The sequence below is a fragment of the Cricetulus griseus genome (assembly GCF_003668045.3).
Source record: "Cricetulus griseus strain 17A/GY chromosome 1 unlocalized genomic scaffold, alternate assembly CriGri-PICRH-1.0 chr1_1, whole genome shotgun sequence".
NCBI classification, from domain to species: Eukaryota; Metazoa; Chordata; class Mammalia; order Rodentia; family Cricetidae; genus Cricetulus; species Cricetulus griseus.
In genome coordinates this window covers 231,063,414-231,135,502 of record NW_023276807.1, presented here as the reverse complement: position 1 = coordinate 231,135,502, position 72,089 = coordinate 231,063,414, and the positions used below count along the sequence as shown (strand labels likewise).

The window sequence follows — 72,089 nt, the reverse complement described above, 5'->3', positions numbered from 1 at the left end:
TTGTCCCACAAATCTGCCATAGTCCCTTCCTGCTGTGTGGTCTTGCTTTGGCCCTCTGTTTTCTCCCTCTGGCACTGGAGGTAGACTCTCAACTAGGGCAAACAACTGAGAAGTTTAAATACACAACTCTCTCCCCACTCCATTGTATTCTTCCTTCCAGCAGAAGGAAAAATACCACAAACCCATAACACAAACTGGGTCACATAATTTTGTGTGGATGTCAGCTTCCTTGGCCAGGAAACCACTACTTCACTTTGCTTTAAGGTTTCCATTTGTAAATGCCATGTGTATGCCTTCTTTCTGTTCCTGACCAGGGAAATGCTGGGAGACTGATGAGCAGAGGTTTCTAGAAAGATTCCGGTAAGAGTCGAGAAGTCTGAGCACCATATATGTTCACTGAGGAAATGGTGCTTGAAACTGGGAAGCCGACAATGATTCCTGAGTAGGAAAAGATGGAAATACTCCTCAGGACAATGAAGGCAATCACCTCCCACCTGACTGGGGATGCCGCCCTGTGGTAGAGCACTTGCCTGGTATGTGTGAAGACCTGAGTTAGATGCCTAGCACCTCAAAACAAACAAGAAACCAAAATCAGTGAAATCCGTTGGAAGCTGTGTATATTGGGATTAGCAGAGGGAGGCAGAAATGAGCAACAACCAAGGGGCAACGAGCATGGCAATGAGGAGAGAGTGCCAGTGCCCTAAGTGCCAGCAGCCTGGAGCTCAAGAGGGTGAGCATGGTTCATATTCAGTTTCCTTCCTACCATATCTTTGAGAGTTTTATATAATAACCATATTTACCCTCTCCTCAAACTCCCTCCAGACACACCCCTCCTATCCACCCAACTCTGTTTGTTTGTCTCCCATCCAGTCCAATTTGTGATGCCATACATTGTTGGCTGTGTGGCCATCCACTGGAGCAATCCACCTACCAGTGACGACACTCATTAGGGAAACAGACTCTCCCTCTCCCTGCAGCCATCAATTGCCAACAGCCCCTCAGCTAGTTCACGTCCAACTTCCCTCCCAAATGCTGGGATTTGGTCGGGCTTGAACTTGCATAGGGCTTGTGCGTGCTATTATGACCACTATGAGTTCACTTGGGCAACTGCCCTGTTGTGTCCCTAAGACATTGTTTCCTTGTAGCCATCCACCTCCTCTGGTTCCTACAGTCTTTGCACTCTCTCTTCCACATAATCCTGAGCCTTTGGAGGAGGAGTTGTGGTATAGATGTTCCATTTAGGGCTGAGAATTCCATAGTCTTTTACTCTCTGAACCTTGCCCAGCCGTAGGTCTCTGTGTTAATCACCATCTACTGCAAATAGAAGCTTTTCTGATGATAACAGAGAAATGCACTAATCTATGGGCATAGCAATAAGTCATTAGGAGTCACTTTAATATTTCTGTTTAGCAGAATAGAATCAGCTTTCAATACCCATCATATCTAGACCTAATGGATGCAATTTTATTTGAATTTAATTATGTATCCATTCAGTCCAGATCCAATCGGTGAGTGCCGTGATATGCCATGAGCAGCTCTACTCAATTGCCAATTTCATAACAATTCTCATATTTATACTCACTAAGGTTAATGAATGAAAATATGGACATATTCCTATTCATCATATCACATAATTACATATACACATAGATTAAAAGTTGTCTTTATCTGTCACTTTCTGGTAACTGTCATTTCGGCATATTTGTAATGCATGAAGAATCACTTAAATGCCAAGTCTCTTGGAAAACCAAAAATGAAAGAAAACGTGTATGTGGCAGACTTCTTGTTAATTCCAGAGAGTGAGCCCAAGGATTTGCCCATGTTACTCAAGTGCTGTACCACTGAGATCCATGCCAGTCCGCTAACCAGAATTTCAATGCTAAACTGGTTTTTATTATTTCAGTCATTAAAAATTGATAAAGAATGTATACAGAAATATCATAACTACTTATCAGAATGTTGATTTGCCTCAATAATGCTATATCCAAGTCCAATAATGTAATAGATATGATTACATATATGAGTTATATTTATATGTTTGGAATTTGAGATAAAACATTAATAATAATTTCTATAATTCACAAATTAGATGTTCAGTTTGCAGTTATGGCATAAAAAAAGATCACTTTTTGACCCAGACTCCATGAATTGCTAAGAACACCACCAAAGCATGAAATAAAATATTTGACAATTAACGGTAAGTGTGACTTAATTAATTTATTTGTTACTAGCTACTAGTCGAATATTCCTATCAGCATCTGCTCAGGGTTGATCTGAGGTATCATCGAGCATCTTCCTTGTGCCTGCGTCATGACAATGCTGAGATGTACACACTATGGCTCTATTGGTGGCTGCTATAAAGAATAGTCTCTTGGGAGCTGAGGCCCCTTTAGGGACAGCAAACATCTAAGCCCATTAAGGAGTTTGTGTTCGTCTTCCTAGCAAGCTATCTTTAATGAGAGCTTCTCTGGAGTGGGAAGAATGAATGCCTGAGACTCACAGGGGGAGTTCAGTGCCTCTTCCAACATCTTCTGTGGTCTTCCTTGTAGTGTCCTTACTACATGCTTGTCCATGTGTCAAATTCTTTTCATGCATTTTCTAATTCTCACTGGAGTCCTATGAAGGAGAGATATCTTCATCCTTGTTTTCTAATTGAGAAAACGGAGGCATAGGGAAGCTAAGTAACTTTCCCAAAACCATAGGCTGTTCTTGGTGATACAAACTATGTTCAGAACCAAGCTATACATGTTTTCAAAGTCTTTGTATTTCACCATTGTACTATTGAGAAAACCCTCGACAGAGAAAGCCATTGGCTATTAGTACATTTACTGGCTCACAGTTCTGGAAGCTGGAAAGTATGGGACCCAAGCATTGATGTCTACATGGCTTATAGTGTGGGCCTCATCTTGCCACTGATACAGCAAAGGAACATGCACAATGATGTAGACATTCCAGAGATAATCTTGCTTCATAAAACTTGCTCAAGTCCTGTGAAAGCACTCTGGAAAGTCCTAAATCTAAGAGACCTGACTCAGCCTCTCAAAATAGGCATCCTCCTATTTATGAGGTTGCCGTTCTCAAGATCTAACTACCTCTACAGAGTCTACTACCTTTCAACACTGTTAGAGTCAATATCAAGTTTCAACTTGAAGTTTCATGGTCTGTGCCATGTACAAACCACAGCAATGACCCCTTGTCTTCTCATAGATTATCAGGTGTTGGTAAGATTACATAATGAATGGCATACAAAAAATACCTTTAAAATGAGGGCTATTATCATGTTATTACCTATCATTCTGAATTAGACACCATGTGTTGTCTGATTAGGCACACTGAAAAGCATACAATAAGTGTTTGGCAAATATTTATTGACATAATAAACCTGGTTATATAACCAAGCAAACATGGGTGGGACAGCATGGGGAAGGAAGGGGACAAGAAGGAGGGTGACCAGGGCTGCCCTGCAATATCCAGATGTGAGACTGATAAGCTCTACCACTACTGTCTGTTGTACTCAAGAGGGCATAGGCAATGTGGAGGCATCAAGCCTGCCATGTTGGTGAAACACCATGACGGTCTGAAACAAAAGAGTTGGGGCTGGGATCGCTGCTGTTCATAATGCAATTCTGCCTTTTGTTTGAGTATAGCTTATGGAGTGAGCCTGGCAGCTCACTGCTTTAGCCTAATGCTATGGAGATGTTAGAGGCAGAATTTTTCCTGACCACGTGACTTTGAGCATGCCTCAGTGCTCTTGTTTGTAATCACTGAATAACTCCTGCTCCCTGGGCTATTATGAAGATTAATGAGCTAGTTGTAAAAATTATTACACCAGAGCTGGCCTACAGTAAGCACCACAGATAGGTTTATCAAATAACCCTGGGCCTTGATTTCTGAAGAGAGTGATTTCTGAAGAGAGAATTGCACCCATGGAATGCTCTGTGAATTTTTCTGTGTTCGTCACTTCTAGCATGTTTTCTTCTCCAGGGAGTGGCAGATATGTCCATGGGGTAAAGTTAATTGAATAACAGAAACTTTTCTGTGAGTATTTGTTCCTGCTGACAACTTTGGAAGAACAAGAGCTATTCCTACATGATTCTGGGCCAGCCACTTTCCTTGTCTCTTCATTGTAATTGCACTGGCAGGAATGGAGAGATTCTAACAGGATGCACTTGTGCCCACCCCCACTCCAGCTATCAGAGTGCTGCAACAATAGACCCTGAGGAATTGGAGTTTCCCCAGGAGTTTCATGCTGGAGAGGGGAAAAGCCCCGATGCCAGCCAGACTGGACACAAGGGCGGAGGGGTAGCTCCCAGACAAAGGTTTTACACGGTGCTGACTAACTCATCAGATAATTCCTAGGAGACACTGAAGCTGAGGCAGCACTGAATCAACGATGGGCAGGACCACACCTTGACCAAGACTGCTTAGTTATGACCCTCCATTTAAAACTGAACCTTGTGTCAGGACTGTGAAGATAGACTTGAGGTCCTAGCCCCTATTTATTTATTATTCTTTCCAATGTGGCTATATCAAAGACATTTCCTTTCTCCAATTTTCCAATTGCTTGTCTCTTTAGTCTGTTGATGATGGATGGTCAAGCCTGGCTTAGTTGGGCTTCCAGGGTCTGGGCCCTGAGTCTAACAACCCCAGTAACACGACCTTCATCCCCTAAGGTTCTGACAACCTTCTTCAAGAACCCAAATAGTCTATTATACACCCAGCTCTCTGAAAAACCATCAGAGGGGTACATTACTTTTTTGGAACTACTATGACAAGTACCACAAACATGGTGACGGCAAACACAGCAATGTATTCTCTTGGTGGGTCCAGCCCCTCTGAAGACTCCAAAAGAGAATCCTCATTCCTCTCTTTCAACCTTGGGGGCTTGAAACAGTCTGTGACTTCTGTCAGCATCACTCCTCTCTTGGGTCCTATCTTCTCATGGCCTCTTGCCTTTGCATCTCTGTCCAAAATCTCTTTTTGCCCTTTTCTTACAAGGACACCTGTCCCTGGATTTCAAATCCATTGTAAATTCTAAATACTTTAAATACCTTTGATTTTATTGCTCCATCAAAAACACTGTTTACAAATAAGTTCACATGCACAGGTGCCAGGGATTAAGGTGTGGCCATCTCATTTGGGGTCAACTGTTCAATCAATTCTCAGGAGGTAATAGGATCTTCATTGGACACACACACACACACACACACACACACACACACACACACGTGTGTGTGTGTGTGTGTGTGTGTGTGTGTGTGTGTGTGTGTGTGTATTACTTTATAATGCATGTTAGTATTCCGGCATCTGCACTGACCTTGGAGTTTTGACAGGATATGCTCTCAGTTGCAGCCACTAAGAGCACCACCTATGAATAATCACTATGTTCCCTTTTAAAAAGCCCTACCTACCTCCCATCCTCTCTCTCTCTCTCTCTCTCTCTCTCTCTCTCTCTCTCTCTCTCTCTCTCTGTCTCTCTGCCCCTTTTTCCTCTCCCCTGCTGCTTCTGTCCCCAGAGGCCTGTCCCTCCTCCCTTTCCCCTTTTATGATCCCTTTCCCTAATAAGGAACCCCTCTGCTTGAACCCTGTCGCATGGCGTTTTCTTAAGTTACAACAGTGCATATTTGTGCATCTTCTTACCCATTTAGACCCTATCCATGTGCCCCGTTCCTACTTTTCCCTTTCCTTGAACACTTCTGCCAGTCTTGTCCATTACACTAAGATGTGTAGACACAACCAGAGGCTAGAAGCCATCATAAGCCGTCTCCCTGCTCCTTCCTGGGCTCTTTCCTGCCCGTGTCTTCACCCACATCCTTGCACAACTTGCTGTGAGCTATGCTTTAGATATTCAACCCTGCACTCATCCGAATGCTTATTCTTCTTGTTCCTCCCAGTAAGCCCAGCAGAGTAGCCAGGAGAATTGGATGTCACCCTGGGACTTGGCAGTGCCAGCTTGCCCTGCCTGGCTCTTCACCAGGGTTACCTTAGGCACACATCATGTTTCACAGATGAGGCCAAACTGGAGACCCTGCTAAGCTGGAACAAGAGGAGGCAGCGGATCTGGGTCATAGTGTTTACAGTTGGACCAGGCAAATAGGCTCTGAGGGAATCTGGGTTGCAAGCTTGGCAGACTGAGAGGAACAAGAGGCCAGCTTTTCCTGCACAGCCCAGGTCTTGGCTCTTCTGATTGGGTAGATCTGTAACATGTGGCATATTGTGGATTGCAGGAGCCAACTACATTTGGCATATCTTTCTTCATGGTTTGCTTTACACCAGGATGCAGGTATACAGAGATAAGTCACTGTTTGTCCTCATGTAGATGAAAGTATATCAAAGGTCACCTAGATATAGAAAGCCAATTGTCATAAAGTGATAACTATATTGCATTGTTAGAAGAGGTCCAAGGACTGAGAAAGGAATGACTTCGTCTGTCTCCAGCAAAGGGATAAGAGATGGGTCAGGAAAGGGGCCCCAAAGAGGCCACAGTTAAGCAAATATTTAAAAGACCTAGTAAGTAAGGGAGGGAATGGCCAGGTGGTCCCCTGTGCTACTTCTCTTCCTTTTCCATTCATCTTATCCATAGTCTGGTCTTAGAGGAAGCACAGTGTCAACACGGAACTTTTTTATCATTGTTTTTTTATTTCCCCCTACTAAAACCCTACCTATCACATACCCTTTCTTCTATTCTTCCCCTGACTCAACCTTTCTGCTCCCTCATGACCTCTGCATCCTTCCTCTTCTTCCCTTCTCATTCTCATAGCTACCTCCCCCCTTCCCATGCTCTCAGTTGACACAGAACTTTTTATTCTTCTTGTTGTTGTTGTTGTTTGGTTAGCAGTAGAACAACAGATATTAACCCTATTCTAAAATGAGTCATGGCCCAGGGAAAGAACCAACCAGAAATAGCACTGCTTTAAACTGAATGTCAATGGTCACTGTCACTACTGCTACTATTCACTATTCATAATGCCCTGCTCCACAACCTGCTCAACTTTAGAGGTCAGCATGTCTGAACGTACCTGGGGAGAGTGCTGCCTGCAAAGTGATTTCAACACATGTGGATCTGAGTTCAGTACTCAGTGCAATAAAAACCAAACCTGTGTGGCAGCACATGTTTGTAATCCCAACACTGGGGAGGCAGAGAAACATGGATCTCTAGGGTACACTGATCATTCAGCCTAGCCTAGTTGGCAAGCCTCAAGATGAGTGAGAGACCCTGCTTAAAAAAACAAGGTAGCTGGATCCCTAGGAACAACAGCCAACATTGACCTATGGCTTCCACTTGCACACACAATCCTGAGCATGCACTCCTCCACAAATGCTTCCACTGACTTCGTATGCAATGTTGCTGTGTCCTGGCTACCAAGAAAGCAATCCCCAGTCTCTGTCGAGGTGATAAGGCTTCTGCTAGTTGTTTTCCTACCACACTTTTCAGTGCATGGTCCAAGTCTCTTTGATCTTTAATATTTATGTTTTAAATTATTTGGTATGGCTGTGACAATGTATATGCAGTTGCCCAAATAGTCTAGAAATGTGTGCCAGCTTCCCCGAGCTGCAGTTGGAGGTAGTTGTGAGCTGCCTGACTTGGTGGGTGCTAGGAGCCAAACTAAGGTCCTCTGCAAGAGTACTTGGGGTCCTTAACAGCTGAGTCCTAAGAATGATCTTTTTTGGATGTGTCTTCCAACCAATACCTTTGCAACAAGTAGCAACATATTTGAGTTTGAAGAATGAGATAGTGTCATTAGCATTCATTTTATCCAATTATTAGGTTGTATTTAAGTAACTTAACTGCATAAATTCACACACAAGCTTTAATTGCATCCCAATATTAAAGCAAGCATGGATATGTTGGTCAGCATATGATGTGTACAGCATATATGTCAGCCTTAAATATAAAAAATCAGAAGTTTTAGCATCAAAACACAGACTTCAAAAATCTGAAAGCCACCAGACATGAAAGGTTGTCTGAATCCATTTATGTTCTGACCATGGGGGTTAAAATTTTATCAGTTCTTGCCAAGAGTTTGATGGAAGAGGGAAATTAACTGCAAAAAAAAGAAAAAGGAGGGAATTTTAAGAAATGTTTTGCACCCTGATGGCAATGTTGTTTACATGACTGAACACACTTGTAAAAATTCAACCAAGTGTGCAATCAAACAGCATGAGCTCTGTTTAATATAATCCTGTTTCCTCATATTCTAAGGAAAGTCATGCTGGAATGATAACTCTTTTCGTCAGCGGCCTGAGTTCCGCTGCAATGTTAGGACCCCCAAAATAACACACAGAGGTACAATGCTGCTGGCCAATGACTAGGATTTCTTACTTGCTAGCTCAGTCTTAATTATCAACCATAAATATTAATCTATATATTTATAAAGATTTATCTTATGGAGGATGCCGGCAGACTTGTCCTGTCTTCCTGGGATCACATGGTGGCTCCACAGAGAAGAGAGGAGGAGGAAGAGAGCAATTTCCTGCTTGTCCCTGCTTATATTCTTAGTCTGCCTGCTATGTCACTTCCTGCCTGGATCACAAGACTTCTCTTTTACTACATTTCCCAGAACTCTCCTCAACTCCTAGTCCCACCTAACTTGCTTCCCTATTGGCCAACAGTACTTTACTTATAAGTAAATAAGATAAACATATACACAGAAGGACCTCCCCCATCATCAGGCCACTTCTGATCCACTCCCTAGGCTCGATCATGTGGCTTCCTGTCTTTTACAGGATGTTAGGAATGCCTGGGAAGGAAAGCTTGAGCCTTACCCATCTCATGCCTCTTCCCTCTGAGAGAGGAGTTCTGAAGTGCAATTCTGAGTGACACAGGCCCCAAGAAGCTGGACAGCTTAAATGTGAGTCATTAGGAGAGAAGTGCAGAGCACCTAAAGAAAATACATAAATAAAAATGTACACACACACACACACACACACACACACACACACACACACACCCCTGTCTCACTGTTCTGAGACCAAGAGAGCAGTTGGCCTGTTGTCTTCTTAGACCTACCTTCTCCCAGTTTCTCTTCAGGCCTTCCTGCTATGAGTTTGTGTCCTAATTGATTCCTGTAAGGACACCAGTCTTTCTGGATTAGAAACCACCCTACTGATCTCATTTTAACTCAGTTACCTCTGTAAAGCTTTATCGCCAAATGCAGTCACATTCTGAGATATTTTGGGTTAGGATTTCAAAATAGGAAAGGGAGGCACAATTCAGACACCATAAGCACACCTGCCCCTCCTTACTTCTCCACACAGGCCCTTTCCTACGGCAGCCACCCACCAAGCAAACTGCCTCTGCTGTGATGGATGTTTCTGTATCTTTTTCACTTTGGTTACCTCCACATCATATTGGGAACCTTTTTGGTTGGATCCATGTAGAAAAGGAAGGAAACTAATACACTAAGAGATCCCAAGGGTGCAACACTATTGTATGCAACTACAGTAGAGAGCATATTATTTGTTGTTTTTGTTTCTTTCTTTGGTTTAAGATGCATATCTTTAAATTTTATTTTTATTTTTGATATATCTGTGTGCTGTGTGTGTATGTTCCTCTCTCTCTCTCTCTGTGTGTGTGTGTGTGTGTGTGTGTGTGTGTGTGTGTGTGTGCATGTTTGTGTGCATGTAGACCTATGTAGGTACAAAGGCCAGGGGTTAACATCTGGTGTCTGTTTATCTCCACCTTACTTTTTGAGGCAGGGTCTCTCACCAAATTTAGAGCTTACAAATTGCTAACACTGACTGGCTAGTGAGCCCTACCCCAACCCCACTCCAGGATCCTCCAGCAGCCACCTGCCAGTGCCAGGATTATAGGCACAAATAGCCATGCCTGGTTTTCTATGTGGGTCCTGGAGATCAGAACTCAGTTCTTCATGCTTGCAAAGCAAGCATTTTACTAACTCAACCATCCTCCCAGCCCGACTTAGTATATTCTTACAGATCCTTGCCTTGAAAGGTTCTACAAAGTATCTTTGAACACCCCAATGAACATATGAAATATGTTAGTAGACATGGAAGTACTGCCCGCAGCGCACACAGCCTTCTTTTCACCACCACCACGGCTATAAATGGGTAAGGAATGGCTGAACAGCAGCTGTGAGGCAAGGCAGCCTGTTCAAGTTTAACACCAGCGTCTGCAGCTAGCATGAATAATTGATGGTAAGTCAGGGCCTAACGACAGTTTGTCTCTGAGCAGCACAATATTTCAAACCGAAAACGTGTCTCCTGCTGAACGGCAGGGAGGCTTATTGAACGTTGGGAGAAGGAACATCAGCTGGCTGTGCTTCGTGACACAGTACTCCCAGGGAGCCCGGGGAAAGCGGCAAGCACGCCTCTCCTTCAGTTTTTATGCAGTCTCAGAGAGCAGCAAATGGAAATAGCGGTAGCTCAGACTCAGTGCACAAAGGCAGCGGCAGCCTGTACTTTAAGATTCAACGTTTCTTTTCAATTTTCTTGAGAATCCCACCCGTGTATACAGCAACATCTGATCATATCCCCCGCCCATCTCCCCACTCATCTTCCACCAAATCTTCCTCAGCACATGCCCCTCCCATCTTCCTTTAAAAAGAAAATAACCTACCAAGTCTAATTGGTGCTGCCCCTATGTGCTTGGGTTTGGGACTGTCCACTGGAGTATGGGAAGCTTACCAGTGCCTATATCCTCAAAAGAGAGTGATTCTCCCTCCTCCAGCAACTATCAACTGCTCCTCAGTAAGAGGTGGGTCCAGCACTTCATCTACCCATCTCTGCCAAAGTCGTGGCTGGCTTGAGCTTGTGAGGGCAGGTCTTGTGCTATCCTCTAGCTCTTACCAAAAAAAAAAAAAAAAAAAACTCTGACCAAGGTGGAGAGCAGTCCAGGTTTATGGGTATAGAAGACAACTTGACAGCATGAACATTTAACAAAATACAGCAGCAAGTTCTATTCTAGGGACCGTGGCTTTTGACCAGGAAGGACTACACTACTATCAGGCATGAAATTCATTCCTGTGGAGCAGACCTCGAATCAATGAGAAAGCTATTAGTTATCCCATAACAGCTGTGCCACCATTGCCTGTGAGAGCATTCTGCCTGGCAGGTCAGTATTGCCGCATGCAAGGTCCAGCACTGGGTAAAACCATTAATGTTTTTTCTCCCTTAGCAGCCTGCACAGCACCTTCCACCGCTAGCAAACAAAATACAGAGAGGTCTTTAGAATCGATACTTAGCCTAAGAAGTGATGAGTCCATCGAGGTCGGATGGAAGGCACAGTTAAGGGTCAGTGAATGTCACAGAATCAGAACGGTGACAATTGATCACAACTAGATAGGAAGGATGGTGGGAACACTTCAGGTTATGGCACCACATATCCAAACAGGGGAAATGCACCAATCACCATAGTGCTGGATATTAGAGCCAAGTGTCTCTCATTGTGCAAGTCCTGCACCAGATACTTGCTTGTCATAGGTCAATCTTATAACAACACCTCCATTTGCCTCTGGCAATCTGGGGTTTACAGATGAGGGTGGCAAAGCCCTATAAGATACTCTGGATATCAGAGTACGAGCCCAAATTTTCTCTGACACCCGAGCCTGTTCTCTTCCACTACTCACCATGACCCCATGCTATAGGTATAAGTAGGTGTTATTCGTCATGGTGAGCAGATAAAATAGACTTTGGGTAAAATGAACACACTGTATTTTTGAGTATGGTCTCTGTTCTTTCAAATTATGTGTTTTTAATTGTCTTTGCAAAGTTCCAAGATAATAATCTACCCAAGCTCCATCGAGCAGGCTCTGCTAGAAGAATCTATTAAGCAGGGGAACATAATTGACTTTATGTTCAAATTTCTGATGCTCACAAGGTGTCACAAGCATTCTTCCCCTTGGAGAGAACTGGGCAATGTCAAGCCTTCTCTCTAAGATTCCAGTGGCAAGCCAGAGTCTAATTACACCACAGTTCCCTGAGGAACCTGAGTTTCTTGAGCACACTTACTGAGCATGTGTGACCTTAGAATAACTGCCCTGGAAAGTTGTCAACTTCAATGGATGATGGCTTCCCCACAGCCGCAAAGAGGCGGTCTCCTTTCCCTGGTCCTCCCCAGGCTATACACTCCATACCTCTGGAGATCCCTGGAACAGTCCATTTAGGAAATGATTTGCATATAACGGGTTTGGAGAAATAACTGGATACCCAGGTAAGGGTCCCCACCCCTCCTTCTAGGAGGGGTCCTCAGCAGTCACCAAACCCAGTTGTGATGGTCTTCTGCAAGCAGACTGTTGATGAAGGTGGCAGGTGTTTGGCTAGAAGGATGGTGCTATTCAACACATTGGATGGTTATTTTGGGGGGCACAGCCCCTTTCATTAAAGGAGGTCAGGTAAGATCTACTTCTGCTCAGTATTCAGCAGCCAAGAAGGTGTGGTCTGCCTACAGATGAGTTACTGTCCGATGAAAGAAAGACAGGGTTACTTTCAGAACAAGAGATATGCAAAAGGGATGCATTTGGTCACAGTACCACTCAGGTGCTTAAGGTGATTGCGATGGATGACACAAAGTGGAACGGTCAGTAGGGACAATTGGGAAAACTCCTGAAGAAACAAAGAATCTCAGAAAAGAAAGCGAGTTCAAAAAAAAAAAAAAAAAGGAGCCCCGTTAGTGACCGTGGTGCAGTTCTCATGTTCCTCGACCCAGACACTGAGTATGAACGCACGGGCGGTTCAGCCGAGGGAGTACTGATGCCTGTGTAGGGCCCAAACCTCCCAACCAGGTCTGCCCTACCCATGGTGTGTCAGCCTTTCATGTCGGTGACTCAGATTTGGTGTTTCCTAGGGTTGGAAGTGGGTAGGGCAGGTTATTACGTCAGAAAGGAAGGGATGACTGGAGGCCCGTTATGCCTGAAGCCCCAGGGTTAAAAATCTTCTGCATACCTGACCCCGCCTCTCTCCCCAGCCAGCATATGTATGCTGTCATAGGGCCTCTGACTCATCACAGGGCTGAAGAACTAGCCCTGACACCTTCAGTCCTCATACTTCAGACCTGAGCCTCAGCACTGAGAGGTTTTAGCTCCAGACTGTTCACAGAACCCATTTTATAGAGCTGTTTATAGAATCCAGCTCCATCACTCTGCACATACTTTGGACCAGGTCCTTATTCCCTCTGATCTGAACCAGTGGAGGTTCCATTCCATCCACCACAGTCTGTTCTGAGTGACTCTGTCTTATTAATAAGCTAAGCCTGTCTGTCATCTCTCCAATTCTTAATGCCATGGTTCTAACTAAAGATCTGAACTCCATGATTCTTGGGTGATTTGGGCTCATGGTTTCAGAGGTGTCAGTCCATCAGAAGGACAGAGTATGGCCATGTCAGAATAGTTCACGTCATGGTGGTCAGGAAGCACAGAAAGAGGACACCCTCCCTGGGCTGGCTGTCTTCCTTCTGCCCCTTTACGTCCCCCAGTCTAGGTATGGTCATTCATTCAGGGAATGGTCTTTCCCCTTCCTTAATCCTCCTTGTAAACACCACCATGGACACATTCAGAGGTGTGCTTTTCTAATACCTCACGTTTATCTAAACCTAATCAAGTTGTCACCAAGATTAATCACTAACCTCTTTATGTCCACTGACACTAGGATAGGGCCTCCCAGAGACATCACCAACCATAGTCTCCTTAGGTCTGTCTGGGCTTCTTAAATCCATCGAGAATACACAGTGGTGGATGAACTTCCAAGTAGTGCTTTTGTTTCTTCTCAAGCATGGTGAGTCCACTCTCTGCTTAGAGCCACCATGTGGTACCTGTCTTTGATAGAGCTTTCTTCTAGTCCCACAGTTCTGTCCTCCACTGGGTCAGGTCCTTCTCCCCCTAGCCTTCCTCTGCTAATGTCTTCCTGGCGCTTATCACCTGGTATGTGTTATTCTGAGTGTTGTGTATCCTGTTCACCATGTGTTTTCTCCCAGGGAGACTATAAGCCCAGGGAGACCAGGGCTCAGTCTCATTCACCGTACAGGATCAGCTTCTGACGTATGATTGAGTACTCACAACACTATTTCCAAACGAGGAAAAGGAAAATGACAACACTTTAGTCAAGTCTGTAGTTAGGGATAGTCATGGTCTCATCACCAACTTCTTGGCACATATTCCAGAACTCCAAGCCCTAAATTATTATGATAGTGTTGTGAATGTCCATCCAAACAGTACCTCTCAAACTACAAACACAAGGAAACCCTCACTCAGCAGATCACAGCAAAACAGCAATTGCTTTTCAATCTCTCCTTTGGGTAGAAAAATGGGACTTCTATATGTTTCATTGTACATTTCAGCTTAGATCTGTTAGGAGTACAGAGCGTCTTTCACTGTATATCCAATATTAACAAATTTACAGCCTAATGTATGTTGTTCAATAACAGCTCATATACCACCTCTCTCACCCTTCTGAAGCCATGGCCAACAATCTGCAGTGACCACAGGATCCCATTTCTGAGCCATAGAGGCCAGTTCACAACCCCTCACTGTCCAGAGAATCACATTCTATTGGAGCTGGTGCTTGAGAGGACATTATTTGCCATCCTAGGGTTAAGTCACGTAAGCTGTCTGAAGTCTTCTACCTATCTCTGAGTCCCTCATTTTTAACTTGTACAAGGGCTTAGATTCTTTTCTAGCATAGCATATGCATGCACACCTACACACACACACACACACACACACACACACACACACACACACACACATTCTCACACAACACCACAGTCCTTTAATCTTCATTTCTAAGTATGGTAAATACCAAGCTGTAGAATTTCCACTTCTCCAACCTGCTCTCTCTCTCTCTCTCTCTCTCTCTCTCTCTCTCTCTCTCTCTCTCTCTCTCCACAAGGTAGTCTCTTTTTCCAGGTCCTCAGTGGATGCTGCATGCAGCATGCAGTGCTCTGGTGAGTCACTAGGTGGCATCTAGCAAAGACAGGAAGCCTTTTCTGAGTCCTCCATGTTGGCTGCCATCATCTGGTGGGCGGGTTGGAGTTAATCTGCCATCTGTCTTTATTTTGCTAACTCACTCAGTCGGACACCATACAATTGGGTTGAGCAAATGTGGCTCTCCAGTGGAGCAATTACAGAGGCTCTCTCTAAACGGTATCACCGCCCGTCTGACGTTCTTGAAGCCCTCAGTCTTCCTTTGACTGGCTCTGTTTATAGGTCTTGTTATCTTCAAAGTTTAAGAAAAATTGGTCTGAATTCGAAGCCACAACAAGGCATGGCTCTGCTTTCCAAGTTGAGACCCTGCCAATCGACATGTTCCTATTACATAAAACAGCATGCTGCACGGCAGAGAGCATGGGTTGTTCCCGTGCAGCCCCCAGAGACACTGCTGCCTATGGTGTCGGGACATTCGATGTGTGTTTGGCTGCTGTTGCTGATGTTAATGCCCAAGGGGGAGGTAGAAGGAGTAAACAGTCAAGTATGTAGCCGAAAAGAAGCAAAAAGAAAGAATAAAAAGGTAGGAGTGAGGTGGTATTTCAATAAGCTGCCTTCCGTTGCTGTTCCATGATTAGTTCATAACTCCAGTGGCAGGGAAGGGTTTGTTTTCTTCTACCAACTGATCCTTGACCCATGCATGCATTCCTTTACTTAATGTGTACTGAAGACCTACCTGCTCCCTGAGACATACAACATGCTCTGAGCTCCAGGAATTGGCCAACAGTCACTGTTCTCTTGGGGCTGGTGATATGTGGGATGGAGGAGACAGGTACTTCCCAAACACACAGAAGCATGGTGACTATAGGGAAAGAGACCCATGAGAGACTGCTTAAGCTTAGGATGGTGTCTTGGGATCCAAAAAAACGGTATCTAGGCTTGGTGACAGCGAAGGGGATTTTTACAGTAGGATGTTTTGCCTAACTGTCACGGGTTAAGTGTCCTGCTCTGTGGTTAACTGATGCCAAACTGGTATGTTGTGGAGGCTCACAGAAATGGCTCCATTCCATCTTGACATAAGGTCAAAAAGTTGGAGCCTATTATTGCTCCTTCAGAGTTAAACCACAGGATGTTTGGCCTAAGGTGCAGCTATTGTATGTCTTACCTAGACAACAGGATATTTGGCCTAAGGTATAGCTAATGAATGTCTTACTTACTTAAACAACAGGATATTTGGTTTAGGGTGTGGTTACTTGATGTTTCGGGTTTTGAAGAGGTAATTACATTTGTTTGTTCTTTGTATCATAGTAAGGAAGTCTTTTGCCTTCCCCCCTTTTGAATAGGGTATATGAGAATTTGGAGCAATAAACTTGGGACTGATCACAGTATTTACTGGATGCTCTCCCAACTCTGTTTTCTCTTTCTTCTCTATTTCTTTCCTCAATCCACACTCTCCTCAGGAATGTACAGACAAATCTGCTGGACCGGACAGTATGTGATGAACACCCAGAAGGTTATGTTTAGCAAGAAAGGAAAAGGCTCTCTAAAATGAGAACCATAAGAACATAGCCCAGGCCCTGATTTAAAAAAAAAAAAAAGACAAGCAATTGTCTCCCAGACCCATAGACTACAGCTTTTCCTGGCTCTTCACTGTGTTAGCTACAATTTGTCTTCTCTTTCAACCCATCTTCTTCTTCAATCACTGGCTTTTGCTTTTATTTCTCCCACCAAAATTAGACTGAGATCATTTTGCGTCTATACATACATGCATATGCTTTGTGCAAAGCCCCTGTGTCTGCTGATCGACCAAAATGGTTCACGTATCAGTTTACATGGTTGGCTGGAATAGTTCTTCACATTCCATTCACCATCTCAATTTGTGAATTTAGAAAATTCATCAGTTAGGAACCAAAGAAGGAGAGGCATGAGAAGGAAATGTCTTCTGTATCTGTGTCCTTCTCTAGACTATCGGTAGTCTGGGGATAACATCTGTCTTCATGGCTCGGTGATACCACCAAGTTCAAAATAGGACTTGGAAGAAGTCAAGACTGACCTGGTCACCTGGTGTGTATAAGACTGTGCTTGTGACACTTCCTATCAGGCGATGGAACAGGTGGGTTATGTAGAGTGTTCATGGGTTCTCCATACTTCCCTATGCATGTGTGAATGCCCTGGTGTCACAGGACTTTACCCTAAAACCTATTTGTCTATTTGTCAGTTGTCTATTTGTCATTTAAGATTTGAAGTCTGAGTCCTTTAGGTTATCTTTGAAGAGAGTTGTACCACCAGGTTGTGTCAGTACTGATACTAGTTGCAATCTTGCCTTCTTTATGCTTCACCAGTTACTCCCTGAGGCTGACTCTGGGGGTGGACAGCTGTCCTTTGTGACAGTGGGCTTCTCCCGAGTGAAACTGGAACCCACCAGGTGGGGCCATCCAGAGTGTTTAGAACGCTTGATGGTTTGCGGTTGGAAATGCTCCTGGTCTCCCGCCTCTCTAGGATCTGGTAACTAACAGACTGCATGTGGAGATGCCTTAGAAGAAATGTGACCTGAGCTTTGGAAGACATGGGTGATCCAGGCCTTGCCAAGCTGCCACCACTGTCACCTTGGACACCTCTGAGGAGAAGATTGACTGGTAGCTCGACTCCCATTTGCGTCACCAACATCTGGGCAGGCACTTGCTTTGCTCTCTTCCTGCTCCCACCAACCATGTCTAAAATCTGGGTTCTTGGGGGCCTTGATTTCTCTTTCCCTTCCTTTTTTTTTTTTTAAATATGCCTTCATTTTCTTGGTTAAGGCTATGTGTGAACTACAAAATACATAGCTGGAGTCCTGGAGGGAAACCACTGAAGTACAGCTTACTATGTCTGTACTGGCTCTTCAGTTATCCATGGGCTCCTCAGCTCATCTCCATAAGAACCCTGCATAGAAGGTGTGGCATTACACTCTGTCTTCCTCTTTCGTCTCAATTGCTACCTCTTTTAGAAGCCAGTTCAATTACCATTTCTTTTATGGCATCTCCCCTGAACTTCCCAAATGCCCTTAATGTCTGGATGTCATGGCTCTAATGGCATCCTTCCGGCAGGCCACAATACATGACACAGCATATTTTACAAACTCCTCAGCCTTCCCTAGATTGTCTTTGGGATTCTAGAGGCTGAGAATTGGTCTTCTATCTTGGTTTCCTAATCTCTCATGACTCACTACACAAGCAGGTGCTGAACAAATCTCTGTCCTACAAGAGCCAGCTTTTGTTGGCTTGGTACAATTCTCAAAATAACTCTAGGAGACCAGCCAGTTATTAGCCAGTGAAAAGACTGGAGTATTGGGAAGTTAAATACATTTCCTGGAGGCACACAGAGAGAACTGGAACATGAACACATGCAGATGTGAGCTGAAGTTTACATTTATGCTAATATTTATATTATTTTAAGTTTATATTAATATTTAAATTAAATTAAGTTACATGGTCACTCTGACTGGTGTTCTACAGCTAACAGAGAATGGAACTTAGCACGGGCATGTGCACCTACAGACTATAAATGAAAGAATGGAACAACAAACAAATGAATCCCCTTCACAACACTTTCACAGAGACCACTCTTGGTTTATGGTCATATCCTATATTTTCATAAATGTGCCTTCAGCCTCTCTGTCCCCTATCTCAGGCTGACTACCTGTAACATTTTCTGAGTGGGTCCTTTAGACCACAGCCTCCTTCTTTCTCTCCTGCTCCTTGTCAAAAGCCTCTCAACATTAGGTTTCAAGCCAACCAGGGCTTCCCTGGGCTTCTGACTCACTGTTCAGCAGCCATTATGTGCTCAACCCTGTAAGGATATCACTGTCTCTTATGAGACTCATGTCTCTAGAAATACCCATCATTTTAAGCCAAAATATTTTATTTGCTGATTCTGCCTCACAATTGGCCAGGGTTGCCTCCAAATTTTGAGTGAGCTGCCCTGTGTTTTGAACACCTGCCATCTATCAGGAGCTGAGTTGGTTTCTGGGAAGACAGAGCTTAAAGCATCAAATTGTGAAGCTCATAAATTAGCAGGAGGACTTAAGCAGGAATTCCAAGGTTCTGTATCTGTGGCAAGTGGCTTAGATGAAAGCCTGGGTAGCTTTGGAGGCATGTGGGATGCCTTCCTCAGCATCCTGAGTAGCCTCACACCTGGGCTTTCTCCTTGCCTAGCCTGATTTATGTTTCTTAGGATAATTGAAATGCCTGCCACTTTATCTGCATCTTTTAGGCAACACCTTCTCATTTATGCAATAAGAATATTCTACATTTATCTCTCCTTATTGATCCATTATTTTGCAAAATATCATTTCTCTGAACATTTTCTCCTCACCTGGTGAACTATAAGGGGCAAAAGGATAAAAGATTCCAGACAAAAAGGAAAGATGGCAGGCTAGGGAGATGTCATGCAAATATGACACAAACCTCAGCTTAGACTCTGTCTTAGTATGGATTTTTATTGCTGTGAAGAAACACCATGACCATGACAACTCTTATAATTGGGTGGCTCACTTACAGTTTCAGAGGTTCAGCCCATCATGATAGAGAACATGGCTGTGTGCAGGCAGACATGGTGCTGGAGCTCAGAGTGCTACATCTTGCAGGCAACAGGAAGTCAACTGACTGTCACACTGAGGGAAGCTTGAGCAAAAGAGACCTGAAAGTCCAGACAGTGACACACTTCCTCCAACAAGGACACACCTCCTAATAGTGCCATTCCTTTCAGGGGCCATTTTCTTTCAAATCACCACAGACACCCAGCATCCATGTTAAAAAGAAAAAAAAAAACTGGGTGTGGTCATGCATGTTTGCATTCCTAGCACTGGAGAGGAGAGACAGGAAGAGCACTGGGGCATGCTGGTCAGTCACTCAAGATACTCAGTGAGATTTAGGTCCAGGGGGAGACCCTGTCTCAACACATAAAGTGGAAATAACACAAGAAAGACATCCAACATTGACCTCTGACCTCTATGCATATATGCACACACTCACAGGAACACCACACACACACACACACACACACACACACACACACACACACACACACACACACACACACACACAGGGAGGGGAGGGAGGGAGGGAGAGAGAGGGAGAGAGAGAGAGAATAAGACAATGTGCTTTCTCCAGATGATAGTCTAGAACCAAAAGACAATATGAGGACCTGGAGTAGTTTTTGTGGTCTCCTCTCCATTTTTTGTGATACATGGGTATTCTAAAGAGAAAATGTTACATATTGATTTAAACTTGATTTATTAGTTTTTTCCTTGTCTGGACCCATAGAAGAGCATTTCTGACATCGGTGCTGTCTCCCTCCGGTGAACAGTTGAACTGGTCACAGAACTTAAAGAGATGCAGCCTAGGAAATCTCAGAAATATGACTGTGGGCTGGATGGTGAAAAAGGACTGAAGCCTCATGCATCAGGGGACACAGCTAAGCAAACAGACGCGGTCGTGTGTAGTCAGTCCCATTTGTGTCGAAGGCTCAGAAGCCTGGGGAACATTCACACATAGTTGGTATAGTGCTTGCCATGCAAACATGAGGACTGGAGTTTGGGTTCCCAGTACCTACACTTGATTGTGTTTCTATAACTATTTATTAATTGACAAAGGCTGCATAAAATATACCAGGAAAAGCAGAGCAGTGGCCAAGAGTCACCTACTCCCCCCCTTCCATCCTGCCAGACACATCCTCCATTCAGAGCCTGGCTCTAAAGCATCTCATTGATAGGTTTCATCACATTTTATTTACTCTCCCACCCAGGCCAAACTTTTGCATTTTTTTTTCACTCTTGGACATAAGTAGCCACCCATGGGCCTCTTACCAAACCAACATCTATGCTTCAGTTTTTATTTTTTGTTTTTTGTTTGTTTGTTTTTTTACTCTCAGACCTGGCATGTTCTTCTCAGGCTCCTGATCTCCTTTCACTCTACCCTTCTACAGCCATTTTTCTCTACTTAGGTCACTTGTCCTTGGGACTAGCTAATCCTCTGGGCAAGGAAGTCTCCACTCATTTCACAGTTCCAGTACGAGGACTGAGCTGTGAATTCTCTCTTGGCTTGGCACTGCCTGATGTTCTGGGGCTAGCCAACACTGGGACGTGTCTCTTGGGTTCTCTCACCTCAGGAATTTCATTTTTATGTCAGCGCTTTTGCAGGTGAGAAGAGTGATGGAGCAATGAGAGGATGGAATTGCCGCAGAGAGACTCGCCACGCCTTCAGAGCAGAAATGCAGAGACTTGGTGAAGGTCCCAGATCTAAAGGGCAATGTACTTCCCAAATATGCCCATGCTTTGAGCTAAGCAAACAGGTTCCCCATCTCCTTAGCAACCAGAATACAAACACATCTTACCTGAATTATCCAGTCTCTTTGCCAAAGCCACTCACTGAGAGTGGGGGTTGGGGGGAGACAGGGGATTGGTGAAAGAGTCCACGCAATACCCAGACAGCATGTATCCTGCTGTCACCTCATCAACCCCATCAACACCTCACTTGCCTCATGTATCAGCCATGCCTTGACTTCCTGGTAAAAGGTTAGTACGAACCCCCCTCTCTCTGTCAGTCAATGCCATTTAGGAGACTGCTAAAAAAGTTTCGAAAGGTTTTTCCGGAAAGTTCTATTTATAGAGACACTCTTATACGGCCAAAGACAGCAATTACAAATAGCCTCCTTTGCATATGAAGGTAAGACCTACGTTGTCACCCCTGTGGACCTTTCCCCTTCCTGAGGGACTTCATATGCCTACGTGTTCTGTGACAATACAAGTCATGCCAAGTACAAAGTGCTTGATATAAATCACATCCAGGACGCTGCCTGATCATTTGCACCATGTCAAGAATAAGTGGAAGCATCGTTTCTCACACTTAAGGGTCTCAGAGGCAACATCTCCAGAGGGAAGCAGCTAATGAAATAAAGACTTCAATCCTGGGAATATGATAGACTCCAAGAGCTTAGTCTGGAAAGTTCTTTCCCTATGACTCCTATCATCTTTGTCTCCTAAGGCTGGCCGAGTAGACAGACTCCCAATGTGGCCTGCCAGGTTGTTTTTGAGCAAGTGACTCATTACACTGAATACACACTTGTACACGCAGTCTGTACCCTCAGAGAAGAGCCTTCCTAGGGTGCAGGAGGACAGGATGGGAACCAAATTTGGAAGGGAGTAAATATCAGGGTAGGAGACCCAGTTCTTCAAAACCATTGGGAAACAAACACATGAGAGAATAAGGTGGGTCACCTCCTACCCCTCTCCTGGAGCTGGATCCTTTCAGGATATTTGGAAACTCTGGCAAGGGGAAGGTACTTGTGAATGTGTGTGTGTGTACATAGATATGTATACCACCCCATGAGGATCTGGCTACGTATGCTAAGGCCTCTGTCATGCATGTGGAAATCCATGTAGTATTGCAAACCACAGAGGCACTACATGCTAGCCTAACCACAGAACAACTGGCAAGCCCAAGTCTGGAAGGCAAAGCTCACTATTTTCCAGAGTTGAAACGTAGGCTGTTTTCTTGCCAGATTTAGCTCTTGTAGCTCACTGAGCAGAGCTTGCAAAGCAAGAGGGCTGAGGCAGTGAGAAAGGTGCAGTGGAACACAGAACGCCTACCAGTTACCAAAACCCTCCCGGTGGCCAGGTCAGAATGTGGCAAGAAAGCAGGACCATGAGGAATGGGCTGCTTCCTGGACTCCTCCAAAGGATTCAGCCAGATGGTATCAAGCAGCCAAATCCAGAGGCAGAAACTGGCCGTGGGGTGCCTCTGCCCCTGCCAGGCCTGGCTTAGCATGGAGTGCAGAATGCTTTGTTGACAGAGATACATTGCTTGGAAGTGGGAGAGGGAGATTTATGGAAATGATTGGGCAAAGACTATTGCAGTACTATCATTAATTTACATCTTATACCTTCTCAATGGGAGTAACTAACATCTACTGAAGGCAGATAAATCAAGGACACAGTCCAACTGACCAACCAAGCAGGTTCCTGGATCGGTTTACATCAAATACTTTGCATGCGGTATGGTTTGTATTGTCACAGAACAAATAAGAGTATGAAGGCCCACAGGAGGGGGAAAGGTCACAGTGGTACCAGCCCAGGTCTCACCTACACATGCAAAGGAGGCTATTTATAGTTGTTGTCTTTGAACAGTTAGGTGTGTCTCTATAAATAGAACTTTCCAGAAAACCTTCCTAGCAAACTTTTTTTTATTTTTATTTATTTATTTTTTTGCAGTCTCTCAAATTATGTTGACTGAGAGAGAAGAGGTTGTAGATATCATTCACCAGGAAGTCATGGCATGGCTAATAAAAGAGACAATCAAATGCCAGTCTTAACTCACCACACCTTATCAACGTAATCTGCACCAGATCTCCAAGCACTGGGCAGTTGTTTCTATTCCCATTTTTACAGAGAAAAAAATGTAAGGTAGTTTCCCAGGTCTTCCAAGGAAGGCAAGAGCCAGTATTTGAACCTCAAAAGTTTTAAGTATGTAAAATCACTCCACATATCTATTTCCTGTATGTACTTTTATACCAGCAATGTACTAAGCAATTGGAAGAGGTCAGCAAAGACAAAACTCTCTAAAGAGAGACTCTAGTCTGAGCGAGAGACAGAGAGCAGTGCCTTTTAGCTTAACCAAATATGGACATCCAGAAAATATCAGAAATATTGGGTTCTTCTGGTGACTATGGAGTCACATGAGGAATTATTAGTCCCCTTCCTCTGTGACCTAAAACATATTAAGCTGACCATCAAACACATAGACATTTATTAGCAGAGAAACATCAAAAATGGGCATTAAGCTTCACCTGCACTTCAGGGTGGACACACCTCAGTCGTAAGAGCAGCATGTATGTGAAAGACTTGAGCTGGGGCAGATATCTCTGAGTCCCACCAGGATGGAGTCTCCTGAGAAGGAAGAGACAGAATTCCTAAGGGCTGGCAGTGGGCATCACCCTGCAGGCTTCTTATGCTTTGCTCACGGAGGAGAGTAGAGCCTGCACAATATTCCATAATAGCCTTTCCACATCCTCCACACTTCATCTTCCAAAGAAATGATGTCATGGAGAACACAGTGATGCTAGCTGCCCCTCGGCAGATGCTGGCACACAGGTGAGCACCTTCTGTGCTGGCTATGCACCCTGCAGCAACGCTGTCTCCTTGTTTACCAGATTCTCAAGGATTCCGTAAAACAACTTCTGCGTTCCAGGTCAAGCCTGTTTAGTCACTTCTGCCTAGTGTGCTTTTGTTCTTAAGAAAAAAAATAGCCCATAATATGAGAAACATGTGAGCCAGGCCTGGTGGGGCAAACTCATAACCTCAGCTTCTTTAGAGGCAGAAGCAGGACAAGGACAAGCACAAGCTGGAGACCTGCTTGGACTTCAGCATGAGTTCAAGCCTCATCAGAACGAGACAGTGAGACCCTGTCTCAGAATGTCAAAAAGAAGCCTAAGGATATGAAATTGGTAGAGCACTTGCTTAGCAAGTGTGAGGCTCTAAGTTCAGTCCCTGGGGTGTGAAAGACAGTCCCTGGGGTGTGAAAGGGGAGGGAGAAGAGATGAGGGGAGGGAGAGGAGACATTATACTTAGGAAGAATATGAACCCTCCAATTATTTATTTACTACTGTGTTAAAAGCCTAAAGTATAAAGTATGTTGTTCATGTTTGGTATATAGCAGATGCTTTGTAAACATGAGCTTCCTTCATCGCCCCACCATCAGTGTCTTCTCATAAAAACACATTGAGAAAGAGAGGATATTTGTCTTACTGATGAACCAACAAGTTTTGAGTGTATGTAGTTTATAAGATGCTAAACTGGGGATAAAAATGGAGTCACAGTCACACTATTAGTATAACTACACTGACACTGTAGTTTAAGACAGATTTATAAGTAGCTTTTATTCATTTATCTACTGAGCTGTCTGTTTTTCTCTCAATGATTATATTATAGCTCATCCTTTGCAATATATGTTAAGTAGATTTTCCCAATGTTAGGGGTTTCTTATTGGTGTAGCCCAGGCTGATCTAAAACTAGCAATTCTCCTGCCTCAACCTCCCACGTGCTAAGATTATAGGTATATGCTGTCAGGTCCACCTTTTAGTTTTAATTAAAAGATAAGTAAAACAAGGCCAGCAAGATGGCTTAACAGGTAAAGGCGTCGGCCACCAAATTCAAAGATCTGCTTTGATTTCCTTCCCCAGGACCCCCATGGTGGAGCGACAGCACCTACAAGTGCCTCTACAGCCACCTGCACACTGTGGCACAGGTGCCCATGCCCACCACTCCCGTCCCCCTCCACAATACATAAGTAAATGTAAAAATTTTAGTAGCTTGTTTTAAAATTTATTTAGGGTTTCTAAATTAAACTTTACATAATTACATTTTACATAATTAAACTTTATGTAAATTGTGTTTAAATGCATTGTAAGAAACAATACAGACAGACCCATGTGTCCTTTTACCTAGTTGCCTCCAATGACAACATCCTGTGAAGGTACAGAATGTCACAGCCAACCCACTGATGGGATCCCTGGTGCTTACTCTTCCATGGCCACACTCTCTCATCTTGTCTCTCCCCAAATCTGTGACCATGGAAACCACTAAGCCAGCCTCAATTTCTGTACATTTGTCATTTCAAGACAATGTCGTGGAAATGAAATTGCATGGTATGAAATTTGGAGTTTGATGTTTCATTTTGCTCTGTTTTTTTGTTTCATTTTGTTTTGTTGGGTTTTGTCCCCTCTGTGTAGTACTGGAGTTATGCAAGCTGCCACCTGAACCTTTAGCTTGTTCTCTTTATTACTGAGCACAGTTCTGTGGCCTGGGTGTAGCGTGGTTTGATTAAGTGTTTACCCTTGGATATTGTCATGAGTTTTTATTTGTTTTGTTACATGGAGAGGTGTGCAATGATATTTTAATGCAGTTCTAATTTTCGTTCTTCTAGTGGCTGCTGAAGTGGACACCTTCATCCGTGTTCCTTGTTGTTTGTACATTCTCCTTGGCACAATGCCCTCTTAGTTTTTTGTCCATTTTTTACAGTTTTACACAGTTCAGTTATGAGACTTCAGATATCAGTCCTTTTTCAAACGTGTTTCCAAGTAGTTTCATCCATTATGCAGCTTGTCTCTTTCCCTCGAGTATCTTTAAGAAGAGTGGTTTTTTCATTTGCCATTAATCAATTTTCTCTTCTATAGAGGGTGTCTTTGGTGTCAAAGGTGACATCTCTGCACAGATATTGAATGTGGCAGCACTATGGATTGACTGTTCCTGACAGGCCATCGTATATGGTAGCTCTGTGGATCAGCTGTTCAAGGTAATGATTTCCTCCATACTGAGGACCCCAACAGAGACAGAAACCCAGGGGCACGGGCCCAAAATAGAAGCCACAGTGTCTGTTTTTTAGAGTTTTATTTAAAAATTATGTGTGTGTGTCTTTTGGATTTATGCATGTAAATGCAGTGCCCACTGAGCCCAGAAGAGAACATTAGATCCCTTGGAGCTGGAATTACAGGACATTGTGAGCCACGTAACACAGGTCCTCTGGAAGAACAGCAGAGCTCATAACTGCTGAGCACACCACAGCCTCCATGGTGTCTTTTATGACCAAAATCTCAGAGGTGATATATCATTTCTATAATACTACAATGGCCATTCAGACAAACTCTGACATCAGATGGGAGGTTACAACACAGCATGTGTGTGCTGAGAGCTGAAGGTCCATGAAGCCACTGCTGTGAGGTCTAAACAAAATAATAACAATAACTATTATTATTACTTAATGATTTAGCCTTGTTTCTCAATATAACCTATCAAAAACTATTATATGTATAGATAGATAGATAGATAGATAGATAGATAGATAGATAAGCATTTGTCTTCTTGCCTGCTTTGATTTTGTTTAGTTTATATTTATTTTTAAGCATTCACAAGTTATCTATCTTTTAAGGTATTTATTTACTTAGCATGTGTCTGTATAGTCAGTTCTCTTCTACCATATGGGTTCTGGGGATCCAACTCAGGTTTTCAGACTTGGCAGCAAGCCGCCTTACCCTCTGAGCCCTATTTTCTTTCCTTTTTGTTCTAAGTGGTAAAGAATAATCCACCCCACTTTATACTACTGACCATTTCTTGAGGCTGGCTAGTTTAATTATTTTTAAGAGATTTTTGCTGGCTCTGTGCCTAATGCCATCTTGGGTATTTGGATCTGATTCCATCATTTTATGGAGCATTGATTTTTTTCTCTACTACAAATGATTAAGAAATAAATTATTAAAAGTTATCCTAACATAACCTGCTTCTAAACTCTTCCAAGAAAGTTTCTTTTTCCTTTCCCTTGAGGCCCAGTTCAGGGTACCAATCTTGATGTCCCTGGTCACAAGATGCAACTAAAGAGTGGAGGGAAAGTAAATCTTGACAACAGAATTCCTGTGTCATCTTTGTTGGCTTGTCTGAGTTGGTCCAGCTGTGCAGAATACAGTTAACTTCTCTTTCCCAAGACAGCAGTGGGGACCATCCAGCTGAATTCTCCTTGTAATCCCCATAGATGCTGGTATGACAAGAGGAGGCTTATCACATACAATACAGGGTACAAATTGAAATGTAATTTCTTGTATTTTAACATATAAAACGAATTTATATATATATATATATACATATATATATATATATGCATATATATAATTTTAACATATAAATTTATTTTTAATATCTAAAATTCTTGCTCATTTGAGCTTTGAGCTGGAAAGGTAACTGAGCATCCTGTGTCTGTACTTCTACATCTTGAAATCCAAGAAAGATGGAACTGAGCATACTTCTACCAACAGGAACAGAAGCGGAAGGAGCCATGAACCTGCAAGGAAGCCCTGGTGAAAATGAAACCACCAGGAAGCCCCATGGAGCCCAGCTCTGCTGAGTGGCAACTCCTGGTTGGGGTCATCATCGACATGGAAGTTTCCCAGGGCTGACCAGGGTAACCATGTATGTAGCCCCAAACTTCCTCGTACATAAACAGCTCCACAAACCCTCTCTCAGGGTTACACATACATAGTTTGCCTCTAGTGCATTTGTACATTCAGCTCTCTCTGCCTGATCCAGTTTTGGATTTACTAAGTGCCTGTAATGTGACTGGGAACCCTGAGTCTGGTCTCCTTATCTTCAACAGCAATCCCCTGAGGAAAACATTTACTATTGTTGGAAAATAGTAATGTCCCAGATGAGGAAACTAGCTTCAAGAAGTCCCCATTGACTAAGAAACTCACCAAAGACATTGCCAAGACCCCATAACTAGTGACAGCTAAGAAGTTCCTTTCTAAACATGAGCCACTCCCAGAATGCCTTGGAGGGTCCCCTACCTTGGGGTGTCTTCACCAAAGACACCTTCCACTCACTCCCCCCACCCATGGTCATCTTCTCACCTCCACAGGAACTCTTATGAAAGTAGACCATATAAAAGAGAGAAGTGGGGACAGTCCCTCCAGGAAGATTAGTGCCAGGGGGACACTGGGATTTGCTATGACAACCACATAGATCAATACATTTGTCCCTAGAAACAAGGTGCTATAAGGTAGACAAAACCCACACTGTCTAAAGAGGAGAAAGAGTCGTGGTTTGCCAGCAGAGAAACCTGCCCAGCCTTGTAGTACAATTTATATTGGCAGATATGATTTGAGTTCAACCCATTGGCTTGGAAATGGACTTGCATGACTCACATCTTGGAGGCTGTGCCTATCTTTCAGCTCATGAATCTGGCTCTGTGCCCTTCACCCTTGCTCTAGACTGAAAGTTCAAATGTGGGCAGGCGTCTCTCCTTTAGTTTCTTGGTAGCATTTGAGCACAGCTTTGGCCAGTGCTGAGCTTGCTGAAGCCTTTCGCTGGCCCCGAAAGCTGGCCCCGAAAACTGGCACAGGGAACCCTCATTTGCTTTTTTCTCAATCATGTATTTCTGTGCAAGAGATTTGCAGTGAGTTGCAATCATTACTGTTACAGAACTGAAAGGATCCAGGCAATCAGAAGGCAAAACAGGCCATCTAGGCATCCAGGATCCCAAGGTCTAAAAATATCAGCTGGTTTAGGTCAAGCTTTGGTTAGTTTGTGCCACAAATAACAGAAATTCCTCAGGTATGGGGGCCTTTGGACAGAAGCTATCTTCAGTTTCATTATGGTGATTGGGAACAAGGAACATCAGAGCCAAAAACGTAGCCCTGGGAAGACAGACAGACATCCCATCCCTCCCAAATAAAATGTGGATTGTTCGGGCGCACATCCTTGCCAGGTGGCATTTCCATTTGAGCTGTTCTGCCAAATGCTGGGGGACAAGATCGCCCTCCCATCCCTCAGGTCCAGAAGAAAGCTTCCCTTTGCAGGCTAGGAAGCCATTTTCAGCTTTGGGAGAAAAATAAAGCATGCCATTGTCAAGGCTGTCCCTGGGAACATCGTGCTCTCAGCCCTACTGGCTTGGCCAGAGTCAAAAGAGTCAAACAAAACTGCCTACCATGAATCCCATCATTCTGGCTTGCCCAGCTGGGTCCCTCACAACCCACCCCCCCAGTCCCACTCACAATTCGGATGCTGTAGAATTTGTTCCAGGACAAGCTATAATTCCTGCTCATTTTAGACTTTGCAACACTACACACATTTTCATTTCCTTTTTATTAAAAATTGTGTGTGTGCATGCACGCACACACATGTGTATATGTTCGTGTCTTTATGTGCATGCTTTGCTGAGCATATGAAGGTCAGAGGAAACCGTGGTCTCAGTCCTCACCTGCCACATTGTTTGAGACAGGGTCTCTGGGCTAGCTGGCTGTGAACTTTGTGGACTCTCCTGCTTCTGTCTCCCAGATCTTGGTTAGGAATACTAGAAGTCTAGATAAGCTCTATGACTCCTGGCTGCTACTTGGGTTCTGGGGATCTGAACTCATGTCCTCACACTTGCAGGGCAGGTGTTTTACCCACTAAGCCATCTCTCTGGCCTTCCTTTTCCTTGTTTTTAACAAAGGAAATTGTGTCTGCTGCAAGATTTTAAGATGACAGCTTAATCTGACACCCTCAAGGAGAAGAGAAAGATGGTCAGTTTGCAAGAATTAGTAGATACATGCGAGAAGCTCAGCCACTGAGTGAGAGTCTAATTGCTTCCCAGGGCACTGAGGTCCTGGAGCCCCACGCTTGGCTCTGACACCTGTCACCATCCCTGAATGGACCCAGGCAGTCTACTCAGGAAAGGCACCGGGGTCCTCCTATTAATCCCTTGCTTTAGGGCGTGTGCCTATTGTCCTGTTCATTATATTTTTAGTTCTTCACCTGTGATTCAGAATAGAAATTTGGTAATTGTCATGTGGAATTAGAGAAACAAGGAGAAATATATTTAAACACCATTTTTTAGCAACCCAAGAGACAAAAACATGTGCTGGCAACTTTTCTTATTTGTCTTGAGCAGACATAGGCGTGCACGCACATACATGTGCCTGTGAGCTTGATGGCGTCAGGGAACTCTCTTTTTCCTCTTTGGAATTTTTTCTGTGTTAAATCTTTCTCTGAAAAATATCCTTTGCTAGAACATTCTGTCTAGGAGCTTCCAAAAGGAAACACTTGAGCCCTTACAAGGCAAGAGAAATTGTATAAAAAGCAATACCTTTGAGGCAGAAATAATGAGATTTTGAATTGCTGCACATTCTTGGAGGCTCATTTGAAGCAAGTGACTTTACAATGCTGAACCCTGAATCCTATCCAACCTTTGGGAAATGACTTAGAAAGTGTCACCAAGTCTACTTCTCAAGATGGATGTGAGTGAGAAATAAATGAAATACACAAAGTGCACAGTAAGAAGCTGGCTGGTAGTTGATGTCTAAGAACAGAAGCAAACAACCTTTAGCTTTTCTATGGCAGGCAGTGACTTCAGTGTCTTGCCTAAATGACAAGACATCACAGAGTCCTTACCACCCCCTGAAAAGATGACTGAAGTTATCTACATCACATGGAAGCCATACAAGGCCCAACCTAAGGACTACAGTGGAGGCAGGGTTTGGACCCAGTTTCTGCTCTGCCCTCTGGATGCTGGGTGGAAGCTGCCAGTGAGTCTCCTCAGTCTTGTTTGCTTGGTTTGTAGAATTTTTTTTAAAAAAAAATGTCTATCTAGTGCTCATCATTTCAAAAATCAGGAGAGATGTCAAAATGTTGGACTTTTGGTTTACATCTACAAATGGGGATACTCTGGGAACCTCTGTGTTCTCACATGGCCATGATGGGTCGCAGCTTTCCATGGCTGAGACCTTTGGACAGATTGGAGCTTGAGATGGTTCCCATCAATCCTCATATTCATATATGCACATCTCTGTGGGAAACAAGACGCATGGAGGTTGTGTTCTCTCATTGCCTTTCCATCCATATCCCTCACTGAGTTTATGAGTTTGCAGAGCAATGACCTGGTCCCCAGATGTGGTCCCTTTGTTGAGTCAAGTGCCTTGTTTACTTCCACATCTGTAGAAATCTAGTCATTTCTGTTTGCTGTGGCTCTCAGCATGTTAATGAGAGACAAGTGTTGTGGGATCCCTCCAGGTCTCTGATGTTTCCCCTATTCTGGGAACTCTGGAAAGCCCCAGAAACATCCCTAAATCGGAGACTGCATCACTAGTTAGTCTTGCTTTATTTCATGCTATGCACTCATGACTGTCTTGGCCCTGCCTACCCATAGGCCTGCCTTCAAGGATTATTACAGTCAGCTCCCATCTTGTCCCTCTACTGTGTCCACTAACTGTCCATCACTTTTGACACAGCAATTTCATAGTCATCTTTACTAAATCTCCATGGTCAATGGCAGTTTCTGGTTTGAGACCTATGAAATTACAGAGGACCCCTGCTTGAAAGGGTCCTTCACTTGGTTCAGGGCTCCGTCACTGCATCTTAAAACCTCTAATGATTTTTGAACCAATAATCTATCCTTATTGTTGTTTCTTAGTGGGGGCAAGAAGTGTGGAATGGGTCTCACTCATGCTCTAACTCAAGAAGTTTTAATAGCTCTTAACCTTAGCCAGATTTTGTTTATATGCTATCGTGGGTTTCTCTGAAGCCCCAGGTCTAGCCTATCCATGATAGGGCAACAGATTCATGACAAAGCAGAGCCCTCTAACACGTACATACTCAGGCTGAGCTCACATATCATCCTTAATCTCATTACCAGTTCTTCACTACTGTGTCTCCAGTGGCTGGAAATAGTTACTTCCCCTTTCAAAGTTACCCAACCCTGCCCACTTTATCAAATCCAGCTCTTCCATAAGTATGGTCCCATGTATCTCAGCTAAAAGTGCTTTATCTTCCACCAAGTAATTATGGCTTATTCTGTGCCAGGTATGGAGTCAGTGTAGGAACAAAACTGTGAGAGGTGTGCACGCCCTACCTTCAAGACACTTTACTGAAGTTGGTAGTGCAAACATGAGGAGCTTTTAGACAACACGAGAAAGACTTCATGGAATTAAGGAGTGTATCAACTATAACAAATTGCCACAAGTTTGGTGACAGAGAAGAGCAGAGATTTATCCTCTAGCAATTTTGAGGAATAGAAGTCCAAAGATATGATTCTACCAGGACCAAATTCCTTCTGGCTTTTGGGGAGAGTCCCTGCTTGTTCTACCAGCTGCTGATACTTGTGGAATTTCTACTGTCTTCATCGTTATCCCCTTGCAGTTCTTTCCCTTTTATCTGACTCTCCTCTGTATGTGTTTCACAAGACACTTGTCACTGTAGCTAGGGAACACTTGTCTAATACAAGATTCTCTCATCTTCACATATGCTAAGTATCACACCTATGCAGATACTGTTTTGAACTAAGGTAACATTCACAGTCTTCAGGAATTAGAGCAGGGGTGTATCTTTTGTAGGAACCACTGTTTTACTCACTTAGATACCCACTTACAGCAAGAATAATGAAATCTACACTGAGGGATTAGGGGAAGTCTTAGAAAAGATAGCATTTAAACTAGATGAGGCAAAAAGGTGGTGGATAGAATTGTTTCTGAAAATAGTGTTTATAAAGATGCCAGTACAGACTTAAAGGTGTGGATTCCCAAAACTTGCAGAGGCTTACTGTACCTGGAGAAGTGTAAGGATGAGAGAAACGGCCAGGAAAGTAATCAGGCAAAAGTCAGGAGCAGCCTTGAAACCAGTATCTTGGACCAGTGGAGAAGTATTAAGTGGTGTTAAGAAATGGGAGGGTACTGCTGGACTCAGGAAGAGTATCTGGATGGAGCACTAAGATCAGGGTAGACCATGGTGGGACCTGAAAAGCCTGGTTGGGGAGCAGTTACATCATGGCTGTGCATTAGAAACCAAGACAGAGTAGAAGATGAGAGGGGAAGTCAATAAATTCAAGAAATTATTTAGAGACAGAATCACCAGGATCCTGGTAGTTGATGGGTTTGTGTGTATGTGGAGGAGTTCCAGGCACTTGGATTCTGGTTTGCACAGTGTTGAGGTAGGAAGTGAAATGCAGTTTTGCTGGGCATGAATGGAGGGGTTTCCATGTCCCTTAGGTAGCCAGGTGGAGATTTGGTAGACATTTGAACTCCTGAACACAGGAGAGGAGACAGAGCTGAGGATACAGATGTAGGAATTGTCACTGTGGATTATGAGCATAGACAAGGGTCTGTGGCAGATAGCCAAAGGCCCAACGGGTGCTAACTACCATTGACTATCCCTTGTTCCTCAACTCCCTCAGAAACCAACCCTGCATACTCAAGTCCCTTGTAGACAATGGCACAGTTTGTGCACAGGACCTACACAGAACATCTCTAAGTCACCTCTAAAGTATTTACAATACGTAACATGATGGAAATTCTCTGTGAATGCTATTACGTTATACTGTTTGGATTATGACAAAGAAAAGTTTGCACATGTTCAAGACAGACATAATCTTTTTTTTTCTGAATATTTTTGGTTTGTGGTTGGTTGAAGCCCATGGATACAGACAGCTGACTCTGTTCAATTATGTGTAATTTTTACCATACAGTTAGAAATCATTGTCAATTGTATGCTCTACCGCCCATCTTATATTTTTAATGAACAATTCAAGAACAATCTTGTGTCTGTTGGCATAGTCTCTAGCTATTTTGTATACTTAGGAACCAAGCAAGGACTCAGTAGAGGGGGCTCATCTGGGGTAAGCTCTGCTGACTAGCCACGTGGTAACTGTCCAGAGCCTGGTTTAGAACAGGAGGGGACATCCCCATGTCACCATCAATGGCATTCACCCACTTCCGTGTCTATTAAGTGATAATTATACTTCTCTAAAATGAGCCATCTTTGGTTTGATTTTGGTTTTGTTCGTAGTATCTCTTCCACCTCCTATGTGTCTTTCCTAGCTCATTAGGAAACCTTGCCATTGTAGACACTTCTTTATTTGTGTTGCCTAACATGGTGGCGGCTTGCAGGTGACTGGAACACAGTTGATGTGTGTGGGCAGTTACCCTGTTAAAGAGCATAGCTAAATACTCATTCATGAATGCCAAAGTCACTGCCTCAAGGAACATTCCTCCCCAAAGCTGACCGGATCACAATACTCTATGCTTTCTAAAATCCTATACTTTTAATAAACTCCTTAGTATTACCCTTTGGAATAGTTCAGTGTGTGTGTACCAGAGCTCTGGGAGAACAAGGCTCTGTCAACCCAGTTACTACTAATGCACCACACCACACTGTATGGCACTTCCTACACAGTCAGGAAGTATTCACTGAAAAGCCACATGAATGATCAACCGATCATGTATGTATCAAACAAACATTCATTAAAAAGTTGGCCACAATGTGACCCTATAGCATATAGTCCTGAAAGACCAACAACTGTAATCAATAGAAATTAGGGTATGTGTGCAAATTCGTGGTACTGGATCTTGTACTTATTAACTTGATCTTACCATCCGCTGAAGTCTGGAAAATTCTTCCAGGTCAGGAAGGCACAAACCACAGCTCCCCTTTCTTATCTTATCCAAGTTGATAGAAAAAAAAACAACTCACACATCACTAATGGTCTCACACCTTTTTGAAAGCTATGCATTGCTCATCCTCTTGAACCTGCTCTAAACCCTGAATGTCAGGTGCACTGGTCTCTACTCCCAGGTTTGCATTCTCTGGTGTTCATTTGACACACCCCCAAAGCCCTCCATCCAGTTAACATTTAGACACTGGATTAGTTGGGAGCGATATAAAGCACTGAATGTCTCCAGCCAGAAATTAAATCCATGAGTCAGCACCCTTAGCCTTTTAATGGTTAACTAACCCCTGCATAGACCAAGCCTGGTCCAGGTCAGAAGCGCTGGCTCCATGGCAACATCTGGAGGCTCTTTTGCAAGCTTAATGGCCTTCAGTTCTCAGTGTGGTTACTCCCACCTTCTACTAACAGATAAGAGGGCTGTGGAAGGTTCCATGGGCCTGGCTGACTCCAACTCCCACACCCTTGACAGGCATTGGGCCAGAATTCTGTGACCAAGTTTCACTGCAAATCCATGAAAGACAGTTTCCAAAAAGGCAGTGTCTTATAGTCCCATATCAGCGTCAAGGACAACAGTCTGAGACCCAGTTGCCACTCCAGCTTGGGTTAGGTAAAGCAAACAGTTCTGTAAGCTAGCTGAAGCTAGGGAAGCCACGGAGGATGAAGTGCAAATGAGATGCTACAGGGAGTCTTCTTCAGATCTTGGTGCCTGCCATCATTGTGGAGCCCTGGGTGCTTGAGAGGAAAATGCTATGGTGAGCTCTGGGGTAGCCAGCACCTGTGGAAAGGTTCAGTTCAGATTAAAAATAAAAAGGCATTCGCCCTTACATCAAAGGTGCTGAGTGCTCCGAGTTAAGTAAAGGGGAAGGTGTTGGCATATATCACAGAATCCCAGGCAGTGGGCAGACTCCTTTGTGAATAGCCACTGCCAGCAGAAAGTGGAGAGGAAATGTCACCACCAGCAGCCACCCTGTGAGCTTCACTTCCTTCATTCGTCCTCCGTTCAGGACTGGCAGACAGCCTCTCCTTTTGCAAAAAGACCACTGACCCCATTGGGCACTTCCTAGAAAAAAAAAAAAAACCATTCATGTGTACATTTGACCCTGTGCCCTGCCTGGTACAGGCTGCTGCTCTATTGAGTCCTCTCGTAAGTATAAAAGCACATAGGGAGTGAATGTCTTGGTGCCAGGTCACCCCTAAGTGGTGAACTAAGAAGAGGAGAGTGTGGTCTTCCATCCAGGATATTGGTGACAGATGGGGCACTTCCTAGAAGGGGACAGAGCTAGGTAGAAGAGACAAGCATAGCCACTGATGCCTGCATGTCCCCATTTGGCGGGGACAAAGGCAAGAAAATGTTTGAAGCTCACAAGTAAGACCCGAATTGGCTGAAAACATCCATGCTGTTTTCCTCCATCATTTGTAGAGTCAGTCCCATTAGGGTGAGGACACGGCTCAGAGCAGCCCATGTGGTCATCTGGAGCTTTCTGGCCTCCTTTGCTCTGTTCAGTTTAACCTCATAGAAAAACACGGATTTAAAAAGTAGCAAAACTCAGGCCCCTGAGACCTTTAAGTAAATGGGGCTCTGCGGCCTCTGGGAGGCTTCTGCACTGCCAAGCTGCCAAATGTCACCACTGCCCAAACCTTAGTGAGAAACCTGATTATCAGTTACCTCCAGCACACCAGGTGCTGGCACATGGACCATTTTCCCCAATCCTATTTCAAACTCTGCATCTTCTGTCATCCTCAGTCAAGTCACGGATCTCTAGGGCTCTGGCCAGCTGCCTGTCCATTCACACAGCAGCCTGAATGAACTAAAAAATGTATCCATTTGAGCGACTCAGCCTCCTTCAGACTTTCAGGTTCCCTGGATGTCTTTAAGGTTCAGTCTATTCTCTTCAGTTTAGCACCCAAAGCCACCTGTGATTGTTCAGCCCCTCCTTGCACACACACCCCAGTTCAGGCATGCTTCCCTTTGGCCTCTGCCTGTAGCTCTGGCAGTTCTGATTCCTCCTTAGTGACCTCAGCACCCTGCTTTTCTCCTGCATCCTTCTTCCCTTCCCTATCACAGCTGCTTTCCTGTGCCCATGCTGAGACAAACTGGGCTCACTAGGGTCCTCAATGCCCTGTTCTGTTTTGATTTATTTGCTCGTTCTCAATGAAGGATAGCTCCCCCAAGGGAGCCAAAAATGGCTTTGGGCAAGGGCAGGAGGGACTTCTATTATTTTTCTTATAAAATACAGAGGTGCATACAGTACATAAACAAGGTGTCTTTATTATTAGAATTTCATGGATGGCAGGCTGCGGAGAAGGCTCAACAGTTAAGAGCACTTGCTGCTCCTTCTGATGACCAGCACACACACACACACTCAGATAGTTCACACTTGCCTATAACCCCAGCTCCAAGAGGATCTAAAGCTCCTAGCCACCACAGCGTGCTCACATGTGCACCCCTATGCACAGGCATAGACACATATGCATAATTAAAGAAATAACAGAACTGTGCTGTTTTCTGGGATTTTGTTTTTTACTTTTTTGTTGTTGTTGTTGTTTTGTTTTTTGTTTGTTTGTTTTAAATGGAGTGTGCTGGATGTCTCTACAGTTTTGTTCAAATGACTGCAGAACCTGGAAAAGCTGTTGCTGCTATTGATGCATAACATATTGCCATTATTGCTCTTTTTATATAAATATAAATATGAATATATATACATATATATGCTAATTGAAACTCAAATATGTGATGAATCCAAGGTGTTTCAGTGAGTGCTCACCTGTGCATGCAAATTTGATTTCATCTTTAGTAAGTAATAAAGTTATATGCTTGCCAAAAAAAAAATAAGTGACACACTGGAAGATTCAAATGTCATAGAATTTCAATTTTATGTGTAACCTAGAAATGATGAACTTATGGGAACAGAGAGCAGAATTGTGGCTATTAGGCTTCAATGTGGGTCTTTTAACAATGGGGAAACGATTGGTTTAAGGCTATAAAACTGCAGTTGGACAAGAGGCACGGACTCTGTGAAGTCTTGAGGTCTACTGAGAGCATGATAAATATGGTTGATAACAATATGCTCTATTTTAAAAGTTGTGAGATAGTATACTTTAAGTGTTCTCAAAACAAAAATGATGAATATGTGTGAAATAACATGTTAATTGGTTTACTTTAGCCATGCCATTGTGAACATACTGTATTCTGTATCATAATTGTGCATGACTTTATTTATGAGCTAAATAAATGAATGGAAAAAAAGATGAAATCCCTTTAAAAATGTTCATGTTCTGGGGAAGGAGATTATGAAAAATATCCAGTGACTACACATGACTCAGTTGGTAAAATGGTGATCTACCATGCATGAAGCCCCGAATTTGATTCCCAGTACCCTATAAACCAGGTATCATGGTTATTCCTGGAATGCCAGCATTCCAGAGGCAGAGGTGGGAAGAGATCTAACTTTAAGGTCAGCCTTCAGCACACAGTGAATTTGAGGATAGCCTAGACTGCATGAGACTCTGCTCAAAAACAAAACCAGCAACAACAACAAAAAGCTAAACAAAGAAAACTATCTGAGAAGTCTGCCTAGAACGCGGGTGAGAAAAGGCCGTGAAATACAGTGGATATTTATTTGCCCTTGCATCTTTCTCGCCACTGACTGCAAGCCAATAGTTTTCATCCTCAGAGTCAACAGCATAACCTACACCTAAAGTACTTTTGAAAACATTCTCATGTTGAAAGCTGGATGAATACAGGCATGAATGAATCCTAACAATAGTCCCGTGGTAAGCAGGCAGGAGCCTCTAGCACCATCCAGGTTCAGACCCTCAGATTCTAAGTCCGGGTCCACCTCATCTTCTTTGGGTATAATAGATACAATTTACATAAAAACAAGAGGTTATGTTTTCCAGACCATCTTTAGTGTTCTAAAACCTTCTTAATGGACTGTCCTAAGCCAATTTGGCTATCTAAGCACAAATCTGGCAAATCAAGTCTGGGATCTTGCAAGCCAAAGAAAAGAGGCCTAGGCAAATCCTGGGTTTGGTGAGAATCCAGGGTGGATTTTGATGGGAATTAGCACTAAGATGGATTTGTGGGAACTGTGGCATTATAGTAGGTTTGGGTTGATATGTTGGTTTTCTACCCCACTCACAGAGGGTGGAATCGAGGGCCAATCCAGCTGGGGCTGTCTACCCATTTTCCTAAGGCTTGTCATTTAATCCAATTTATGTAATTAATCATGAGCCCCTCTTGTATACCTACTAAGCATCACAGGGCTGCTTTACCCTTAGAAGGTGCCAATTGTGGAATAAGAGAGAATAAACAGGATTAAAATGGAAGCTCAGTAAGACCGTCACCTAGAGACTTATGAAGTGAACCTTAAGGAGGAAGATGAGCTACTGTTTAGCAGCCATGACGGAAGTGTTATTAATATGTTTTCCTTCTTCAAAGCTAACTGTCACCTACAAGGCAGTTTTGTGAGTTGCTCTGCTCAACAGGCCATGCCAAGGAGCTCAAACCAGTATTGTATTTCCAAGGTCAAGAAGAGGTTTCACAACTTATTTATGAGTCTACATGGTCACCAAACTCCCCTTGTTTCAGTCTCCCAAGCTTGTGATGGTAAAGCAGAGAAGAAAACAATTTCCATGACTCTTTCATCTCCCCAGGGTGGTACCTTTCATTTTTAAGCATAAAGCTTCATATTTACATAAAAGGCATGTTGACTATAATATGTAAAATTCAATGCATTGTCAGGAAAACAACAAACATTTGTAACTGCAACTCAGGTTAAGGACAGTTTTGCATTACCCTCCCTGGTGGCCATCCAGCCTCTATGACTCTCACAGGCTACCATAGATTCATTTTGCTTTCATTTGGTATTTAAGGGATTCAATAATATATAGTCTTTGTTAGGGCTGGAGAGATGGCTCAGGAGTTGGGAGCACTGGCTGCTCTTCCAGTAGGTCCTGAGTTCAATTCCCAGCAACCACATGGTGACTCACATCGATCTGTAATAATATATAGTTTTTGTGCCTAGCCTCCTTTGCACAATAAATAGTATGTGATTTATCCAAGTTGTTGCATCAAACAGTATCTTGTTCTTTCTAGTTGCAGTGAACAGATAGAACTTCTTTATTAAGCTGCCTGTGGTTGAACATTTGGATTCTTTCTGCCTTGTGGTAACTGCATATAGTATCACCGTGAATGTTTTTCCTCTGTGCCTTTGATAAACATGCACAATTTACATTTACCTTGGGGGTCAAGTACTAGTCCACATGTGCTGCACTGCTCAAGACAGTGAAAACACAGGTATACCACTGAACATCTAACATGATCTCCACACAATGTCCTCTGTAGCAGTGCTTGGTCCAGAGTGTGTTTTCTTTCTTTCTTTCTTTCTTTCTTTTTTTTTTTTTTTTTTTCGAGATAGGGTTTCTCTGTATTGCTTTGGAGGTTGTCCTGGCACTCGCTCTGTAGACCAGGCTGGCCTGGAACTCACAGAGATCCACCTGCCTCTGCCTCCCGAGTGCTGGGATTAAAGGCGTGCGCCACCAACGCCCGGCTCTGTGTTTTGTTTCTTAGTCATTCTGGTTGCTGCATGTTAGACCCTCAGGATAATTTGCGTTTTCCTGATGAGTAATGAAGGTGGGGCATCTTTTCCTGTGCTTACTGGCCACCCAGAGTTCTTTGGAAACTGCCTCTACAAGTGTTTTCAGTTTTCTTTGAACGATCTATCTTTTTCTTATTCATTTCTAGACTGTGTTTACAAAATCACTTGCAGGCCCTTTTAGTAATGCACGATTTTTAATGGCTTCTCACAATACATGACTCTTTTTCTTTGATAGACAGCAATTCTTATTTTTAGTGGTCGACTTTTTCAATTTTTATGATTGTGTTAGTTTGACAAATACCCAAGGCAAACAACTTAAGGCAGGAAGGATTTCTTCTTGACTCTCAGTTGTAGATGGCTGGTTGTTGTTTCTAAGCCTGTGGGAGACCCATACTGTAGAAGGCACAATGATGCAAAGTTCCCATCTTAAGAGGGCTATGCAGCTAATAGGAAAAGTGCCTGCACTGGCAGACTTCAGCCTTCCTCCACTTCCATCCACGGGACAGCGTCACCCACATTCAAGGTAAGTGCTGACCTCTTGGTTCACCTTCTCCAGAAATCCCCTCACAGACACACCCAGGAATTCCCTTTGCTAACCTTCTGTACATCTTTCAGTTCAGCTGAATCTACAGTAAATATTAACTATAACAATGTTCAGTAATTTAATATGCTACTTATGAAATCTTTGCCTTTCCCACTGTCATGAAGATTTTATGGCATCTGAACACATGGTTGTTATTGCAGAATAGTCTTTACACTGTGTGAAGATTTACACTGTGTCACTGTGATGGTTTAATAAAGAGATGAATGGCCAGTGGCTAGGCAGGAAAAGGTTAGGCAGGACTTCTCCGGACAGAGAGGACTGGGGTGGGGGAGAAAGGTGGAGTCACCAATCAGATGCAGAGGAAGAGGACATGTAGGAGGAGAGGCAAAAAGCCATGAGTCACACAACAACATGTAGATTGCTAGAAATAGGTTAATTTTAAGTTATAAGAGTGAGTTAGAAACAAGCCTAAGCTAAGGCTGAGCTTTCACAATTAATAAGAAGCCTCTGTGTCGTTATTTGGGAGCTGGCAGGCAGGACAGCTCAGGTTGCTACAGGTTGTCAGATCTGTGAGCATGAGCTCCCCCTTCATCTATGTATGCCTTTCTTCCATATCTATTGAGGTATGAATAACAAACAAAGATTTGTGTACACTAGGGGCAAGGAGAGGCCTCAGTCAGTAAACACTTGGGGCACAAGCATGAGGACCTAAGTTTAAACCTCAAGCACCCTTATAAAAAGCCAGGCATGCCAGCAGGTGACTAAAATCCCAGTAGAAGCAGTGAGAGACCAGGTTTGTAATGAACAATAGAGAAAGACACTCAGTGACCTTAACATTTGGTCTCCAAAGGCATGTGCACCTGTGTACACACACATACACACATACACACACACACACACACACACACACACACACACACACACACACACACACGAAAAAAGAAAGAAAAATAAACACTATGTACTCAAGCTGTACAGTGTGATGTTTTGACATAAACCCACATTTAAAACCAGGCTAATTAATATATCCCATTGCCTCATATCAATATCTTTCATGAGTGTGATAAGAATACTTAGGATCTATCCCAGTATTATTCAAGTTACCTCAATAAGATTCTCTAATTATTAGCATGTAGAAATTTTGTATACAATTTGTTAAACAATAATAGTAAACTTGAAGTTAATGTCAAGTATCTGTCGCTCAAATCTCAAGAGAGACAAAAAAAGAGAGAGAGAGAAAATCTGAAATATGCTTCCTAGCTGCAAGACGCTCTGGTGGCATCATGGATTATAGATGAAAGGGATGGAAGAATTAATATTAATGCAGCATTTGTTCTGGGATGGTAGAGATTGAGATAAGAAAGACAAACAACCCAAACGGATTGAAATCGTTGACAGGATGATGTTTTACAGAGGACCCAAGATTTGAGATGAGCTTGAGAAATGAATGGTATTTGGGGAGTGGGGAAAAGCATTCCAAAGGGAAAAACTGGAATGAGCCAAAATTGAGAGGTTAGAATACATGCACTCTATAAAGATGACACTGGCTAGCTCCACTGTCTACATTTAATTTATGAGAGGAGGGAGATAAGATGAAGCCTCAGCATGTGGGAGGCACATAGAAAAAAAAGAGAAACTGAAAGGGAGGAAGGGGGGGGAGAGGAGGGCGGGGGAGAACAGAGGGATGTAGGGAAACTCAAATTTGTGTTGTTTGAGTTTGGTAGCCTTGACCCCAGAAGGTAACTCAGCAAGTACCCACATATTCTTGCTTGACACTGATTGGCTGGCCACCAACCATATGGCTGTCCTTAACAACTACCCTATTCACACTTGAACCAGAGTACCTGTCAAAGATGGCTTCCAATCAGCAACAGCACATTTTATAGAATGCCTAGTCCAGGAAGCCTTTCCTAGTACTCTTGTGGATCAACCAAAAAGTACTATCTGGCACCTACCTAACCAAATGTTTCTGGAGGGTAACCACTGTGAAGCCAGGCTATGCTGACTACCCACTGTGCAAATGCAGTGGCAAGCAGCTGGGCTTCCTAGAAGAAACACAGCTGGAAGTGGGCCTCCAAGTCTGAGATCACTGACTGCCTTTTGGATGCTCTGTTTCCATCCTAACTGGGGCACAACTATGCCAATAGCAGAGGAGAATTCAGCAGTCCTGGGGCAGCTCCAAAACACACGGAGAAAGGCCCTTTAGCCTCCTGGGAGCTACTGGAGCAAGTTAAGGCGGGGCTTCAAGTGATAAGACTCCTAATGGGACCCGAGTATGCATTTGGCCAAGATTTCTTCTAATTTTGGAACTCACTGGAAACTTTGGAACATCATGTTCTATTTGGCTCTGGCAAAGCATAGCTTTGCATTTGCTTGGTGTTTATTTTATCCTTCAAGATCAGAACATGATTTACTTGTAGCTCAATTTTTGTGGTGAACACAAGCCCCCACTTAGGAAAACAAGCTGATATTTTTCTTATAGGTCCCTAGTGTGGTGGTATAGTGTACACAAAGAAGAATGGTCCTCAAGAAAAACACGAAAACTGATATGGAAAATATATGCAAATGGGCATGCCCAAGGGGAAACATCTTGTAAAGTCTAAAGTAAGACTCCTTAATCCTCTGGACTCTCCTCCATCTGGGCAGGGCAGCATCTTCTGCAGCAACTCCTCCTTGGGAAAATCTCTTACCATATTTAAACAAATATTTCAAACAAGAAGACCGTAGTGTTCCTTGGAGCTCTGTTTGCATCTACTGACTCTGAGGGTGTTGCCTTGCCAGCACCCTTCCTATCTTCATCTCACTGTTTTGTTTGCTCTGAAATGAGCTTCTTGGTCTTCACTGGTAGATAATCAAGTCCTCTCGTAGCTGAAGTGCACTGGTGCCCACAGTGGAACAGAAATTGAGAAGAATTGGGAGATGATTTGTGTCAGCCTTGATTCTTTCTGAAATCCAACCTGAAATAACTGAAGCCAATAAATGCACATAAAAATTTAAAAGGTGATTTTATTGCTCATGGAACTAAATAGACTTCCCTGCCACCTTCATCTGGAAATGTGGAGAACTCTGATTGGCTTGGTTGAGTCATTTGCCTATGTCTCAGCCAACCACTGCATCTGGGCTGAGGTCACATCATATGGCATGTTTCTAGGCAAAGTGATTTTATTGCCAGATGCAAGAGGGGTTGGAGGCAGTAGGATAGGGAATGCTATAAACTAAAGAAGGGAATGATTTCGTAGTATTTTAGATCCAGTCTGCTAGATCCTACAGAAAACATCCTTTCTTAAAACCAAAGGTACCAACAAAAGAAGAAAGCAACCCTATCAGAGGTACCTCTGCACAGTAATCTCTGAGAGCAACAACATATCTTCTTCAGACACCTCAAGGGCATCATGAAGGCAGCACAGCACAATGACCAAAAGCATGGGCTCTATTCTAACTGACTCAGGTGCAAGTCCTAGCAATGTCATGTGCTAAATGTGGTGTTTGGTCATTTTAAAACATTTTTATTAGCATTTATTAATTGTAAATAATAGATTCCACTATGAGATTGTCACATGCATGTTTCAATTACATTTAACACATTTAGGACACCTTCTTGTCCTTCTCTCACTCCCATTGAGTCTCTTCCTCTTCCCAACTAGTCCCCACTAAACTTCCATGTCTTCCATGAATGCATGTAATGCAGTGAGTCTCACTGGGTGCTTATAGGTGCCTGGGGGAGGGGCTATTTACAGGAACAAGGGTGTCTTACCAGCGGTCACACCATTTGTACTTGACCTTTATGTATAAGTCTTCTTATTTACAATAGGAAATGATAAATGTAATCTTTCAAGTTATCATGAGCATTAAATGACACAGTACACATAAAGCGCTTGCTAAGGTATTAAATACTTAAAGATCATCGCGTGTTCAATGTGGATGTTATTTCCATTGGCGCAATCACAGTTATTGATATTAACTAGTTTAAAGGCTGGGAGTTTCTAGGAAGGGCAGTGAAGACGATGCTGTTCCAGTTTATCACTTAACAAACAAGAAGCATCCTACTGTGTGGGTCCCCTTTCTACCAAACACTTCTGTACTTTCTCTCCCACCTCCCAAAATTCCCCTTCATATCCACGGAGGCATGAAACGCTTGATTCCATAGAAAGAGCAAGATAATCTTTCCTTAACACTTGCTTTAACTTTCCCAAATAGATTTCAATAGATAATTGAGGTCCACACAACTGCAGTTTCAGGAGTTATGGGTACCATGAGAAACAAAATGTAACTCTTCAGAGAGCTATCAAAGCTCACCAACTCCAGGACACAGTGGCAAGGTAATGTGTAGACCCACCAGAGCGCTTGCAAGGAAGCTTCCAGCAAGACCTGGGGAAAACTTCAAGTCTTGCTGGATACTCAACTTTACCATCTCATTTTCTCTGTTAGATCTTGCCTCCAGTGCAACTTTCCATGGAAGGCTCTGCAAATTGGGGTGTCCCGATGGAGAACAGTCTCTCCACTGCCAGGGAGCCAAGTGGTATATAGATGTAGGATTCGGGCTTTTTGTGGAGTAAGGAAAAGAAAGATGGGCTCAGAGAAGCAGGTCACCCCTCAAACATGCCCCTGTGCTCTGGTGAGTCTGTGACAGCAATTACCTGGGATTCAGAGTCATATTATTTTAAAGTTTCATAATGTGTTTTCTTTCTAATTATGGAAAGCAAGTGGAATAATACCTTGTGTTTATATAGAACCGGCCCTTGGAAAGTGCTGGAAATAACGACAGGCTTCCTCCCTCCAGAATTCCCTGAAAAAGCAGATCTTCCTCTCACCACATTCATGGTCTCACAGCCTGTGGAGTCCAGAACCTGGGTTTGGTTTGGATCCAAAATGCAGTATTAGGTTTCCTTTCTATTAGAAAAACATTTCTAAGGAGAAATGGGGTTTTATGAATGCTGTTCATGGTAATTGCCATAAGAAAGAATTTAGTTCAGACTTCCTGGTTTTCTCTTTCTTTCCTGTATTTTTTGACTTTCTTTTTAAGTTTTTCTCAAAAAAAAGAGTCTTGCTATGTAGTCCTGGCTGGCCTTGAACTTGTGGCACCCTCTTTCCTCTGCTTCTTGGGTGCTAGGATTATAGACACACACTACACCATGCTCAGTAAACTTTCAACACAAGAAAATAATTTATCCATTTTCTTCCCCTACCCTCACTGGTTTTTAGTTTTTGTTTGTTTGCTGTGTGTCTGTCTGTCTGTCTCTGTATGTATATGTGTGTCTGTCTGACCCTCTCTCTTTCTCTCTCTCTCTTTGAGATTCAGAATGGTTTTTCTAGGATCCTGCAGCTAATTAGTGGCACTGAAAGGACAAGAAGGTCCCAGTCTCTAGGTTTATTGGGTTTTTACTTATGGTGTTAACTACAGTGACTGCTCAGAGCAGGGCCTCTTAAACCTTTCCTACTTGTTGCCCTCTTTTACACAAAAATTTTCATTTGAGCCCGGGTATACAGATAAATAAAATAGGTATCAGATCAAATATTAATGTTAATAAAACATAAGAATTTTATTTGAAACAATTCTGTTATATATGTATGCATATGCATATACATATTTACCATTTGTTTAATATGAAAGCAATTTTGGAATTGGTGAGGTAGTTCAGTAAAGGAACTTTCAGTCAACCCTGACTACCTGAATTCAATAATCTGGAACCTCCATGGAGCAAGCAGAGAACTGATTGACTCCTGCAATTTGTCCTTTGACCTCCATATGAGCATGTATGGCACACACACACAATATATGCTTATATGTATACATATACTTATGCACATTTATATACATATGTATGCAAGACTTTCAATTATTTATATGTGTGTGTAAAATAATTAATGAGAGATGTGCTTGTTTAACTTTTACATAAAGAACTAACTCTTGGCTGAATTTTTTCACAGTTCAGGACATTGAGTATCTTCAAAACTTTTCATAGTTGATCAATATTTTGATTTTATAATCATCACTATTGAGAGTGAAGCTTTATAAAAATACATAGTATAGAATGGTAGCGGTATGATTAGGGCCATTTCAGAAATTGAAAAGTTCTGTCCTAATTCCAAACCAGAATTCATCTAATAGTTTTTATGAAACTTTAGCAGCTCAAATTTTTAAAAGCAAACAATTGAGCAAAATACAATCCAAAAGTACATTAATTTGATACTCACATGCTGGGTGATGATAGAAGGAAAAATAGTAAAAACTTTGTTTTCATAATTAAGCCATGATATTTCTATAAGACCAGAAAATTTTGAAATACGAGTTAAAACACCAAAACCCATAACACAAAGTAGTCTGAGAACTCAGCCAAGGTGGTTCAGGAAGTGTTTATTGGCCTTGTGTGATACAGGGAGTACAAAGTGTGCATGTCCTGTCTTCAGAACAGAGGTTGCAGTGAAGGCACAGGACACAACATGGGTGAGTGCTGCCAGGGACATCTGGGACTCATTAGGATGCATTTACTTTCTGAATTAATATCCGGTTATTCAGAAATCTTTTACTTGTCAAATTATTCCACTACCCCACACTCAGTTATGCAAATGTCCAAGGAGATTTAAGAAAAACTAAGAAGCCCCTCAATGTCAGCAGCTGAACACAGTGAGCATTTATCAGTCACCTGACAGTATAATGTAGCTTTTTTAGACAGGAAAAGATGGTTGTCCCTCCATGTGGTGATTCAGGAAACTAAATGTGGCCTCACCATCCTAGTGTGCTGGCTCTCAACTGGAAGTGCTTTGGTACCTGGGGGTCACTGAGCATCGTCTGGAGATAATTTTCCACTCTTGGCATCTAGCAGGGTGAGGCCAGACTGAAGCTAAGTAGCCCACAATGCATGAGACAGCCTCCCACAATAAAGACTTTTCTGCCCCAGTGTATCATGAACACCAAGATTGAGAAACACTGCCCAAAAGGTTTATCATCTTCTGCATCTAGATATCCAAACAGAGAACAGTAAGATCTGAGACTCTAAATACAGGAGACTAAGAATGGAGTCCTGGCGGGTTGTTGATGCCAGTATCTATTTGGGGTGAAGCAAGATACCCATCTTTCCACAGTGTCACAGGCAAAATTTGAAGAGTGCATTTGTATAGGTGCTCACAGCATTGTTGAAATATTGGTTGAACTAGTAAAACTGATACTACACACACACACACACACACACACACACACACACACACACACACAGCCCTGGTGTCCTCCCTGGAGTTCAGATTCCTCCTGTTGAGTGTTTCTGTATGACTCAACACTCCACTTGGTATTGTAAATATAACAGTCAAACAGAAATTTCTATCTTTCTAGGAAAATGTTGTTTCCCTCTTTTGTTTCTGCCTCAGCAACTGACGATGCCACTTCCTCTCTACCTTGCTATACCATCACTGGAATGCTCAGCAGATCTTCCCAGTTCTGTCTCCAAGATAAATCCCTGCAGGCATGGCCATGTACCTAGCATCTCTGGCCTGCACTAATGCAATGACCTCATTGGCCTCTGCTGCCTCACTTAGCACACTACCACCTCAGGCTAAGCAATGCACTTTTTATTACTGTAATGGTTATTTCTTCATAGCTGGGGCAAGACTACCCTCTGGGCAATTTAGATCACATGGAAGCCACTCATCTCATAGCTTCTTGAGACCTGAGATACCTTCCACTGTTCCCACAACCCCTTGGATTTGATACTGACACCAGATTGGTTTGGCTTGGTTTCAGCCTGGGCCCCCTCTCTCTATCCTTTCAGTACTATGAAGTGTTACTATGAAAAGAGCTGATGGGTGGAAGTGTCAGCCACCTTGCTCCAATCACTCCTCCTCACCAGGGTCTGTGGAACTGTTTCTCTCCTGCCTCTCTCCACCTCCCCCTCTTAACTGCAGATGCTGGTGTGCTCTCTGGCCCTCCAACATGCCAGTTTCTCTTGGTGTCAGGGAATATACATTTTCTGTTGTCCAGATGCTTGACAGCTGTGTCCTCCCATCCAGGGCAGGCCCAGTGAACTTTTCTCAAAGGAAATCACATTCTTCAAATTGATGCCCCCTCCATGTTCTCTCCATTCCCTGATTTCGATTCCTCTGCAATGTGAGTCACCCTCTGGCAAACATACATTATCCTTTGTATTCTCGTTTGCCATTTGCCTCATCAGCTAGAATAGAAGCTATTGGAAGACAGAAGACATGGTCCTCTTGTCCTTCACTCACTGTGTCCTATGCTCTAAGGCAATGTGGCACACAGGGGCTATCAATAGCACATTCTATTCACAGCCATGGAATCAATGAGTGGACAGAATAGCAGAGCCCCAGAGGAGGAGAAAAAGAGGAGCATGAAACCTTGCCCCGCTCAGCAAATCATAAGGGACACAAATGGCTCACACAGTTCACATGCAGGGCCCCATCCCTATCAACATGGCTGGGCTGCTTCAGAAGCCTCTGTGTTTTGTGTACCACCAGTGACCTCTGACCTACTCCTCTGTCAGGGGCATCACATAGAAGTGTAACGACAAAGGGTAGACCTGGAGGCCTGACTGAGAAGTTCCCTTTGTCAATGTTGCTGTTCTTCTCTCACCGCTGTCTACCTTCCTTCTCAGTCTCCTCCTCTGTCATGCCGGCCCTGGCTTCTTGTTTTCACTCAGAGACAAAACTCCCTTGCTTTAAAAACCCCTCACAAATATGAAAACTGCACTTCTCGTCTCTTTAGTCTTAAGCCAGCTGCTTGGCTGCTTCCCGAGGCCCAGTCTCAGGGAGAGGGATGCCCTTGACAGGAGCAGGGCTGTCAGCGGCCTTGACTCTGATCCCCTCATTCACCTGTCTTCATTATCTTTTGTAGATGAGTTTTCCCATTCCTTCCCACCAAGAGCAGTCAAGCACCATGCTCAGTTTTCAGATGGATCCAGCTGGCCGTGGTCTGCAGCCGCACGTTAAGAAACCAAATTCTGAAAGTTGAACCAAATCGAAAAGCAAAACTTGAATTTGCTGTCGGCCAGATACTGTGACAAATGCATGGAAAGGAAGAGAGGTGTAGGTGCTGTGTCCGGTGTGGAAAGCCATCGAGAGACTTTAAAGTGCAGGTGAGGACTGCATTAGTTATATTCAGATGCTGAGCCGTTTTTACCTGGGAAGAGTCTTGAGCATCATGGGTGTTGGTATGCACAAATAGTCCAAGAACCTATCTCTCAATGAAGAGTAAGCTGGAGAGGTCACAGCCACAAAAGCTTTGCAACACTGTGCAAGGACAGAATCTGATTGCAATGGGGCAAGACTTTCTTCTGCTCTCACTTCCCCTTTACCTCACTTACAAGCACCCTATGCGGAGACTTTCCACAGTATTTTTGGAACAACGCCGAGATGAAGCTGGATTGGAGGCATATTTAGCTTGGCTTTAAGGCGATATATTTAGTTGGCTTCCAGTCACCTCTGTACATAGATAATTTATTGCTATTCATAGGAATTGCTTCTAGAAATACTCTGTAACTGAAGTGCCAACTCATGCCACATCGTGATACGAAGGCACACAGATGGAAGTCTACCACTGGGTGCCTGTGCAGTGGAGAATCTGGCCCTGGAAATGAGAGGGAAATGAGGGGCCGTCTAGACTTTCGGTTACAGCAGTGGTAGGTGGTCAGTCTGTGGGGGTTCCTCCCTTAGCAACCACGCACAACAAGTGTAAGCCAGAATCTCCATCACCCTGGCTATCAGTGAGTTAGGAAATTCTGACTCTTTAGACCACAAACCTATAGGAGTTTTCTAAATGGCATGTCCTGCTGTGGGACACAGGCTTACGCATCTCAACTATTTAAACCTAAAAAGAAGTCTGGTATGACATATTAGTGAAAGACTATACTGCCTTTCTATTGTTTTTTTTTCTCCTTAAAATTGCTATGTGATAAAGAGACTAGCAAAGATTAAGTATTCAAAATAGTATTGGGAAATATTATAATAATGTATGATAGCTAATTAAAACAATGTGTCATATATTTGTGATATATGCAGTATTTGCTGTGTTTTAAATTTTTTCTATTTTGATTTCTTTCTTTATTCTGATAAAAAAAATTAACTTTTCTAAATGAGGGCTCTGCACTGGGAAAGTGGGCCAAGTCCTGGATATGAGTTTATATGGTGCATGCTATAGCTTAGATCTTGAATGACCCCCAAAGGCCCATGTGCTAAACTTGATCCCCAGATGAGGTAAAAGCTTGATGACCAGACATGTTACCAGGAAATAGGAGAACATTTAGTAGGTGGAGCTACCAGGTCTTTAGGATAGTGGGGGCATGTCCTTGAAGGAGACTGAAGAGGGTGGGAGAAAGACCTCAGCCATGTTCATTTCTTTGTTTTGTTCTTTCTTATTGTTTTGTTCTGTCACATGCTTGCACTTGATATGTTTTCTTAGTCTGGGACTAAGCCAACTGGATGAATTGATGCTGGAGTCAAACATCCAAAATGGTGAGCTAAAACAAGGGTTTTCTCATTGTAGGTTAATTATTTCAAATAACTCATTACGGTGCTAGAACGATAATAACATGGTATGTGTTTTGGTTACTGGGGAGGGTATAGTAGACATATGAGTTCCACACAGAAAAAGGAAACGGGAAGAAACTATCAGACTACATTTGACATTTCTATCTATCAACTAATCCCCCATCCTCGTCATCCCTGCCTAAAAATATCCCCAGAAAATTAGATTCTTAGCACTTGCTCTTGATGAAAATGAAGGGATTGAATTATAGGGTTGGCTAGAGATCAAGGTTGGCACTACTCTTTTCCCCCTGCCCCTAAGGAGGGACGCCCTGAGTGTATTGCTGCTGTCACTGCCTGTTCTGCTTCTGCAGTGCTGGAGACTGAACTCAGGGTCTTGACTATAACAGGGACATGCTCTACCACTGAGATTTGGTTTGTTGTTGTTGTTGTTGTTTGGTCCTTGTTTTTGTTTTGTTTTATTTTTTTGAGGCAAGGTTTCACAAAGTTGCCTAGACTGCCATCAAACTTTCTCTATAGTTCAAGAAGTCCTTGAGTGTGTAATCCTCCTACTTTAGCCTTCTGCACAGCTGAGATCACAGGCTACACGGCCTCCTCTTAAGAGTGACTCTTGACCAAGCTATCTCCTCAGGGAGCAAGCTGACATCTTCAGGGAGCTCACATGATATTCCTAGGTTTTGAGGGTGACACAGCAAGTTTTACCCAGAATACCATAAGCATTATTGGCATGGTGTAAAAAGGTCTTTCTAGACGTTCTGTGTCCACCTTTCCTTCCTTCCACTGTTTGTGTACAGTGACTATGTAGGGGCGTTTGACTTGGGCAAGACAAGTTACACTGAAGGGCCCAGACCCTCACCCAACCCCCTGCTTTGGCAGCTTCAACAGGCTGCAGAAAAGACACAGCAAGATATTGGCCCCTGACTGAGCAGCAGGTGCTGAGCCTCCAACCTTGCCCTAATCACTAGGAAGCAACCACCAGATACCCTCCATCTGGCAAGGAACCAATCAGAAGTTAGCTGGCGGGCTCTGGATGTGCTTTACTGATAACAATGGAATGCAGGGAGTAGCAACTGCCCTTGGATGGCCTCTAGGCATAGCAATCTTTTCTGCAGCTGCAGCTGACCAATCAACTCAGGACAGGTTGCCCAAGCCTGGAGGTGCACCAATCCTGAGACTGTTGCCGTGCAACTAGCAGACCCCCAGATTCTCCCCTTGCTCTACCCCAATATATGTCCTTTCCCACTGAGACTCAGGGTCCCTCCTACTCCACCCACTGTGTCGGTTGGATGGAGGACCCAAGTTAACTCGTAAATTAAAAAGACTCTTTGCTTTTGCATCAAATCTGGTCTCTTGGTGGTTGCGGGGGGGGGAGGGTTCGGATTCTGGGCACAACACCACCATCTTACATCAACGTATACTTGAACAGCAAGCTACTCTGCAATGCTCACCCTTTCATCTTCCATGGGATTGTTCATACGGTCCATCAAGCACAGCCAGCTGAAGACCTCTCACTGACTGTAGGTAGGTAAGTCGAAATGCAGTACATTGAGGTTCTCCTCCAGGTGCTAAGCAAAGTTGTAAACATGAAGCGAAGCAGCCAACAGATAATCATTTACTTTCAGCACATGACCTTTGTGTTGAAGGTAACTAGTATGATTAAGCAGCTGCTGGCCGAGGTGGTGAAACTGAAATTCTCTAGGCCTGACTCAATGCTTTTCAACCTTATCCCTGTTCCTCTCAACCTGGTGGGGAGAGCAGGGTGGCTGGCTGTCATAACAAACTGGGAAATCCCCACCGCAGGCCTGCCTTGAAACACTACACCTGCCAGTGTTTTCCTTTGTCACTGGAGGTTTGTTTACTTGCTGGGCCATGAGAATGCTGCAAGCTTGTACTTGAACCCAGCAGAAAGAAAGCTGTAGGGAATCAAATAACATTGTAGATGGGAGGAAGCCAAGGCCAAAGACAGGGGCACAGCCTAATCCCAGAAAGTGGCTGCAGCTGTGTGCTCCAAGGCTGTCATTATTTTCTTACTGGAACCCTTGAAATATTGTTTATTTCCTATTTGAACTTGTGGAAGTGTGCCACCCTAGGATAATAACATCACAGTGAAGTGAGCTGGCCTCCTTTCCTCCTTGCTGTTTTTCATCTGGACTCTTCCATTTTCGGCACTCTGCAAAGGTCTTTTTGTCCTCTGACCTCTGCCTTGAAACGCACTCTTACCCCCCACTCTACTTACTCCTCAGTTTCCCTTGAGAAACCAGAGATTTAAAGATGATCAAGTTCACAATGATGCTTAATTCAGACTGACTGTTTCTATTGCACAGACAATCCTTCAAGTCCAAAGGAAGAAGAGAAGGAAGGGAAACTGGTTAGTCTGAAAAACATGAGGTGAAAGCTGAGATTTGCAAGCATGATCACACAGAAGGCTTGATCATGCATGTATTTAGACAATGGGAGCCAAATTCTCCCCATGACAGCACTATGTACTACGCGTCCTTCTGCCGGCATTAGGAGAAGGCACACAGCCTTACCTTCCCAGGATATAGGAACACACGAGGGTCCTAAGAGATGGAGGCTCTGGCCCTAGAGAGCAAGAGAAGGTGGCCTTACCACAGGAAGCAATTTGAGGCTCTGAATGAGAAGAGTTCATGATGGGGGGGCAAAGGAGGGGGAAGGAGTGAGGGAGCCAGGACTCTGAGCGCACTATCCAGGGAGGTCTGGGCAAACACTGGATAGGTCTCAGGTCCCTACTTTTTGATTACTTTGCAAGAAAAAAAGCAGGCTTTAAGATGGGACCATATAAGAACCAGATTATATTTAGATCAGACCTTACTAAAATTCATTTTAAGAAATTAAAAACAAACTCTAGTATCCTTCCCCTCACACACGTCATCTTCTCAGTGAAGAGATGAGATGAATTGTTGCAACCTGCTTAAAATGGTATCTTGAACATAGCAGATACTCTATAGAAACACTGTGTGATTTCCTACTTTAACCATGAACAATCATTGTTATTTCCATTGTTGTATCTTGACTGTCTCCAAAGAGCTGATTTGAACACACCAAACAGGTAGGATGGTAAGCAAATCACAAGCCGTATTCTCGCCTTCCCCATTACCTCACATAAGTAGGAAGAAAAATAAAGTAAAGCAGGTGGTGTAGCTAAGAATAGACCCAAATAGACATGGTTAGACCACCTCACAGGAAGAGATGAACAAGCGTGTGATAGACAGTTCGTTCCTGCCTCTCACAGTGAATTCAGAAGTGCTAATGGAGGCAAGAAGAGCAAAATCCACACCAGGGAATACACACACACACACACACACACACACACACAGAGAGAGAGAGAGAGAGAGAGAGAGAGAGAGAGAGAGAGAGAGAGAGAGAGAGAGAAAGAGAGAGAGAGTTAAAATTACTATCTGAATCTAACTAAAGAAAAGATGACAGTGGTGTTCTGTCCAACCCCTTAACAGTGTTTTACCCAGGTGGACCTAACCCTAAGAGGACATTCTGTTCTGGTCCTTTGAGGACCCCCTTCTTTGCCCCTCCATCACTGACTCCCATGGCTTCAGATCCACATGTGCCTGCCCCATCAGTAACCTGCCCATTCTGACCACATGGGGCCATCCCTTCCATCTGGGCTCAGGATGTGACCAGAGACAACTCCGTGTGCTTTGATTCTAGAATTTAAGAAGCCTTTAACCTCTATAAACATTGTAGGTCCCAAATCCATTTCCTTCCAGTAAAACGAAAATCTCAGAAGACATTAAAAAAATGTTTCCCTCCAGTAAGCACAATATTTGACCCTTATATCATGAAAAAAGAAATGTAATTTTAGCTGACATCATCAACAGTCCTGCTGTGCTGCTGCTAAGTGTTCCCAAAGATTCACAATCACCTCCAGCGGTTTCTCTTTGCCTCTGTAGGTATTTTGATGAATCATCCTGACTTTCGGCAGGAAGAAGGCAACTTGAAGGGGGGAGGTCTTCATATACAGACCAATTAATTCTCTGATGATGTGAGCTATTTATTTTATGCTTTTTTTCCTGGGTCCCACTGGAAGCTAACCCAAGTGCAGTTTCTAATTACTTAATGCTGCTTAATTCTAGGGAGTTCGTTTACCTCCCATGGACCAGTTAGGCATCTTTATCCTAAATGTGTCATGGAACATCGCCTCACTTTAAGCCTTGGGGCTACACAGATGCTGAGTTAAGGGGCAGGTATGACCTGGATTCAGCTTGGTTTCTGCAATAGAGACCAGGAGGCCGTCTCTGGGTGGGGCATCCTCAGAATTGGTTTGTAAATAAGATGTTGCTAGGATGACAATGCTTGGAATTGTATCCCATACCAAAGTGCAGTCATGTAAAGAAAAGGGAAGGCAAGACGGGGGGGGGGGGGCAGCTCGAAGAGGGGGCTAGGCCCTATCCCAAAGGACACAGATGACACCCTATGGAAGGCCTCACCCTCCCTGGGGAGCAGAAAGGACATGTGATAAGTAGGGTTTTGGTTGGGGGGGGGTTGTAGGGGAGGAGGGGAGGGAGAGGGAACTGGGACTGACTGACATGTAAAATCTTGTTTCTAATTCAAATTCAAAAGAAAGAAAGAAAGAAAGAAAGAAAGAAAGAAAGAAAGAAAGAAAGAAAAGGGCAAGGGCCGGTCAAATGGCTCAGCAGGTAAAGGATCTTGCTACCAAGCTTGGTGACTTAGTTTCCATCCTCAGAACCCACAGGATGGAAAGAGAGAACTGACTCTTGAAAACTGTCCTCCGACCTCTACATGTGCACTGTGGTGTGCTCACACTGGTGTGTGCACACACTCACGTGCACACACACACACACACACACACACACACACACACACACACACACTATGTTTTTAAAGTGGGGGAGGGCAAGCTATTTGGTGGTCATATACCTGCCATGAGTTGACGAAGAGACATCAACAACAGAGGAAAAACGCCCTTTGTATGGAGAGAGGCACACTGCCTACCAACAAGACACGCTTTAAACACAAGGATGATTTCCTAGATAATGGCTCAGTCTAGCCGACATCTCCCCTGAGATTTCTCAATTAGCCTTGTTTTGATTCCATGGTCTCAGATCAGCCTCCTGATTCATATTTAGTCACTGCAGGCACCTCAATACCCCAAAGAGGTGCCCTGGATTACTGGAAATAAGTAGCTTGCTTAGTTACCAGGATGGTAGAGTCTAACACTGTGGAGGAATGGCTGTTTTATAGCCAATAAATCAGCTGTCTGTAAGCTGAGTGTAATTCAGTCCCTCATAGTGTAGTGAGCTCTGCATAGACTGGGAAAATAGAAGGTCTTTATCAGAGAACTGGGAGCCAGACTCTAAATCACCATTTCCTTAAACTCCACCATTTCTCGGTTTCCTCGCTTTAAAAAGCTGTGGGGAATGAGTACCTGCTTTGTGTGGCTGTTGCGGAGATTGGTGGTGTTTATGGTCCTGTGTGTGTATTAAATGATTCCACCTTTGGAAAGTACTTGGGAAAACACCTGTTATTCCAAGTGACCCACTAGGTAGTGCTTGCTTACAAGGAGCGCCTGTCCTGTTAGCCACAGCCAGGTAGCATCTCTCTTTCCTTGACTGCATTGCAGGGCCTTCAGTGTCGTCTGTCTGGACACTCCACTCTCAAAATGACTTTACATGGAAGTTGTAGTTGTCCGAGTGGCATCATGAGCCAAGGACTTATGCGGTTATGTAGGCTACCCACTTCTCTGCTACTCAATTGCTATCACCAATAAATGCTTATGTTCTCAACAAGTCCCCCCCCCTTTTTTTTTTGCACTGAGCCCTACTATGATTTGGATAAGTGCCCACATATGAATGACCTTTGTGTTGAACCCCCCAATGACCAAAGACTTGTCTCCAGACTGTAGCACTATTCTGATAGAGTGGAATCTAAGGTGGTAGGGCAAGTGCTCAAAGGAGCCTGTGGAAGGCTGGACTTTTCTTTCTCTTTGGCTATCTTGTCTTGAAGTGAGCAGCTTACTTCACAATGAGTCCTCTGCCATAATGAGCTGCCTTGTCACAGACTTCCAACTGGTTGTGAACTGAAAAAAAAAACAAAAACAAAAACAACAACAACAAAAAAACTGCACCGAAGGAAGTCTTTCTTCTTCGTAAATTGATTATCTGGGGAGTTTTGTTATATGAATGAAAGCCGACTAACATACCCCTGCAACTCACGTAGCTACAAGAGACCAAGCCAATTGCTTTCCTCCCAGGTGGCTCTCTCTTCCATGTCATGAAAACAGTGTTGTGGTGGATTGAAAGAAAATGTCCCCCAAAAGGAGTGGCACTATTAGGAGGTGTGGCCTTGTTGGAGGAAGTGTGGCCTTGTTGGAGGAAGTGTGTCACTGTGGAGGCAGGCTTTGAGGTCTCATACATGATCAAGCCATGTCCAATGAGACAGTTCACTTCCCATTACCTACGCAAGATGTAGAACTCTCAGCTGCCTCTCCAGCACCATGTCTGCCTGCATGATGTCTTGTTTCCTGCTATGATGATAATGGACTAGAGCTTTAAACTATAAGCCACCTAAATAAATATTTTCCTTTATAAGAGTTGCCATGGTCATGGTATCTCTTCACAGCAATAGCAACCCTAATTTAGACAAATGACAAGATGTATAGACTTCTTAGACCCAGAGCAACATTTCCAAAATGAAGTCCTCTCTTGGGGATCTTGAGAGATTTGTGGGAACCCAAAGGAAACTATGGATGCTTCTCAGCTTTAAAAAAAAATGTGTGTGTATGTAGGGGGGGTGAAACAGGCTTTCTCTATATATCCCTGGTTGTCCTGAAATTCACTATGTAGACCAGGCTGGCCTGGAACTCAAAGAGATCCTCCTGCCTCTGTCTCCCTAATGCTAGTATTAAAGAGCACTTCTCACTCCTGCCTCCTAAGCAATGAACCCACTTGATAGCTCCTTGTGAGATGATTCCAGCTAGCCAGGCCTTCAGAGCTTAGAGTTAGTTTACCACTGTAGCTCCTGCAAGGGACCTGACAGCAAAAGGGCCTTCTGACCCCTCATGGTGGACACAATTGCAGGAGTTAGAGGGAAAAGGTAGGCAGCATTCATGGTGACTGCTAAGGAACAACAGCTATGGTTCCCAGGAGTCCCCCATCTGCTGCTGAACCAGGAAAGTCTCCATCCATCTAGGATGCTTCCCTCAGATGGGAGGAGCTGCAGTTAGCTCACCACTAAATTTTGTCATGGGAGTTAAAGGCAGAATAGTTTGAGACAGATATCATAAATCATTCTTCCTTTGAGTTCCCAAGATGGAATAGCCCAAGGAAACGTGGTTTCTGCAAGTATATGGCCACGTGGCACTCATACATATAACTGCACTTTTCCATACATTGAGTCTGACTTTGGTGCTGGGAACCTTGACATCACTTCTCCATTTCCAAGTTAGCCCCTGTCCTTCCTATGGTCTGATGATCCTTTATCTATGGTCCTAGAACGGCTGGGCAATTTTTCTGTGGTTACCCATGGTGTGGTTATGTGGCCTGGCCTTCTGAAATACAGGCTGGTAAAAGAAGTTGCCTATAAACCCCAGCTCTCAACAACTTGGTATCTTTGATCATCTCAGCTCCCTTTGTTCTGATTTTAGAATCTAGACCTACAGCATGAGTCTTGTTTCTAAGAAGGGACTTTGCCATCCTATTGAAGAAGCCTGAGAAACAGTTTTCAAGGCTACAGAGAAAACAAGTACTAGAAAAATGTTTGGTTATTGCCAGCTCTTCCACAGCCACTTACATAAGGGCTGGAGTTGAGACAGGCTGTCCCGCCTAAGCCCAGGATAAGAGCTAACACTCCTGGGGAACGATGACAGAAACAACGTGGGAACCACAGGGTTCTGGCTCATGACGTCCAGGAAGGAAAACCAAGTGGTGTGTGGCGATTAGTCTTTTCACAATGATGCGGTGGTTTCCTGGGGTGTTTGGAAGCACTTGGTGGGGGCACAGTCTCCAAGAGGGGGAAAGGCTCTGAAAACAAGATATGAATAGTTCCTTGTTTTCCATTTTTAAGATAGAACAATGCACACTCAGCTGCGTGAGCCTAAGAGTAGAGTCAAAAGTTCAGGTGTCTTTTTGGCCTTTCAGATCCATCCTGACTCACAACAGTACAAATAAACACTGTATCAAAATCTGGGACTGTTTCAAAGTTTGAGAAAAGCCATGGACAATTTTGTTCAATTGAATTTTGCAGAAATAAAGAAACATACTAAACCCTTTCTTTTGGAAGCAAATACACGAAAACTAACTCAGGCCAGGAAACAATGTAAAGCCCACAGACAGATTCTGTTTAGATGTTTAGAGGTCCAAGGGGACAGCTAGCTTCCCCCACGTTAGTGGATAGCAGATGTGGTTGCAGCCTGGTAGAGGCAAACAAACAAACTTGGCAACACAACCACAAGACAAGCTTAGCTTTTTTTTTACAGGCTCCCTCTGAGGGAGACACTGCGGCCTCTTTTTTGTGCTGTTCCCAGCTTTACACGAGAATCTGAAAAACATTTTCCATATGCTTTCATTTAACTTCTGGTTAAAATGTGGGCCCAACCTTCCTTGTTCCTCCCTCAACAGCCCGCATGAGTAATTGCCCATTGACTTTTCTGCTTGCCTGTCTACCTAGGAGTTCGTTTTTTCTAAAGCCAGACACACCTAACTCTTAGCATCTGTCATCACAATAAGGTTTCTTCTTGTTGCTTCTGGATGAGAAGTTGAAACTAGTATAGTCTTACATATAAGCCATATCTAATCAGCATGTAATCGATGAAATTGTGTCTGTCTTGCTCATTCTTTGTCTGCCTTTCTTGCCTCTCTACCCCTTCTCTAGTCTGTTTTCCTTCCTCTCTATTGCCAAAACCACTAAGCTCCAGTCAGAGAGATGGCTCAGTGGGCAAAGGTACTCAAGGCCATGCCTGAAGATCTTAGTTCATTCCCTGGAATTCACATTGTGGAAGGAGAGTGGTGACCATCTCTGATGAATGGTCTCCTGACTCTATAAACATGCCATCAAGTGCATGTCTTACCTCCCCACACACAAATGAGTAAGTAAATGTAAAAATATTTAAAGAAAAACAAGTTTGTCTATTAAACACTCTCTAAATGTCTGATCTATGCTTGGTATATATACCACAGAACACAAGCACACTGCCTTCGGTTCCCAGGGTTAGCGCGAGTTTGTGTGGGTTGGAGCCATGATTCATTTGAACTAAGATGGAATCCAAAAGGTAAGAAAGGAAGCAGACAGAACCACAAAATGTCCCATGAAGACACCTCTGGGATATCTCACCTGGGTTAATTCTCACCCTCTTTGTGCCAATTGCCCCCCAAAACCATCACGGACGGGGTGGACTCTGACGCTAATCATTCATCCTCTTTAGTTTCTCATTCAGAGTCTTGAGAAAACAGGAAAGCTGAGAACAAAAGTTATCCAGGACTCAGGAGTTGCAAATGGAAAAAGCACATCTTGAATCAATGAAAACCTAAAATGGAAATGTATTTGTTCCTGAGACAAAACCATGAGAAAGGGTAGCAGACAGAGAGATGCTACAACACTCTAGGATGCGTTGCCCACACCCCTCTGCTTTCTCCTGCCTGTGGCCATTTTCCCAGACCGTGTCCCACCATAAGGTGAGGATGTGGTCACTGAAAGGAAAAGTATTGGCTCAGGACCCCCCAAGGCCGAGTTCTCAGCACAAGGGAGGCTTATTTTTTCCAGAGGGACAGAGGGCAGGGAATAAGAGACAAACACAGGAGATAGAGGACTGGGGATAGCGAAAGGGAACAAGGGAGAGGGGAAGGGGTATTTGTCCCTGAGGAACAAAGGACTGCCTCTGGTTAGCAGGAGACAGATGTGGCCCACAGGCAAATGGTGGTTTATAAAGGGAAAGGGGAAAACCCTTGTTAGGATGAGGTGTTTAATTTTATTTGGGCATATCAATTAGGTGAGCCAAAGGGGGCTTCTGATAGCTGGACTTCAGTTCTTTGATAGCTGGTAGTCAGCCTCAGAAGGAGGAAGTGATCAAATAAGGGTAGAGAACTTGGTGGCTAGCTTTAGGGATGTAATCTAATGGCTTTAGCAAGACAGTAATGGGAAAGAAGAACAAGGCCTGCCAGAACCATGTTTGCCAGGCCCCGATTGGCCAAAGTCCCTTCAGTCACCAATACAACATAGCCTGTGACTTCAGCTTCTACCTGTCCCCACTTTCCTGCTCCCACCCCTGTCAGTCCCTAAGGAACAATGCTGATTGGGCCACTATGAAGAATGTATTAGTTACACAGCTTACTGTCCTGTGTCATGCCCACCCCCCAGGCCTATTTAGATGTAATTAAACAACAGCCACTATCACATCTGAGAAAGGGGGCCAGAGTCACAACAGGCAATTCTTCCCTGTCCTCTTTGTCCCATCAGTGGGGGTTACACATACATGTGGCCTGGATCTCACATCCCTCACAAAGGTACAGTGACAGTCACTTTCCATCCTGGAAAGATCAAAAACAAGAGTTTGCCTGGTTTTCTTACCATTGCCAAATATCATTAATAACTACAGGTGAAATTTGTAGAAATTGCAGAAAATTGCAGAAAAAAAAAAACAGACTTGAAGAGATAGAAACACAGAGGAATCTAAATAATTTCTACCGCCAACCAGAACTGAACAAAAAAGGGGGTTGACAGGTGTCCAAAGGTCTACGGGGTCATTTAGTGTGTGAGGAAAAAGAAGAAAACACATAAGATCCACTTACACAGTGGTTCTCAACCTTCCAAATGCTGGACAGTTTAATGTAGTTCCTCATGTTGTGGTGACCCCCCAACCATAAAGTTATTTCATTGTTACGTCATAATTGTAATGTTGCTGTTGTTATAAATCATAACATAAACATCTGTGTTTCTGATTGTCTGAGGTGACCCCGTGAAAGGGGCATTTGACCCCCAAAAGAGATCGTGTCCCACAGGTTGAACCACTGCTCTAGATTCTGTGAGGAAAGGCGTCTGTGGTCACCTTAGCCTGAGGTAGAGCGCTGGCTCTCCCCTCAGTCTTAGGAACAGTTTAATGGCCAGCAGAGCTTCCAGTTCAGAGTCCCATTGAGGTGTTTATGTCAGTTTCCCTGTGCAGCTAGGAATTCTGTCTTTAAAATCCAGGGATCTGTCCTTGGTCCTCGTCTCATTGCGTCACATGGTGCCTCTTGTCTGTGTTTGTCAGCAATACCATTCCTTTCCTCTTCATCGTCATAGCTGAGAGGAGAAGCATGGGCTAAATACAACCATCTAGAAAATCTTTAGACCAAAATCTTCAGATCACAAAGAATTAGAGAAAGACAGACATAGAAATACACACACACACACACACACACACACACACACACAGAGAGAGAGAGAGAGAGAGAGAGAGAGAGAGAGAGAGAGAGATGTTTACTCTCCATCCCAGTGGTAGGAAAAATAATGTCCCCCCCCAGAAAAAGTCTCAGCTCCCAATGCCTGAAACGTGTGAATATAGCGTTATATACCAGAGAAGTTAAGGTCACTCTTAAAATGACTTAGAATGGGAGAGTACCATGTATCACTTTGGGGAGAGCAATGTAATTGCACAGATCCTTAGAAGGGAAGAGAAGCAAGGTCAAGTGACACACCTCATGATAAGGACTTACTCTAACATTGCAAGCTTTGAAGATGGAAAAAAGAGACCATGAGCTAAGAGATGCAGGCAGTCTCTAAAATATAGAAAAGACAAGGATATCATTTCTCTGCTATAATTTCCAGAAAGGAGCCCCGCTTTGACTTTACCTCACTGAAACCCATGTTGGACTTCTAATCTACAGACTATAAGATAACACATTTGTGTTGGCTGATCCAATAAATTTGTGTGTTGGTAGGGAGGATGGGCTGTTGTTACAGTCACAACAGGAAACAAACATACTTTGTGTTTCATCCACGAGTGTCTTAGAATCTCTTGATGATTCCAATGACTGAGCTATGGGGAAACAGTGGTGTGCATAAGGAGAACAGATCTGAGCCTTATGCCACTATGCTCTGTAGCTTTGTAGGCATCAGTTTCCATACCTGTAAAACAAGACCCCTTATAAAACGATCCCCAAGCCTCTCTCCCTTGAGATCTGAAACGTAATGGCCACTCCCTTTTCTTACTGGTACCAAGTGTCGTGACAGATCTAGCTGGCCCTGAGCTGTTGGTGTACCACTCAGAACAGAACTCTGAATAGGCAGGGAGGGTCCACTAGGTGCCTCAGGGCCTGTCCACATCGAGTGCAGGAACAGGAGCTGGGGGCAGACTCGAGAAACACCCCAGGTGCTCTCTATCTCTTCTCAGAAACCTTCCAGTACCACACAAGGAGCACCAGGGAGTCCAATTGCTAGAGAGAATTATAAGTGGCCAAGTGGCCACCAGAATTATCCTAAAGGAAGAGAACTTGGGTTGGCCTCAGAGGAGAAATGGGCTCTACATGGGCACTACGTGACCTCAACATGGGCTCTGCATTGGCTCTACGTGGGCTCTTGAGGAACTAGTGAGAAGCTGGAGTGCTATGGGCATGGCCAACACATGAGGAGGATGAGAGAGAACGTTTTTATGTCCTGATATCCTAGGAGCATAAAGAAACCACATGATGGGGTCCTTAAAATATTCCAATACAAAGAGACAAAGCCTGAATGAGCTCCTGGAGGCCCTGCTGTATTTTGTGCCATACTGTTTTCCCAAAGCTCAGTGGCATGGCAGGGGCATCACAGGCTCTCAGTGCACTGGTGCTTGGAATTTGTGGGCACCGGGAGGAATAGGCATTGCTCCCATGTGTCCCCTAAAGGCTTATGCACTGGGCTGGGTCCCCAGGATGGTGCTATTGGGAGGAAGAGGAGTGTTTAAGAGGTGGGATGTGGAGGGAGGGCCTTAGATCATTTATCCCTATAAATTAATAATTATCTCTGGTGTTTATTACAGCAAATGAAAGATAACCAACACACATTTCACCGTTTTCTGAGTAGAATACAGTCATAGCTCAATGGGAATTTAAGGGAGGTAAGTGGGACCTCCATATACAGAGTGGATCCAAAGAGACAGAGAGGAGCGTCCAAATAGAAGCAGCAGATACAAAGATTAAGCTGGAGTTTGGGGCAATATAAACTGAGAAGAGTCCCATGAACCTCTCCAGTGGGAGGGTGTCACTTCTTTCACACAGATCTCTAGGAAATAAATCTACCACTTGTGAAGAGATAGCACGATAACTCAGCACAAAGAAAGCAAAACTAGAGCCACTATCTGAGCACCCCTAACCCTCACCATGCTGCCAATGGAAGTGGCCAGTGATGAATAGCAGCAGGACCAGTCTCCAATAACCAGATCTGACTCTTGGTTTATCCCTAGCCTTCCTTAGACTCAACATCCCCAATTCCCCTCATTGCTTTCAGAGGCCTGTTCTCCAAGTCCAACTATGCTGGGGAAGAGCAGGTCCAGCTGGTCTCCTCTGGGCTGAGCCGGATGGAGAGTGTCGATAACCCAGACCTCCCTCCTAGTTACCGGAGAGAACCACACTGAGTCGGGAGACTTGTCAAAGCAGGAACTAACTCCATTGCATCAAGCAGGTACTTATATAGGGTTGAGGAAGTAGGTGGGTACCTCAGGATGGGGTGAGGTGTAAGGGCCAATAATATTTCACCATGTTAGCAGTAGCTGGGCAGAGGCAGTTTTGCTGAGTCACTCCTATGCCAATGCTTTTTCTTCAGATTCCTTCCAGTCTTCCTTGTCTCTCAAATCACCTGAATCGTAAGACCAGATTTACTCCAGTCACACACATCTTACAGGCTTGCTTTTCCTGTAGCACAGCAGTTCTCAACATGTGAGTCACAACCCCTTAGGAGGCTGCATATCAAAGATTTATATTATGATTTATAACAGTAGCAAAATTACAGTCATGAAGCAACAATGAAAATAATCTTATGGTTGGGGTCTCTACAACTCTATTCAAGGGTCACAGTATTAGGAAGGTTGAGAACCACTGTTCCAAAGAATCCACCAGAAACACAGGATCTCCTCTCCTAGGACCTTATCATTCTGGTTTAATCCAGGTCCAGGTAGCCCAGGATGCAGACAGCATTTGCCTGAAAGATTCTCACAGAAATCAATGGAAAGCCACCTCCCAGTGCTGTCCAGCCTTAGATCCCAAGGTCAGGCCCCATCCTCTTCCTCTTCATCTTCCTCTCCCAGTGTCCCTTGATTTACCTCAGCCAAAGTCCTTGCCAGCAGGGACAGAAATGTAATTGATGGCCGTAAGGGATCTCAAAGTGCTATTGAGCAAAACCATAGCTCAACACTGTGCAGGTGCTTCCTGCAGCAGGGGAAGGAGGGGGGCATCTTTGGAAAGCCCTAAATAACCCTGGGCAGGGATGTCAACTTGACAAATGACTCCAGAGAAACAGCCCCGTTGTTCTACTGTGTGTGATTCAACCAGAGCCACGATGGAGTGGGGGCCTTCCCAGAGTCTTGCCATTGGTCACCAGGAGGGATTCCAAGGCACTCACTTGCATTGCTCCTCTCGGCCTCAGTCCTTTTGACCTTGTTTTCTGGTGGTTTTACTTAGTGAATCCCAGATTTGTGTCCTTTTAGTATAAGCTGCATTCACTGGGAGATGGGACTGTAGGGGGGAGTCCTTTCAATACACCCCAACATCTGCCTTGATGGCAGTTCACCGAGCTTCTTAGCCTTACAGCAACAAAGACTACACACTCCTTGTCCTTTGTCTTCTTCAACTCAACACTTGTCAAATAACATGCCTAGTCTAATACTTTTCAGTGACTGAGACAGGGACTATAAAGGTCACATTCACTGGTTTCTGGTGTAGGTTCCTGGGACCTCAGCCAGGTGCTCAGGGCTTCCAGGGCTCTGTGAAACAAAAACACCAGCTCTCAGTTCCCCTCAGCACAGACTGTGCAGTTCAAAGGGATCTGATGGGGCTGACTGAGACTTAAGCCATAGCAATGGAAGGATAATATGGAGAAGCCAAGGGCTCTATCACCGTTTAGCATACCCCGCAACGTGAGCAAACAACAGCCCCTGGACACCCAGGAAAAGGTATGTGATCTTTTCCCTTAGGAAGATGATCTGCAGTAACACTGTCTTGATAGCAATCAATGTGGACAAGTAGACAAGTGTGTGACCCGGGGTCTGCAGAGAGTACACACACACACACACACACACACTCACACACACACACACACACACACTCACACTCACACACACACACACACACACAACACACACACACACACACGGCACCACTCCAGGTATTAGATCTCTTGTAACAAAGTAGTCTGGCCACTAGACTATGGCACACACATGAATGCATGGGCACTTGCTGTAAAAGGACTCAGCAGATCGGAAGATTGTCTACCCGCAGAAGTGATGCCAGCACGTGAGTTATTAGCACAGTCCCTGCACAGGACAGTGCTGCTGGTCTAGAATGAAGTCCTGGGAGCACACAGAGGGCTCAGCCAATGTGTCCCCAATGCCATCATCTTCTGATTCATTTTCTCCTCCCAGTTTACGTGCTCTGGATTTTTATGCCCTCAGTGCCCATCAATGGCAGCTTTGTTAATGTGAACAGAAAGCAAGGTGAATTCATTTGAAATCAACATCTCCTGGGTCTCACTGTGTGTTCCTCGTCACCAGAGCTGAAAATGGCTGCAACCTTAAGATTGAAATACTGAATGAAATGGCCTTTTTAAAAAGTTATTATTGAGAGACATCTGGCAGCTGAAACTAAGGGTCACAAAAGTTTTGGAAGTTGCACCTGTCTATTTCTCTCTGGGGATCAATCCCCCTTGGTTCTTATACACAGATCACTAGGGTCTAATTATTGAGGCCCTTAGGTCAGACAAACTCAGCTGCAATTCTGACCTGGCCTACATATCACCTTGCCTTTCTGCAAAGTGTCTAATTGCTCTTGCACCTTGGCTGGGCTGAGGCAGGACTGACAAGGAGGGGCTTTGTGTGAGCTCTGGATTCTTGCCAGACTCTGGTATCCTCTGGAAAATGGACAGGCCTTCCTACTGCAGAGATAAAGGGGATGGAAGACAGACAGATGGACAAGATGCTCTCACCCCAAGAGAGCAACACCTGCAGGCGTGTATGTGCTCGCACACACATACCATGTACCCATTTGACATTGAAATCAACAGATTCTAAAGCATAGAGTTTTGAGACCACACAGACCCAGTTTTGAGTCTGTTCTGTCACCTGTTAGCCTGTGAGCCTGGGTGAGCTAAGTTGCCTTCGGTTACCATGGATTTATTGTTTATAAAATGCGGAAACAGAAAGGACCAAATCTCGGTGTGCTGGAGGGACAGAGGACTTAGCACAACCAAGCACTTCAGCAGTGCCTGGCTGTTCCAAGAGCTTGGTAAATGATTGATAACAGTGCAATAACAACCATAGATGTCTCCTCTTCAATTCAGCCCCTAAGCACACCACAGGAAGTTGGAGTTGGTTCCATTTTGGGCTGTTCCTAGAGTGCTTTACTAGACAGAACTATAACATAGGTTACAAACTATCAATATTTCTGTCCCAGTGAATTCCCAGAGAGAGGCTATCTTCGATTTGGGAATTGAGAGTTTATCTTCTTACTTAAGACAGAGATAGAGACCTAGAGACTGCGCACCAGGACTCCAGCTACTTATCCACAGAGTCAAGATCTGAAACCAGTTTTCCTAAGTCCTGGTCTTGGGATCTTTTCATTGATCCACTCATTGTTTGGGAGGCATTTAAATAAGCCAGTTCTTTGAGGAGCCAAGAACAAAGAAAGGCAGGCGGCTTTGCACGGTGTTTGATTTTAAGCGGTGCCCACAGTGAACATCAAAGAGAAACCTTTGCTTGGAGCGTCTCTCCACAGTTCCCGTCCTCGGTTGAATATAGCTCAAACTGTACTGCATGAATGGAAAACACAGGGCTGCCCATCTGCAATGTGCATAACACTGAAGCAGACCACCACGTGCACTGAGAGCCTGGTCCCCACGGAAACAGGGATAATTTTTGCTCCAGGAGGCATAAGAACTCAATAACAAAGGACAGATTCATTGTCTTCAATAAAGAGCTCATGGTTCTCAGACACCCCCATACATAGATGCAATAGGGGTGGAACATCTAAGAGAGATTTGAACACCAATTCATATGGAACTCACAGGGCTCTATAGAACTTACCAAAACAAGCCTGACCTCTGCCAACGTTTCGTGGTGTGGCTTTTCCAGCCTGCAGCTTTAGAAGCTAAGCATGGTATTTGTAGTTCAGCAGTCAGCCCTCATGTAAGCTCCATAAACACAGGGATTGGCCATAGTTTCACTCTTGCTGTACCCAAGTGTTCAGAACAACACCTGATGTAACAGCCACTCCACAGCTGTTGAAAAACAAACAATTGAGTGTGTAAGTTGAAGCAAATAGCTTTCCTTCTTTGTACCACCCATCCCTTGGAACGTATAGAATTTGAAGATTGTCATCTTCATCTCATTTTTTAAAACAATGCTAGTGAGTGTCAGATGATCTGAGTTTCACAATCATCCTGCTTTTTTATATTCTTGTGGTAGACCATGGATATTCTGACACCTAGCAGATATACCTGAAGGCTATTCCATGGGAGTGGCCACATGAGTAAAAGCATAGAAAGATATTTGGTGGCTGCTGTTTCTTTCTTCACTTGAACTGTTTCTTGAGAGCAGTTATGGGGGGTGGAGAGATGGCTCAACAGCTGAGAGCACTGACTGCTCTTCCACAGAACCAGGGTTCTGTTCCCAACAACAACATGGTGGCTCAAATCCTCTCAGAACTCTAGCTCCTAAGGGATCTGACTGTTCTAGCACCCATGTGCTTGTACACTACCCACACAGGGACAGAAGACAGACAGACACATACATATGGTTAAAAATATAATAAACCTTTTTTTTAAAGAAAGAAAGGAAAATTGTGTTAAGATAGTTTTATTTATGTTATTTTATATGAAGTTGACTGTGGTGTTCAGACTCACCTGTGATACCAAAACAGTGTATTCTACTGCACTCTTGTTCTGGTTGAGCTTGTTCCCACAAGATAGGCTTTGCAACCTCATAAAGATTCCACTGAGCCTCTGCAGCAAACCCTTCATGAAAGAAGGCCAGAAAATTTCCCAAATGGTAAACTGCCCTGCCAACATCCTCAGGCTGTGACTTATGCTATCCTTCAAGCTCATACTGTATCACAGGAAAGCCCTCACACACTGAACCTCCTCCCAAAACACCAGCACAATTAAAAACCACATATGCATGTCCTGACTTCAATCCAAAAAGCAGAAAACCACAAGTAGAAACATAGGTGAGGCGTTCATGTTTAAGTATATATGTGAGTTTACAAAGACCTAGGGGTCGGGGCTATGGAATTATATTTATCTTGCCAGAGTGAACAATAAGAAAAATAAAGGCATTGAAGATGTAGAAACTGGATCTATCCCTTGCCACCTGGATATTCTTCTTGAGAATCACACTCAACTGAAATTCAACTAAGCCAAAACATTATCCAGGTTAGTTGGTGTGGCCCTGTAAGCCAAGCTTTAGGGAGGTTAAGAAAGAAAGATTGCAAGCTCAATGCCTGCCAGGTTTATCAAGTAAGTTCAAGGACAACCTAAGCAATGTCATGTCTCAATATAAAAATATATAAATAAATAAATAAAATAAAAAATCAAACAGAATGTCCCCACTGATGCAACAGTAGCTTGTCTGTTACGGAGGTAAACCGCTGCCTTTTGATTGAGGATTTGGGGGCTGCTCCACAGGAGGGATTTCATGTCTGGTACAGGTATCCTAGTTAAAAGCATGTGAGTGGGGAGGTCATAAACCCTGAGGGACGAGGGAACTACTGTTATTTTGTAAAGTAGACATACAGCCAAGTTGTCAACTAGATATTTATATGTATACCCATAGATTAAGGCTGCTTTCAGCTTTGATCAGGACAGCTTCTGCTTGCAGTGGATAACATGTAACTGTTGATGCAGACTCAGTTGATGAGAATATGTAACTACAGAAAGTTTAGGCCTAAACAGAACACCTATGCTCAGGAGGTACAGAAGAGTCTGAAACATAAAGAATGAAAGAGGCAACCGATGGGAAGGAGCATGATGGACACTGTCTTTTGGACATGACAGAGGTTTGCACCGTGAACTCACAGACCTATAGCAGACTGGATCCATCAACACATGGACAAGTGGAAGGCATGGGTGCCCCCTAGGACCTGTGGGTCATTAATGGTTGCTGGGGGAGGAGGAATCATTTTCATTGGCAAGTTGCTAACCCCTCCCCTATGCTCACGAAAGCATTCCTAATTAAACTTAGGTGTGTGTATGTGTGTGTGTACTCACATGTGCGCTCTCTCTCTCTCTCTCTCTCTCTCTCTCTCTCCATAAAAGTAGGAAAAAGACTTCCTGTGAAGGAGTGGCAAAAATATAACTCAGTATTGAAGTATACCATGACTTCAGCAACTCTTATAAAGGAAAACATTTAATTAGGGTTGCTTACACTTTCAGAGGTTTAGTCCATTATCATCATGGTGGGACATGGTGGCATGCTGTCAGACATGATGCTTGAGAAGGAACCATAAGATCTACATCTTGATCTACAGGCAACAGGAAGGAGTCTGAGTGCCATGCTGAGTGTAGCTTGAGCAAAGGAGACCTCAAAGCCCACCCTCTCAGTGACATACTTCCTCCAAGGTCACACCTACTTTAATAAGGCCACACCTCCTAATAGTGCTACTCCCTTTATGAGTCATTTTCTTTCAAATCACCACAGTAGTAAAGCATTCACCTAATAAACACAAAGCCCTAAGTTCAAGGCTCAATACTGAAGAATATGGCAAATAATTAAGAAGTCATTTGCACATCCTATTAATGAACATTCAACTGCCCTGGTCATTTGTATTTCACAAAAAAAAAAAAAAAAAAAAAAAAAAAACCAGCTACTGCAGCATGGTTTTGGTTGAAAGACCAGATCTCCTCTGAGATACTTGAGTTCAGATTCTAAACATAAGCTTCTTTCTTTGTCCCATAAGGGCAAAGAAAGTAGTGTTATTTAAAAGTTAGAGAGAATACCTGCCCACTCCCAGGAGCCTGTTTCATCACTGATGTTTTGTAAAGATGATAGCCAAAAAAACCATGGCTCTAACTGACCATGACCTTCCCTCTTCAGAAAACATACCCTCAACCTTAGCAAACACTTGGCTTCATCTCCCAGTAATGTTAGCATGTATAAAACTTGAGGTGCCAATATTTCCCAGCCTCATCAGAACAATCAATGTTTTAGTAGACAAATTTGTAGATACCAAATTTGCTATTATATTCATTTGTCGACAGCTTACAATGGTCCAAACTAAACATTCCTATTTAAAACAGGGTTTTCTTTCCCAACAACTTAGGACACAGATAGATGGACACGGGGACACACACACACACACACACACACACACACACACACACACACACAGAGAGAGAGAGAGAGAGAGAGAGAGAGAGAGAGAGAGAGAGAGTGTCT

The 72,089-nt window shown here is 43.7% G+C and overlaps 1 long non-coding RNA gene across 1 annotated transcript; it reads left to right on the top strand.

The window, feature by feature from the left end:
* The first annotated feature begins 40,471 nt into the window (after positions 1–40,471).
* On the top strand, positions 40,472–51,024 carry LOC113832677. Its single transcript, XR_003480107.2, has 2 exons — positions 40,472–40,996; positions 49,860–51,024. It is a non-coding gene; the product is annotated as an uncharacterized LOC113832677 (long non-coding RNA).
* Positions 51,025–72,089: the final 21,065 nt, after the last annotated feature.